A 61,001-nucleotide genomic window follows, 5' to 3' on the forward strand; every position below is an offset into this window, starting at 1 on the left:
AAAGAGAGGATCAAGCCTCTGGTCCCAAAAGAGAGGATCAAGCCTCTGGTCCTCTCTCAGGGGTTCGAGTTCCTGGGCACAGTCCCAGGGGTTTCCAGCGAGTGGGACGAAGCATTTCCACCTGCTGTTCCCATCTTACAGATGTCTGTTCCCAGGCTTGTCCCTTTGACACCCTCTGTTTGATTGCCCACTCTCTCCCCGTGCCTCCTGCGTGGCTGGATTTCCTGCCAGGGACACACAGAGAGTGAAGCTGAGCGATGGGGGTGGGAATGCTGGTTGTGGAGTGGGGTTTGGGTTTGCTGAGGGGCTGCAGGCAGTAGTGAAAATCGTGAGCAGACCATGAACTCCAGCTGTGGGAAAGCTGTGTGCCAGGATCCCCAGCTGTGCATCCTGGGGTGCTGCACTGAAACCCACCAACTGGGGTCCCTCTGGGACATGGGGTGCTCTGGGCTCTTCTCTCAGCACCCTTAGGGTGATGCACCAGCACCCCTTGGGAGAGGAGAGACAGAGAGAGCCTGTCCTTATGCAGGGCCACCAGAGGAATGTGGCGTCGGGTATGGGACGCTGTGCCTTCTCCCCCCGTGCTTCAGGGCAGCAGTGGGTCTGTGCTCAGTTCGTGTCTCTCTTGCAGGTGCTCCCCACTCGACCAGCAGCACATCCTTGCACTCCGAGCGCTCCATCAGCGGCATTAACCTGGTGGGCTTCAGCTCCAAGCCGGACGGGATGCACCAGCGCTCCTACTCCGTGTCCAGCGCAGACCAGTGGAACGAGGCTGTGGCTATCCCCGGCAGCTGCCCCAACCCCTGTGAGTAGCCCTTCTGGCCCCTCTCCCTTACCTGTGGCAGGTGGGGGCTCATTTCATCGGTAGGGCAGTCCTGAGCTCTGCCCCGTGGCTGCGCGTCTGGAGTTTGCTCACGGGTGTCACGCACAGTCTCTGGGCCTCACTGGGGCTGTCCCCCTTGGCGAGGGTCGGCTGGCAGTATCCCAGCCAGGGGAGAAGCTTTCCTACTGGGCATGCAGAAGGTCCAGCCAAGGGGTGCTGCTCTGCAGCAGGACGGTTCCGACCTCTCTGCTCTGACCTCACTCCGGCTCACCATGCCAGGGGTAACTGCTGCTTTCCCCATCTCTGCTCCTTGCCGGCACCCCCATCTCCCAGGTTTTGGGGCAGCTGAACGAATAGGAGTGATTCCTGTCTCTGGAGCACACACTGAGCACAGCCCGCCCCCTCCCCCCACGCTCACTCGCTCTCTGTGATGTTTCAGGACAGTTGAGTGAATTAAAATAATTCATACATTTCCCAACGTAGCCACTTTGCCGAATTGGAAAATAAATGCTTTTGTGCTGCATTCATCACTCCTTCGTTCCTGGCTCTGCCGCCGCACTAAAAAAGCAGTTAAATGCACATCAAGAGTGGAGGAGCCATTTCCATGCCTGCTCGCCCCTTGTAGTTCTCATTAGCACGGCAGCCGCCCCCCCGCCCGCTCCCAGGGGCTTTCGCAGTTTAAAGGAGCCTCTTTATGATCATTACCGGAGTCCGACTGTGCGGGCGCCATTTGCAGCTGAGGAGGCTCCTCATTTGTAACTGTGAAAAACTATCAATTTCAGCGCGCCTGATGCAGCGGCTCCATCATTGGCCCCATCAGCTCCCTGCTGGAAGCGAATTAATCAGACTGTTACTGCTGATGGGGCAGCGCGGGCGAGGGGAACGGAAGGGCGCAGCGCTGAGCGGGGATGTGCTGGCAGCCCCCTCGGCTCGGACACGGGGGGCAGCGGGGCAGCCCCTGCTGGAGGAAGCACACTGCGAGGTGCACGGGCGCATCTCCTTGTCCCCGTGCTGGGAGAGGGTCCACGAGCTGTGCCCAGCCCACGGGAGCTGTGAGTGCAGGCAGCGAGAGCCTCTGTGCCCCGGCGTGCACAGCAGCAGGTCTGACACCCTCGTGCAGCACCACGGCTGGCACACGAGGCACCTTGGCACAGGTGAATTCTGTGGCACAGCCCCTCTGGAGAGCAGCTCCCTACTCCAGTGCCCTCCTGCCTCAGGAGCTGTTGTGGCAGCTCTTATTCCTCCTCCCAGCGGCCACACTGCAGAGCTGAGGGCTGTGCACTGGCCTGCCGTGGACTGGCCTGGGTGTCACAGGAGAGCCATCGAGTCTCTGCTCCCCATCCCTCTGCATCCTATCCCTCTGCCTCCCCAGCCCCCACTGCTCCGTTACTCCCCTCCTATCCATGGAGGAGCTGTCCGTGCTAGCAGCACCCAGACCAATCTGCCTCTTCCATTCACAGTAACTGGAGACTGACAAACGGGAGCTGAGCTGCAGGGTCTGTTGTGGCAGGACAAGGAATAACATTTTTAAACCAAAAGCAGGTGGATTTATCTCTGGAAATGTTCGAGGCCAGGTGGGACGGGAGTTGGAACAACCTTGTCTAGTGGAAGGTGTTGCTGCCCATGTCAGGGGTCGGGGATTGAATGATCTTTGGTCCCTTCCAACCCAAGCCATTCTATGATTCTCTGCTGCTGCTCCTCCCCGTGACATGTGGGGTAAGATGTCAGCTCAGTGCTCACAGTGTGTCCTGGGCGCTGGTGGCTGTCCACTCGTGGGTCCTGTGCCGGACCCCAAGCCCTGTGTTGAGTCCTGCCTGGCCATACCCTGTGTTGGTGCTCCACAGACAGGGAACGGGGCCAGCCATGCCGGAGGGACTGTGGCATATGAGGGACCACTGGCCCAGGGGTCTCCCAGGGCTGTGTCCATGCACTGTGTCACCCACAACCACAGCCAGCAGAAGTGGATTCTCAGGATCACAAGGGGAAGGGGCATTTGGGGGGTGGGCAGTGCTTCCCACGTGGCACAGAGTGCCGAGCTGAGCAGCACGACCACCCCTCCACCGAGGGACTGAGCACCACGAGGGGGTCCCTGCACCACACCTGAACCCCAGCTCTGCCAGGGTTCAAGCTCTCTGCTGTATTTCCATCTCTGCATGGCCAGGCAGGTGAACAATGTTCCTCTGCTCAGAGCAGATTTTGGGCACATGCCGAGGGTGTAGGCTGCCCTCTCAGCACCTGAGGACAGGCTGTCTGGTCCAGTTGTGCCCTGGAGTGCACACAGAAGAGGCATGGGACAGGGACATAAAGTCATGTAAACGTGCTCCAGCACATTCTGTGTCTGCCCCTTATGGAGGAGCTCTGTGACCCACCTGTGGGGTCCCAGAGCCACCCGTAAGACTGGCTGGTTTGGAGATGGAGCCCAGGAGGTCCCTGGTGCGCCTGTGGAGGGTTCCATGGTGAGACGGGGACCTGGAAGTCCTTGGGTGGATCAGAGGGGCTCACTTGCCCTGCTGGGGAAGGAGGGGGAGTGAGCAACACCTGATCTTGCTGAGGGAACATATTCCACATGCCTCCCCCCACCCCATTGCCATCCCAGCCCCATCCCCCCAGGGCCCTGGAAGCCCCCATCTCTGGTGCTGGGCAGTAAGAGCAGGGACAAGGGCAGTGATCCCTTGGGGACCGGGAGGTGCCAGGCTCACGGCAGGTTGCAGGAGCATTTCTGGGAGTGCAGAAGTGCACGACCCTACTCACTGAGCCTGGAGGGGGGCAGAGCGCTGGCAGCGCAGGGTTTGGCCTGGGGGGCATCCTGGTGAGCAGGTGGGCAGCAGAGGGAGGCTAGAGGCACCATGTGTAGCCACTGATGAGAAAGTTCAGGTCCCCCGCGACATGCGGCTGGGAGCTGAAGGTGCCTCACACCTGCTCTAAGCACAGTCCTGTAACAGGATCAGTAATTTATATTTATAAAACTGGAGTCTGATTCTATTAGATTTATCTCTCCTAATTGTCAAGGGTGAGCTATTTCCCTGTGGATAAATAGTATCAGAAACACCCTACTAGTGTGTGTCAGTGCAGGAGAAGCCAGAGTTGGGATAGATCCAATGCTGCAGCCTCTCCCATCCCTGATCCACGCGAGGGGGACACTGGCTGCACTCTGACCCCTGACTGGGGCAGGTCCTGGGCTGTTTCCCTCTGTGCCTCCCTGTATCCCTCTGTGCTCCTCTCCATCCCACTGCTGGTGTTTGTCGAGACAGACCAAACCCCAGAGAGCCGGTCTGACCAAAGCAGGCTGAACAGGGGAAGCAGAGGCTGGGCTGGGGTGGGAGAAGGGCTTGGCAGGTTCCCGCAGTCCTGCTGCTGGAACTTGTGCCCTTTTGCGACGCTGTGATTCCTTTCTTAATTTCAGGTGCCACAGAACTTGGAAATGGAGGGTCAGGACTTGATGGGAAACACTGGGCTGTGGCAGAGGGGACGGCAAGCTGTCTGGAGCAGAGGAGCTGCCGTCCGTGCCCCGGGGGTGGGTGGACACTGGAGAGGCAGGACTGGATTTAGGAGAGGGTTAACAGTGTAGCGAGGGCTCCTGCGCCTCGTTTCCTTCCCTGGAGTCTGCATTTTTATGCTGATTGGAAGCCTGCGCTGTGTGTGCTGCTGAAATTGAATGTCAGGCTTTTGATTTTGTTGCTGGTCTCTAATGAAATTTGACATTTAATGGTGAGTGCAGCGGCAGCGTGTGTGTGTGTGATCGGAGCTTGATTAGCGCACTCTAATTGACAGTAATTAGGCAGCTCCCTGATTGTTTCTAATTCTGCTATTAATTGTAAGGAACAGTATGATTGAGGATAAATTTGGTGCGTTGCTGCTGGGGATGCAGCTTCTTCAGCTCCGTATCGGAAGCCTATTGAGCCCATCATGCTCAGGTTCCTGAGTGTGGCAACCCCAGTCACCTCGTCTGGCAGAACAGTGCGGGGGGAGGCGAGTGCTTCTGCAGAGGCTCTGCAGATTCTGGGGCCTGGATCTGCCCTGGGGGGGCCGAGAGCACCTCCTGGGCCCATCCCTTTCCTTGTGCAGCGCTGTGGGGACGCTGCTGCTGAGTGCTCCCCCAGGGACACGTGCTGCGGGATGGCACATCAGGCTGCCTCAGTAATGCCACTGTGCGTGTCCTGGCTGCGTGGATGCCAGCGCTGCGCCTGTGCGATCATCCCGCATGGATCCTGGTGTGGAGCAGGTCCAGCCTGACTCTGCCCAGTTTTCTGCCAGCCCTGAGCTGGAGTGCCTGCCAGAGCGGCCCCGTGCCATGGGGCTGAGTGGGTATGTCCCGGTCTCACGTGGCCTTATGGCCAACCGAGTATCAGGGATGACTCCAGGACACCTGGGTATCTCTGGAAAGAGCAGACTGTCACCATCCCACTGTACACGACTTGCCTTATCTTTGTCCCCAGCTAATGGTACCGCCGACTCGCTCAGCTCCAGCCCAAACATTTCCAGTACCGCCAGCCCGAAGCTGGAGCCGCCTCCGTCACCACATGCCAACAGGAAGAAGCATCGCAGGAAAAAGAGCACAGGGACGACTCGGCCTGATGGCCCCAGCACAGCAGCAGAAGGTAGGAAGGGTCTGGCGGCAGTGCCATCTCGGAGCATCCAGGGGTCCTGTGAGGTTCAGGGAGGATCTGGGGCTCAGAATGCTCCTCATTCAGGGCTTGATGGGGATCTGGGGTTCAGAGTGCTCCTCATCCAAGTCTTGATAGGGACCTGGGGCTCGGAGCACTCCTTGTCCAAGTAGCTTGTGCTGAGGAAGGAGGGAGAAACCAGCCTCTCTGATCTGCCCTTCCCTCCACTTCTCATGCGCAGTGCAGGCAGGACCAGCATCGTGCCCGTGCCTGCACAGACCCTCAGTGGTAATAATTGCTAACTGTGGTTACAGACCTGAGAGCACACCACGTGGCTAATGTGTGCAGACACTTTCCACCACAAGAACCTAGTTCTGTTTTGGAAACTGGCCAAACTTTAATAATTTAAAAGACCTGCACTGGGCACCTGCCTCAAGCCAAAGGTCTTCTGGAAAAGCTTGTCTAGCTCAGGTGACCAGCTGAAGGCACGTGCACTGCTTAGCCGATACCCAAAGTACTGATGGTTTTTGTGGTGAGAAATTCTGGTGTCTGTGGTTGAGAAATTCTGGTGTCTGTGGTTGCTGAAGAGGGACCCTAAGCTTGACAGGAGGCTGCAAGGCATGGGGAAGCATTCCTCTAGGAAAAACCACCCAGATTGGCCCAGGTAGAGATGAGCCTGGCAGCCACTTTCTCCAAAGCCTGCATCTGTGATTAGCCTCTGGCAAAAGCGATTCTCAGGCTGAGATTTTACTTCATCCTTGGTCGTCCTGTCCCACAGCACTCAATAAGCTTTTGCAGTGAACTAAAGTAAAGATGTAATTCAGAGGGGAGGAGGGTTCATTCAGTACAAGTGGCTGTTGCAAAACAAACCTGTACCTGAAGCTGCTGCAGCTGTCCTGGCACCTTGCTCCATCACAGGTCCACCTACAGCCCAGCAGCCCAGGTGTCCCATGGCAGAACCACTGTCCTCAAATGCCCTCTCTTGGAAACATTGCAGAGATGACGTGCAGAGTTGGGTAGCTGTGGTGTGCTTTCTTTGCCGTTGTAGTTGTCTGCATCTAAAATGCACCAAGTCTAGGACAGGCTTCCCTTCAGCAGTGGTTGACTGGGGCGCCTTGAGCATTGTTTGAGTCTGTCATCCCCACTGGTCTCATGGTTAGCAAAGCATGATGTATCTGCAGTTTGTTCTGGGTGTATGTTGCCTCCTCAGATCCATTGCTGCCCTTCCTGAATTGGTTTGCAGTTCTCAGCCGAGTGCTCGGCAAAAGAAGAGACTCATTCTTTGTATGAAGAGTGAGATAGTGAAGGGTAGAATGGCTCTGCACCCACATGTGAAACTTGAGAAAGCAGGTGCTCAAGTACTGTGTCCCATCTTTTAATAATATTCTAAGAAAGAGTTGTAAAGAAGGTCCCAAAGCTGACCTGGGTGTGATATCTGGGGTTATGATGTGGACAAGAAGGCACTCAACTGGCCACCATGAAGACTGAGAAGTGCAGGACTGCTGTGTCAGTGTTTGCAGAGGAGGAGTCTGGTCCTGTGGCTGCTCGGCGCAGCTGATGATGTGTGAGAGGTGCAGATGCCAGGACCTCAGGTTACACAGAATGGAATGTAGTGTTGTAGTGGAAAAGGTCACTGAACTCAAAAACACTTTTACAAAGCAGTAATATGGACTAACCGCTGCTCAAAATCTTAAAATTTGATTAGTTCTTTTTCCACAAGGCATGTGTGATTGGCAGAATTCCCAGCCCCCTGCTCCCAGGTGCATGGACTGGAGAACTGATACTCTCCTCCTTGGGTCCCCAGGCCTGTGGTCTTTGAGCCATCCCAGTTTTTCTGTCGTTTCATAGGAGTATTTTGTCAGATGTACTCACTGTATATGTCCTTCCTGATTTGGCAGCGTCCCTGGAAGGTGGAGCGGGAGAGGTGGAGCATGAGGGCATCACACTGTTTTCTGTTGTTCCCTGCCCTGGTCCTCGGCTGTGGCAGTGAGCTGGGCAAAGGCCTGTGTTATCTGCAGTGATACCCAAGCCTTGTCTCAGGTTGATATGGTTAATTTGGAGCCCTGTGAGGTGTTGGAGTAATGTAACTTTTTCCTACAATGTGCGTGCCTTCACATTTATCTGCATGGAACTTCATTTGCCAGCAAAGTGTCGGTTCCCAAACTTCATCCGTCACTTCCCAGACCTTGCACGCCGTGGATCCTCCTGCTGCCAGAGCCTGTGGCACTGGCACTGGGAGCAGGAGGAATCCCCTGGCTGTGATCTGCAGTGCTGCCAGTGCTGGCACGTGGGCAAATGGGCATCTGAGCTGCTCTGCTGTGGCGGTGGGAAGGACCAGTGCAAGCACCACTCGAGCGGTGAGGAGAGTGCAGCACAGCAGAGAGGGCATCTGTGACCCACAGACACACAAGCAACCTGTCTTCATGTCTCCAGACTTCCCAAGCCCCCGTGTCCTCCTCCAGTGGGTGAATGGGTGAATGCCAGCAGGACCCTGCTCCAAGTCCAGGGAGTGGCCACTTCTGCTGCACTTGGAGCTTCCCATCTTGGTCCTGCTCTAGCCAGTTCCAGCAGTAAAGGGCTGTATGCTCCGTTTTGGGGAGAGGGGGGCATCTCTGTCAGGAGAGGGTCCTTGTGCATCCCTGTACTCAGGATGAATGATGGAGCTGGATCACAGACTCCTATTCACGCAGACAATCCCCTGCCTGCTGTGCACCTGCTGCCAGATCTCTTGCCCATGGTACCTTTGTGGGCAACTTGGTCAGTCTCTGTCCTGCTCCCAGCACACTGCTCTGAGAGCTGACACAGCTCTGCGCTCTGGGACAGCTCATCACCAGGACCAGCAGCCCAGGGCAGAGGCAGAGGAGCGAGTGACTGGGACTGATGCTTGGGCAGTTGCCCCTGGGTCACTCATGCCCTGCACGAGATGGAGAGTGGTGCAAGCACAAGGCAGTGCTGAGCCTCCATGTGAGGTCCCATCCTGATGTCTGAATGGATGGCAGTCCGTTCCAACCACGACCCTGGGGCTGAGCATTGCCCCACGTCATGGACATGGCCACGGGTTTATCTCATGGACTGGTGTCCATAAGTATGCCTGATCCCCCCTTGAATCTTTTTTAGCTGCTCTTGAACAGTTCCAGCAGTTTTTTTCAGAACAGGGCAATCTGAGCTTTTTGCTTTCACACAGTCAGCACAGTGAAAGTGTGAAATTGCTGTGCTGGGAGTGGAGCTGATGGGTCCTGTGGCAGAGTGGCAGTCCCTTGTGGCTGAGCTGCCATCCCTTGTGGTGCTCATCCCCCTGTCCTGGCAGGACTGTGGGAACAGCCCCGTGATGAGCCATGCTCCCCCATCAGCTCAGGCCACTGTGGCTGTACTGCTGTGGGGAGCACTGGGGCCGGATGCCCCAAAACCAGGAGCTGTCTGGGGCTGGGTGCGGTGTCAGGCTCAGCCTCCGTCACAGCGTTCCTCTGGGCAGCACCAGCTGTGGGTTGTGTGGGGGAGCAGGTTTGGGCAGTGCCCAGACTGCCTTCACCTTCCTGTGCCCGCCTCACACCTGTGAGCGAGGCACGAGCGGCTCAGGTTAGCATCCTGGGAAAGTTGGTGAGGTCTGGGGATAAATTGCCATCAGTTTATCTCATTTAGGAGGTAATCAGAGCCAGGGACGTGCGGAGCAATTGAATCTTAGTTGTTCTGAAGTATCATAAATCAAACGAGCTGTTGCTATTTTACATGGGCTCATGTTAAAGAGAGCGCAGTGTCAGGCTGCCAGGGAGCATCCACAAACTATGGCAGGCGTGGGATTGGGCTGCCGGGGATGTCACCAAACCGGGGAGTGCGGCTCAGGCTGTCAGGGAGCACCCACAGGCTGGCAAACGTGTGTCAGGCTGTCAGGGGATGCAGATGCTTGTCACCACGGTGGGGCTGCAGTGTCAGCCCGCAGGGACCATCAGGGAAGTCTGCTCAGATCAGAGCCCAGCAAAGTGTCACGGCCAGAAGTGCTCCATCCTGCCACGGGGCAGCCCAGAGCCTCCCTGCAGCCACAGCTCCTCTGTGCCCGAGACCCTCGGCCCCTGTCCCGAGAGCCAGGAGGGCGCAGGAGCCGCCAGGCACAGCTGAGGGCAGCAGCACCTTTGCGACACTCCCTGCGCCAGCCTCCCCATGGCTGCCAGAGCTCCGGGGATAATGAACTTCTCATGTGCTTAAAGAGTGATGCAGGGTGCATGGCGAGAAGCTGACAGCCCCTTAATGTGCTTCTCAGTGGCGGCCAAACGACGCGGTTTTGTCTTTGTTTTTTAGTTTTAAAACCCACGGGAAATTGATGGCCAGTAAAGAGTTGTGTTGGGGCGATGTGCGTGATTAATGCCAACTGTCAGGGGCTGTCAGAGGCCGATCGCGGTGAGCTGGGAGCGCGAGGCTGAGCTGCGCTCACCATATTGCTGGGGATTCCAGCTGCCATCGCTCAGCTCCCGCCTGCCCCACACAGCTCGTGTCACCCGCACGCTTCCTTCCGCCAAGCCTCTTAATTCAGTTCTAACAAGTCGCTCCTGCTCATTACAGACCCTGGAGCTCCCTGCTCTGTCCCGGCAGGAGGGAGGCAGCCTGTGCCGGGCATCGCCGCACCACAGCCATCTCCATCTCCATCAGCTCCCACCCCCTCGCTCTGTGGACCTTGTGCAGCTCCATGTTGTCCCCCCCCCAACCCCGAGATACCCTCATGTGCACACCCCTGACTCCACTACAAGCCTCCACTCACACCACAAACTCTGTGCTGTCCGTGCCATCCCTCCTGTGCCCACAGCGTGGCCCCCCCACCCCGGTGCATGCACACACTCCCATGGCCCTTCTGCTACCTCCCAGCCCTGCCACGCTGTGCTCACGCTGCACCCTGTATGGCATCTGCCCCCCATGTACACAGAGATGACACTCTTTGACCCTTACATGACCCCCTGCACACCCCTGTATACCTTGGTGTCCCTCAGGAGCACCCGCTCCTCCTGACACACTGTGTCCTTTCCCCCCGCACACACACACGTTTGAGACCCCACTGTGTGCCCTCTGTTCTACAGCTCACTGTGCCCACCCCTGCTTGGGCCCCCCTGGCTGCCACCCCCATGCTGTCCCCAGTGGGGACGTACCAGCTCAGCCTGGGGCACTCCTGGAGCTGGGGGCACTGGGACAGCGGGTGCTGTTCCTGCTGCGCTCTCCTGGCGGCTGTCCCCGCGGAGGGGCCTGTCCCTGTCGCACTAATACAGGTTGGGAATATTGGGTTTAATGATCTGCAAAATGAGGAGGCAGCGAGCTGACATTTACGAATGGTGCTGCATCCTTCTCTTCCCAGACGCCTGCTAATTTGTTGATATCCCAAACACCTCATAATGATGTGGTACAGTGGCAGCTTGCAAACAAGCATCCTGAGGCCAGGGGATGCTGGCTGCCCTGCTCCAGGACCCTTCTCACGGGCTTGGCAGCCAGAGAGCAGAGCTGTGGGCCAGGGTCTCCCTGCACCTCAAGCACCGCCTGTCCCTGGTTTCTGCCCCACACACTGGAGGCATTCCCTCACCTCCTCTGCTCTCTGTGTGACCTCCCACTCACCAGGGCATCTGGAAACACTTCTGCTATGGCAGCAAAAAGTGGGAGCAGGAGTAGAACTGGGAGAAGGGCAGTGTGGAGGGAGAGGCTGGATGCGAGTGGGAGATGGAGAGGAGCAGAGGTGAGAGAGAAGACTTCTGCTTGGAGAACAGGGCTCAGTGCAAGCTCTGCTTCCCGTTTTGCTGATGTTGAGTGTGATCCTGCTCCTCCCTGCCTGAGTTGCTAGGATGCAGGGAAGGTGTCCCACACTATCGTGTGCACCGCTCTGCATGGGAAGGAGCCACCCAGGGAGCTGTCTGACATGGAAGGCTCTCTGTGCCTCGGGTGCTGGCGTGGAGGTGCTCCTGTCACCCCTTGTGCTGAGCTCCCCTAGCCCAGCCCGCTGGGGTGGCAAGTGCTGCCCTGGGCCTTTGGACTGGCATGAGGGAGCTCTGTCCATTGCACTGTGTGAAGAGGGAATTGCTGCCCTGTGTCTGAGTGTTTTGGAGCATGGTACCACATCAGGGACCAGAGGGACATTGCTCCATCCTCTGCGTCCTCTCACAGCTGCTTTGTGTCTCGTGCTTGTGGGACAGGGGAGCAGCCCCCCTGTATCGCTGCTTGTGCTGTGAGTGTGCTGCCCCACCCTGTGCGGGGGCACCTCTGGTAGGGGTGAGGGATGGGGCCAGCCTGCTACCCTGCAGCTCCCTGTGGGGACACACTGCCCTGGGGTCACCTGCCGCACCCCAGGGAGAAGCAGGGTGTCCATTGGAAAGGAGGTGGGAAGTGCTACTTCCCTGGCTCCATGTCAGGGTCCCCACAGGATGCATGTCTCTGTTTCCTCGTTTCTTGCCAGAGGACATGCCTCCTTCCCCAGCTGGTGTACTGGCAGGAGGGGCTGCTGGCTGCCTGCCCATCACAGCAGCCTGGGGAAGGATGACTCCCCAGGCTGGTCACCTGGCTGTGGTCCCTACCAGAGCGGGCTCAGCTCAGCTGCCAGTGGGGTCTGGGTGCCGCATGGCCCTGCCATTCCAGCTGCTCTGCCGTGCCCTCCCAAATTCTGCTCCCATTTGGAGCCCTGGTTGCTGGGCGGCGTTGGAGGGGGGTCGTGGGGTTAACACCCATTAGCAGAGCCGGCTCCCACCGAACTCTGCTCAGCGACTCTTCATGGAGCTCAGTCTTTAAAACATCATCAAAAAATCATCAAGAGAGTGAGGCAGCACGTTCATTTCCACTGCCCACTAATTCTAATGGAGCTGGTGTAATGGGCTCCCACCAGCACGCCGGGGGGGATGGGCTCTGCTGTGTGGCCCCAGAATAGCCCCTCATCCCAAGGCAGCTAGGAAGGTCTCCTGTAGGAGTGGCTTCCTCTGGGACCTGAGCCCTGTTGAGTCGGAACTCTAGGGCTCCTCTGGGCTCTGGGAAGGAGCCTGTGGCCACACGTCAGGCAGGAAAGGGAGTTCTGCCAGCTCTACTTCAGCAGAGGTAGTCCAGACCCTTCTGCCCACATCATCTGTTTTCTGGTGCTGTGCTTTCATCCAGCCAGAAATGCCCCTGGCACATTGAAACCTGTACCTCTCCCCAGAAAAAGATGAGAATGCCTTGTACTTTCCCTAAAGAAATGACTTGAGTCTGATTCAACTTGTATGAATCCCTTGGGGAGCTCAGGACCTGGTCCCAGACTGTCCCAGAAGCTGGGTCTGCACAGTGTTCAAAGCTGCTCCGAGTCCTTGGTTCCCTTCCCAGCTCTGCCGAACCCCACGTGTGAATCCAGGGGTGTGATCCCACAGTGCCCTGCTCTCCTGCTGCAGCCACCTTGTGCTCGGGCTCCAAAGAGGTGCCATTCCTGTTGCTGCAGGGAGGGGAGGTGGGGAGTTTCCCTTAGTGTGCCTTAGGTGTGGTCCTTTGTTAGCTCCTCCCGGGCTCTGAGAGCAACAGGCTCTTTGTTCAGCATGAAGCTGGAGGCACAAAGGAGGAGAAGAACGGAGGTCCCCCAGCTTGTGGAGCCTGTGCAGGGGCTTTGGTCAAACTGAGACTGCTGCCAGGGCTGGGACCGGGCAGCCCCAGGGCTCCAGGATGTCCCTAAGCTGTGACAATGCAAAAGTCCATCCCAGTGGGGTTGGAGCCCCAGAAATTTCCATCTCCCAGCAGGAGGGACCTGCCTGCCTGCCTGCTGTAAATGTCCTGAGCAGAGGGTTGAGAGCCCCCCACCCCAGCACAGTGCCTGGGGCGGGCAGGGTGGGCATTTGCTTCCACTGGGAAGCTTACAGGCCCAGGAAGGCTGGGCTGGGATTCCTGCCTGCATGTTTGGTAGGGAGGTACTGGGCAAACGAGACAGGAACAAGGAGGATGGAGCCTTGTGAGCCCGTGGCAGGAGTCCTTGCTGTGTCCCAGGGACCATGACTTGCCTCCTGCTGTTCAGTGACAGAAAAGCCACTCAGCAGCAGGGAGGGCTTGAGGTGCATCCAGTGCTTCCTGGGTCCAGGCAGCTGGCTTGGGCTCTGCAGCACAGTGAGGCAGCCACAGGTGGCTCGGACCGAGGAAGGGAGAGATTTGAGGACAGGGCCTGTTCTGATGCATCAGGGTGCCCCAGGAGTGTTCTCTGCAGACGCTCCCTCCAGCATGAGGGCAGTCTCAGGGAACTGCTGCTCTGTCCTGACTGGTAGTGCTTGGCCCAGGCAGTCACTGGCCCTGCAGCTGTGGGGGCTGGTCCTGGCTCCCCTGCAGCCTGGGAGCTTCCTGCCCGGTTCTGGGTCTGGTGCCAGTGAGCCAAGGAGGCAATGCCTGTTAGCCTGGCTGTTGTCTGGTTATTTCTACTCCCAGTATTCACAAGTTACCAGCTGTATATTTTCCAAGAATCTTGTTCTTGAGCTGGGATTTGGTGTCCTTGAAGCCTCCACAGCAAACACCCTTAGGGAGGAGGCACATGGCCTATAGGGAGCACCCCAGAGCGGAGACTGTGGGGTGTCTCCTGTGGCTGAGAGCTGGAGGAAAGGGCAAAGTGCTGGACAAGTGGGATGTCCCCATTAGTCTGGAGCATCACAAGAGAGGGGAGAGTCCTGACTGCCTGCTCCCCTCAGTCTGCCAGCCTCCTGAGGGCCCAGAGTCATTCCAGCAGGAGAGAGGCAGGTGCTGACCTCTTTCCCCAGAGGAAGAGTCCCAGGCTGATTTAGGGTGAAATGAATGAAACAGCCTCCCCTTCCTATCTGGGAAGGGCGAACCAGGAGAGCCCTACATGCTGGAGTCATTCCATCCTCCCCAGGCTCGTCTGGTTTGCAGACCCAGCCTTGCATTCCTACACCAGTGCACAAGCATTGTTGGTCTCCAAGCTGGGGGCTGCTGCTGGAATCCTTGCAGGACACATCGTGGAGCTCTCAGCACTGGTAAAGGGCAGCACCATTCCAGCCTGATGTCACACTTTTAACCACAGAATGCAGGATCCCAAGGCACTCTGCACCTCGGCACAGGTGCAGGAGGGCAGTTTATCCTCAGATTGGTGTGGGATGAACACCTCTGCATGATGGAGAGAGAGAGAGTTGGATGCTGTGCCTGGTACTTGTCAATGCAAGTGGTGCCTATGAGGAAGGGCTGTGCTCTCCCACCACTCCCACTGGAGCTGGCCTTCCTAAGGAGACTTCCCAAGGCCGCACCATCTTCTGAGGGTATTTGTGGGCACAGCCTGGCTTAGCTGGGGCCAGATGGCCCAGCAACAGCTGAGGGTGGCCATGCCCTTGCTGGGACCCGGCCGGAGGCCTGTGCAGCCATTCACAGCCCTGATGGGTGCTGTGGCACCTCCTCAGTCCCTGTCTTCCTGCTGCTTCCCTCCACTGTGAGGGGCTTCTTCACCACAGAGAAGTCGAGCAGAAGAGGGGACCCCCTCCAGACTCCCCTGCTTGCCCCTCCACGTCAGCCCCAATGGGCACAGACCCTGCCAGGCTTGAGGCCAGTGCCGCTCTGCCTCACTGTGGACTGAGGGCCCCTCGGCCTCTGTGCTGTCTCTGGAGCTGAGCAGTTGACTCCCTGCTTTTAATAGAGAGCTGGGAAGGCACATTATGGAGATGAGGGTGTTATTTGCATAACGCTAATTAGGTAATTACAAATCATTTTGCTATGAGCTGAAGCGTGTGCTGTGACATAACGTTTATTAGTCATTCCATTCAGGCCCCGCTTAGTTAAGTCATTTACTGCACTAACTACTGAAGTTGGCAATAAAAGGTAAATGCTGGCTCTGGGTACGAGGCTGAGGCAGGGCACCCCATGAACTGTGCCCGGGGGGGCTGCAGGGCAGAGCCTGGGTTGGCAGGTGTTGGGGGGGTAGAACATTGTAAGGCTTGGTGAAGGGCTCCCTCTGAGCCCATGGTGTGGGACCTCCTTGCATTGCCTCACTCGGTGTGCAGGGCCTGTCCCTCCAAAGCCACTCGTGGGCGGGTGCCGAGTGCTGGTGCTGGGGCAGTTTTTGGGCACCAGCTCTCAGAAGAGCTGACTTCACTACTCCAGAGACTGGCAGCTTTCTCCGAGGGTGGGACACAGGGCAAAGAGAGTGGGAACAAGCAGCTTCCAGGGGGCTGGAAGCCTCCTAGGTTTCCCAGACCAGATGGCGGGGGAAAGAGGCCGCAGAAGGGCGAGCCGAGGCCAGTGGAGCTGTGTGGGCAGCGGGAGGGAGGGCTGGCACAGAGCTCAGGTTCCTCCCTGCCGTCCCGTGCCTGTCCCAGCCCCCTGGGCTCCACTGCTGTCAGTGACCCTGCCATGTGCAGGCACAGTCATGGCCCATGATGACTGTCCAACGGCAGAGCCTCTCCTTCCCAGCCCTGTGTCATGGCACACCTTTCTCTTCCAGAACCAGATGAGCCATTTGAGTTCATTATCGTGTCGCTGACGGGCCAGACATGGCTTTTTGAGGCCTCAACGTCGGAAGAGCGGGAGCTCTGGGTGCAGGCCATCGAGAGCCAGATCCTGGCCAGCCTGCAGGGCTGCGAGAGCAGCAAGAACAAGGTAAGAGGCCTTGGCCAAGGTCTCACCTCTCTGGCTTCTGCCACATCCCTCCATGTCCCATGTTACCCTGTCTGTCCAGGCTGGATCCTGTCTAGATCCCTCTGCTCCCCATCAGTTGAATCCCATCACTGGGATTCCTCCCAGGTTTTCTGTCACCTCTTCCAGCCTGGCTCTGGCCCCAGGGAACATTCTGCATCCCACCAGGCTGGATCCCCGCTGTCCACTCCCTCCCTGGACAGCTCTGCCCTTTCTCCTTGCTGTGGCACGTGTCCCCTGCTCCTCTGGCACACAGCTGGCCACGATCCGTGGTCCCTCCAGACCCAGTTGTCTGAGCCCCTGTGCTGGACAACCTCCTGGGTTCCCCCGGAGCGTGGTGCCGGAGGGCGTGAGGGGTGCGGGACGTGTGGCCTGCAGCGAAGGGGGTCTCGTGGGGTCTGTTCCAGGCTCGGCTGGGCAGCCAGGGCGACGCTCAGGCCATGCAGGCCGTCCGCACCGCGCGCGGGAACAGCTTCTGCGTGGACTGCGACGCTCCGAGTAAGAGACACTGCACTGAGGGAGGGGCTCGGCCAGGACGGGAGGGGGCTCCAGCCACCCCTTCTCTCAGCCCAGAGAGACCTGCTCCGTGGGACTGTCCTGTCCTTTCCTGTTGTGGACCTGCCCCTCAGGGGTGGGGTACAGACCCACTGGCCTGTGACCCCTTACTGGCCTCTCTCTGCCTAACTCTCCCAGGGGCACTGGGCTGGGAAGAGTTCTGGTGGGCAGGTGCCCGCAAATATGCGTCTTCTGAATCACAGGAGACAAGCTGGTGAGTCCGTGCAGGTATTAACTCTCCCCCACTGATCCTGCTGCCCTCAGATCCCGACTGGGCCAGTCTGAACCTGGGTGCCCTCATGTGCATCGAGTGCTCCGGGATCCATCGCAACCTGGGCACCCACCTGTCCCGCGTGCGATCCCTGGACCTGGACGACTGGCCTAGCGAGCTTCTCATGGTCATGACAGCCATCGGCAATGCCCTGGCCAACGCCGTCTGGGAGGGAATGGTGGAGGGGTACACCAAGCCCACTCCTGAGAGCAGTCGGTAAGGGCAGTGGGGAACCCCGCAGGTGCTTCTTGGGCACCACACCAGGAGGGTCGGGAGCACCACAGGGGTTTGGGAGCAGCTGTCAAGACAGGATTCCTCAAGGCGCTCTAGCGTTGGGGGTCCTGCCTGCCCTTGAGGTACCGGCCATCCTCTCCCACCTTTCTGGCTCCGCGGTGGCCACGGCCGTGTGGGGCCTGCAGGAGCTGAGGCTGGCTGCAAAGCCGAAGGGGTTAACAGAGATGGCTTGGCAGCACTGTGTGGGTCTCCAGGGTCTGTCCCTTTCAGGCCCTTGTCTGTCCCTATCGGAGCCGCCGTGCTGTCACTCATCCCAACAAGAGCCCATTCTGTGCCTTATCAGCGCTGGCGCGGGTCAGGGGGCGGCGGCAGTGAGCATGCTCGGCGGGGGGCATTGATGGCCGCCCGCCAGATGCAGATGGATAGAATGGCAGCAGATAGCGGCGGGACGGCACACATCGATCCGCCGGCCCCGCGGCCCCGGCGGGACGGACGCGGACACAGCCTTTGTTTGCGCCAGGCGAGACGGCGGCGGCGATAAGGTGCCTCCCGTGGCACTGGGCTGGCGTGTGCAGTGCTAACCTTTTCCTGCCGCTGGCCACGGCCCTCACGCAGGCACGGGACAGGGATGGTCCCCACGCTGCCACGGCGTGGGCACGCAGGACAGTGTGAGGGGCTCCAGCGTGGAGAGACAGGTGTGGGGTCTGGGTGTGGGACGCTGCTGCTGCACGAGCATGGACATAATCCCAAGGTGTCCATAGGGAGCTGTAAGGAAGTGCAGTGAGCCAAGCAGGTGTCAGGCACGTGTCTGGATTGGGGTTACAGAGCCCCAGTGACAGTTGTGGGCACCAGGACACAGCAAGGGGTATGTAGGACACACCTGGGTGTGACAGACACTCGCTGCTCACAAGGGTGTGTTTGGGTGACAGTGTTGGTACTCGTGTCCCTTCGCATGTGGGGCCCAGGCAGGTTGTCCCACCTGTGACAGTGACAGCATCCCATCTGGCAGGGAGGAGAAGGAGCGCTGGATCCGGGCTAAATATGAGCAGAAGCTCTTCCTGGCCCCACTGCCCCAGTCGGACATCCCTCTGGGGCAGCAGCTGCTGCGGGCCGTGGTGGAGGATGACCTGCGCCTCGTGGTGACGCTCCTGGCCCATGGCACCAAGGAGGAAGTGAATGAGACCTATGGGGATGGAGACGGGCGCACAGCGCTGCATCTCTCCTGTGCTATGGCCAATGTCGTCTTCACACAGCTGCTCATCTGGGTAAGATGGGACCTGCAGCCTCCACCATGACACTTCTGGTGCTATCCCAGTGCTTCCCCACCTCCCTGCTCCCAGGGTATGAGGCAGCTCTCGCCCATCTTGCTGCTGTGGGTTCCCTCACGTGCCCACTGACACTGCCCTGCCCACCCTCCCAGCTCCCTCTCCTTACCCATCCCAGAGCCCCTCTGCTCCGTGCCACTCCCGTGCCCAGGGGGACATGGCACCCAGGTGTCGCTGATCGGCTGCTTCTCTCCCTCACAGTACGGAGTGGACGTGAAGAGCCGGGATGCTCGGGGCCTGACCCCGCTGGCCTATGCCCGGCGAGCCGGCAGCCAGGAGTGCATCGACATCCTGCTGCAGCACGGCTGCCCCGGCGACAGCGCTGCCACGCTGACCCCCAGCCTGCCCCGCCGCAACGCCAACGCCAACAACAACGCTTGTGCCGCGGCACCGGCCGAGCTCGGCACCAGCCCCGGCGCGGTCTAACCCTGCGTGGGCTGTCCGCTCTCCCCACGGCCCCCCTCCAGCCCTGCTGGGGTCCAGGGCCGCAGAAGCGGGTCTGGGAGCACCACAACCGGGCATCCCACGGTGCTTGCCCCCATCGGGACTCCCGTTCTGGCCGAGAGGAGGCCGGGAGCCAGCTGGGAACCAGCATCCCGCTCCTCTGTGCCGGTTCCAGTGGACTTTCCCATGCAGCTATGGGACTGTGCAGACCCGGTGCTGTCAGCTTGCAGAGGGGTTCCTGTTTAGTCACTGGGGCCACTCCAGTGTTCCCTGTTCTCGTGACCGGTACATGGAGGGGGAGCTGGTTTCTCCTGCCCCCCCCAGACACACCTGGGGGCATTCAGGTGTGAGCCCCCCCCCTGCACAGTGGTACCAGGGAGGGCAATGGCTGCACCCACTGTCCCAGACAGGTCAGTATGGGCACCCCTCCTGCCCTCCCTCTGTGTCAACCTCGACACACACCCCCCTGCAGGGGGGAGGTGGGGGGCAGCAGGAGGTGCATGTTTCTTTGCTGCACCCCCATGCTCCTCTGCTTCTGGCTGGTGCAGGAGAGATGCACTCACCGGTACCGTGTGCTGATGCATGGGCGGCATCTCCCCCACGCAGCCCCTGGACAAAGACCTCCCCAGCCTTCCTGGTGACCTGGAGGGGGAAGAGGATGGTCACTCCGGGATCCCCAGCTGTGTCTGTCTGTCTGTAGAGTCACTGTCCTTCCAGGTTCCAGCCCCATAGCCATACACATCACCCATCAGAGCCTCCTGCTGGCTCCCGCTGCTGCCCAGGCGGGGCTGGTCTCCGGCTGAGCAAGAGGAGAGGAGAGGAGCATCTCTCTGAACTGGGGCCAAGCCTGCAGCTGAGTGTTGGAATCCCAAGGCTTTGGACGCTGCTGTGGAACGTCTCTGTCACTTGTGTATAAAATGTACATTGGAAATATTTATATGGACACTCTGTATATACGGTTTCTTTGCCATGAGTTGCCCTGTGTGTGTTATCTGCAGCCAAGGAGATAAAGACCAATAAAGCAACCCACCTCCTGCCAGGCCAGCGTCTCAGTGTACTGCCTTTGGGGCCTCTGGTGCAGCCCTGTAGAGTCCGGTGGCTCTCCAGCCCAGGCTGACCAACATTCAGCCCTTACTCTTGCAGCTTGGGCGCTGGTAACAGCAGCCCTGTGCACACCAGGCCCCTGGGACGTGGCAGAGTGCTGGGGTGGGGAGGGGAGATGTGCCAGCCCTGGGCGCTGAGGGACAATGCCAAGACATGGCCCCAGAGGGATGCACAGCTCTGGTGGGACTGGAGATGGGCACAGCAGAGGGGTGTGCCAGGCAGGACATGCTGGGGCCAGCTGGTCCCTGTGCACAGGACAGTTGAGTGTGAAGCTGGGGTGGGGAGAGGCAGAGATGGGCAGGGAGTGCTGGGCTGTGCCAGCGAGCAAGGAGCCTGGGTGCTTTGCTGTGGCTACACGAAACAAGGCACAAGCAGCCCCAGGCGCTGAAGGGAGCCGTGGGTCTGCACTACCACCAGCCCTGCCCCCACCTGCTTCTCCCAGCTGCGGGCAGAGCAAGGCCTCAGTGCTGCCCATTCCCTGCCGGTTGCACTCGAGGCCAAGCCACAAAAAGCAGTTCAGGGATCCTCTGTCTCCTTGTGCTGTGCCGTGGTCCGGGCTCTGCTGGGCCTTGGTCCCCAAGCCTGTGTAGTGGTGTTGCAAGGAAGGGAGGTGACAGGACATCCCACCTGCCACAGTAACCCCTCAGCTGTACCCCTGCTGTGGCCTGTGCCGCTCCCATGGCAGAGGGTTGCCCCGCTGGGGGTTGCAGAGAGTGGCCCCAGCCCCTTCATCAGCCCCTCTCCTCTTGCTGTGTGCTGGCTCTGTGTACCCATGTCTTCATCCTCATCCCTGTGCTGGTCCTGGTCCCTGTCTGCCCCCTGCACCCATGTCACCCCTCATTCCCATCCCCTCGCCGTGCCCGTGGGTGCCCCCTCACCGGCCCCAGCCCCAGCCCAGTGCTGGGTTTGGTTAATTTCCTGGCGACTGCATTAGCGGGAATGGAAGCCGAGGGACGGCAGCTCCTCTGGGGCCCATTAATCATCCCCCTCAGACAAGCTGCCTTGATTACAAGTGGCAAGAAATTCATTAGGGCTGCGGCTCTGACAACTTTTATCTGCGCGGCTGGATCTGACTCATTAGGCAGCCAAATTAAAGCCATGATGGGCCCTGATGAAATTCACTGCTTGTTTATCTTGTGCGATCTGATACATCTGCCCATACATCATCTCCTGCGCGGGATCCCGCCCGGCCCAGCCCTGGCGCCTCCCTTCCCATCCCAGCCCTGCCCCGAATTCTGGGTGCCCAGCCTGGACCCAGCTCTGCCCCTTGCCTGCCCCTCTGCCCTACCTGTGGCATCGGGGATGGGGTCGGGGTTGGGAGCAGTGGCTGTGCTTCCTGAAGCTGTGTGAGGACAGCCCTGCAATCACAGAATCATCCAACACCCTGAGTTGGAAAGGACCCACAAGGTTCACTGAAGTCCAAGGCTTGGGGCCAGCATCCTTTCATGGCCCACACAGTGCCCATGCAGGGTGCAGCCTCCTCAGGGTATCCCCAGCCCTGGCCCGATCCTGCCAGCAGTGGCACTGCTGGCACACAGTCCCATGGGGACACACTCCATGCCCTGCTGCTGCTCACATCTTGCAAACAGGTGCTGGGGATTCCAGAGGTGCCCCTCCACTGCCACCAGTTTCTCACGGGTTCTGATGTGGTCCTGAGGAGCCAAAAGAGAAGTCTACACCTGGCAGTGAGGTCAGACACCACCAGCAGCAGCATTTGGGCCCTGCCTTGCCCCAGCCCAGGGTTACCCCAGTATTGGAGCACATCTGGGTACCAAGGTGGCCAATGTGGCTTCTTACAGCCCCAGATCAGGACAGGTTGAGAGAGGAGCTGCATGTCCCTGTTCAGGGGCAGAAGTGCATGTCCATGTTTAGAGACAGGAGCTGTGTCCATTTTTAGGGGCAGGAGCTGTTTGTCCCTGTTTAGGGACAGGATCTGTGTGTCAGTGTTCACGGGCAGGAGTCGTGTCCACGTTCAGGGGCAAGAGTTGTGTATCCATGCTCAGGAGCAGGACTCATGTCTGTGTTCAAGCTGATGCCAGGGAGGGCACAGGCCCTGCTCTACACCACAGGACTGTGCCAGGGCAGCAGCACAGCAGGACTGTCCCTGCGTGACGCAACCCCAAGCAGCAGGGTGACCACAGCAGCTGTATGGCAGCACTCTGAGGACCCTGCCACAGGCAGCCAGCAGCACTCACACCGTGGAGCCAAGGCAGTGGCTGCAGCAGGGGCCATGTGAGTGCCACAGGGCAGAGCCAGGGATGCAGACTAGTGCCATGAGCACATCCACAGTGTGTAGCCTCAGGCTGGAAACCAGCTGTGCCCCAGCACTTCTCAGAGAGCCTGCAGAGCCAGGATAAGCTCTGTGGGGCACAATTCACAAACAAAGTCCCACGGGCCCTCTCCCAGCCCCAGCTGAGGTGGCACAACTTCCTGGGGGTCTGTAAGTTGGCAGCAGCAGAGCATGGGACAGCACTGCCCAACCCTGAGGCAGCTGGGACCACACAGAGGTGCTTTCACAAAAGATGGCCAGAGCAGAGATCCTGCCACTGGACTGCACCTTTGTGTGTCCAGTCAGCCCTGCCTCTGGGACAGGGTGTGACACAGGTGTGGCACAGTGTCCCAGCTCCCTTGGCCTGTTCTCACCAAAGTCTGGCACCAGCACACTCCACTGCAACACCTGCACCCCGTGCCCATTCACGGGTATCTGCCTTGCCAGTGGGTGCAGACAGGCACAACACTGGGCCTCACAAATCCCTGTGGGGGGATCTATCCAGCCTGGCAGGCGAGGACACTGCACGAGCTGGCATGCTGTGCCAGGTCCAGCATAGGTGGCAAGTGGGACCCCTCACCGTGGGAAGGGTTTTACAGCCCTGGTGAGCTGGGGGTCATCAGCTCTGCAGCCTCATGAAGAACTTCACAGCATCCAGTGAGCAGCAGCCCAGCAGAGTGTGGTGACAGTCTCTCTCTCTCTCCCCTCCCCATCCCCAGTTCCAATATGCCCTTGGTAAGTTCTTTCAGATCTTGGTCATTTTCCCTTGGTACTGAAGCTGCACCTACCAAGAGTCTGCACTGTGCTGCTGAGGCCATCCTGACCAGACCTGCTACTGAATCTCCTCTGCAACTGCATCCAGAACTCTGTGAGCCGCTCTAGACCAGTCTGCAAAGGAATTGGGGGTGGTCAGGGGGAACTTGTGACCCTTCCCAGGTGCCAGCCAGCAAGAGATTATTTCTCTCCTGCCCACGTGCGGCTACTAGGGAGCTGCTCTGTGAGTCATCATCAGATCAGTCAACACCTGTGCTAGTCCTGGAGCTCCTGTCTGATGTAGAGCACCAGCACCAGGTCGTGGGCCATCACATCTTCATACAAGTCCCTTGTCAGCGAATGTTGCACTTAATGAATAAACACACAAAGCTTTGTTGCACTTAATGAATAAACACCCTGTGGGATGCTGTCTCTGCTCCATTCCCAGTTCAAGAACTACTGTCCATGTAAATGGCTGGGCAGGTCTGGGTAGGGAGAATTCCCTTGTAGGCACTGAAACTGCCTTTCTGAGGGCAAAATAAGTCTTGTTTGTATGAATGTGTGTAGAAACACATATTGAAGTAAATACATGTCCATGGATATACACACCTCTACGTGTCTGCATCTGTATCTACCTTTTGGGTGGGTGGCCGGGTGTGTACACATGCACATACATGTTCACCAGTGTGTGTGTTTGGGTACCCACATGACAGTTCCTATCAGAACCCCATCAGTTCCTATCCCAGGACTTAGGAAACAGGAAGAAGCTGGTAGATGTGAAATTCCAAATAGATACAGGGGTAAAACCATACTAGGATGGTGGTTGGACGCTGGTATAGGGGACCAAAGGGAAGGGATTGCCCATCCCTGAAGATACTGGAAGTCAGATGGACAAGTTCCTCTAATGAGGACCAGCTTTGAGCAGGTGTTGGAGCAGAGAACTCCCCAAGTCCCACCCAGCTGTGCACCTCAGTCACCCAGGGTCTCTCTTTACTGTCCAGTTTTATATCGTGGCCCTCTTCCTCCCACCCACCCCAGTGTGACACGACACGCTGAGCTCCAGCTCACGGGGGCCCTGCAGCTCTCCCATCTGGGGAGGGGCTGCAGCTGCTCAGTGCAGGGAGTGCAGCACAATCAGGGGGTGTGCAGTGCCATGCACGTGCACTGCAGGCAGGGCCATGCCCGTGCTCGCTGTGCAGGGCGAGCAGTGCTGTGCACCACACTCACTGTGCCTCGCTCTCCGCTGTGCAGGAGGCACCAGAGCCGTCACAATGCTCAAGGTTCACAGGCAGCTCTGCTCTGCTCTGCTCTGCTCTGCTCTGCTCTGCTCTGCGTGGTGCCAGGAGCGCTCTGCTGCTCTGCAGCTCTCTCCAGCAGCGCTGCTGACAGCATGAGTCTGTCACCTACAGCAGCACCAGACCGAGCAGCACCTCTGCAGCACTCGTGGGGATTTTAAAAAGCTGTTTGTAGGGCTGCAGTGTTTACGGGCTCTGGGACTGGTCTAATGCAACAACAAAAAAAAGCCAAAACCCAAATGACTTCCGTGCAGCTGAAAGCTCCAGGTCTTGGATCCATCTCAGTGGCAGCTGATGGATGAGTGTGCAGAGGAGCAGGGATGCTCTGTACGGGGCATTCAGGTGGGCAATGGCCTGCACGGTGTGGGGGGTGGGTTAAGGAGACAATATACTGTTGCTGTCAGTGGGGCAGGACTTATCAAACTAGTGTCATCCAGAAATGCCCAGTGAGAGTAAGAGAGTTCTTCAACCCTAAAATAGAACTTAACTCCTTTCTTTGTCACTGCCCTGGCCCTGGAGCTGTGGACACTTTCTAGAGTGTTGTGATAAACATGCACTGCTGTGCCATGCTCGGCTGCAGTGACACAGACCCCTCATGTGGACACATTTGTAGTGGCAGAGCCCTGCTTGTAGCTGCAGAATGGCTTTACCCTCCCTTCCTATCCCACCTGGCCAGAGGTGTGTACACCAATTCAAGTGCAGGAGCTCCTGGAGTCACTGCAAATGGCAAGCTCAGTCTGTGTCTCAGACCAACCCCCACGTGGGGAGGGAGAAGTGAGAAATACCTGAGCTGTGGTTCTCAGGTGCAGGCAGTTCTATCCCAGCACGTAGAAAAGGGAGCTGACAGTTTTTCTGAGGGCAAGGCAGTGGGGGCTGCCAGTGGACATATACCTCCCCTGATGCAGACCAAATGCCAGCAAGTGTTGGAACCTGAGCAGGCCAAGCCCACGCTGGGGATGCCGCAAGCAACACCAGGCCAGGCAGTTCCAGGTTGGTGGTGCAGGGACAGAGATAGAAGGTGTCCTGTGGTGGAAGCCAGCTGTGCTCAAAACTGTCTTGGGACCTGCAACAGACATCTCTGTGGAAAGAGGCACCCCCCAGGGACATCCAGGAGCATGGCTCTGTCTGAACAGTTGCTCTGCTCTGAGCTGCCCCCACACAGGCCAGCTGGAGCCAGTGGCCGACAGACAGGGACAGCCACCCCTAATGCTCTGAGGTGCCAGGCTGCTGCAGGAGGAGTCAGCTGTGCAGGCTGAGCACAGGCTCCATACTCCAGGTGAAGAGAATGTACCTGCCAAAGAGGGAAGGGCCGTGTGGAGGGAGCACTTTCTCCCCCCAGTAGCACAGAGGTGGCCCAACCCCTGCTGTGGCATCCGGGAGGCCACCCAGGAAGATGAAGTCGGCTCTGGCTCTCTGAGATGTTTCCTGTTCTCCCAGGCTGTGTCTCCCAGGGAAGGTGACAATGGCTAGCTGAACCCTGTGTGACCCAAACTCCCCTACAAACCCGGGAGCAATTGACTCCCCAGCAGCACCTTGGAGAGAGCCTTTTCCCTGTCCAGGAACATCTGGTGGGATTGCAATGCGTGTTGCTATCACAGCGCAGGTGCAGGAGCTCCTTTGCCCCTTGGACTCGCTGATGTTCATCAAACCAGGGCAAAGACTCCCACGGCTGGACACCCGGGAAGTGGTGGAACCACACGGCCCTTGTGCTGTTGACTCGATGTGCAGCTGTGCCCCGTGTCACAGGGTTTTGGGGTCGGGTTCGGTGTCTGAGATGGTTGGTAGCAGAAGCAGCATCTCACGTGATAGCTCTCAAGAGCAGAGAATTCCACCCTGGCTGGCCTGGATGTGTAAGCCCCTTTCATCCCGTCCCTGGGCCTGGGCACCAGGGAGGCAGCTGTCCCAGATCAGGGCAGGAGCTGCAGCCCTGTTGGGGCACTGCACATCTCCCCCCACCCAGTCTCGGCCCCAGCCCCGGCCCAGTCTCGGTACAAGCCCCGGCCGCTGCCCCGCCGGCGGGAGGGCGGACCTGGAGAAGCCCACGGGAGCTTTCCGGTCCCTCCCCTCCCCTTCCCCTCCTGTGTCTCGGTACTGGCACTGCACCGGGTGCGATGGAGCCCGCAAGGCCATCGCTGCTCCCCTCAGAGCCACCGGCTCTGTGGGCCCCGGTACCGACACCGGCCGAGGGACGGGTGAGCCCCGAAGCCTCCCGCCCTCCCCGGCCGCTCGCCCTCTCGTGCTCCTGCCCCTGCCACTGCTCCTTTCCCTGCCCATGTCCCCGTTCCCATCCCTCTCCCTTCTCCGCCTCCCTTCTCTGCCCCCATGGGACCGGGGCCGCGGGCCCCCATCCCTGCAGCGAGGAAGAACGTGGCCTCGCTCCATACAAAATAATTTATTGAAATCACAGCTATACATGGGCGAGCGCCCAAGGCAGCGCTGCCCCGGCCCGGCTCGGCCCAGCCCGGCCTGGCTCAGCCCGGCGCGGCGGGTGGAGGGGCCCGGCGGTGGGGCGGCCGCACTCCCCGCGGCACGGACAGAGGGACACGCTGCCGTATGTACAGAGTTTACACGGAATAAATAAGGGACATGTACAGAGGAGTGGGAGCGGGCGCCGGGACACCCCCGCCGCCCGCCCCAGGGTCCGGGAGCCCCGCTGGGCTCAAGGCCGGGCGCCCTGCTCGATCTGCTGGTGCTGGCTGCGCACGGCGAAGCGGTTGACGTGCACCGGGATGGGCACCACGATCTTGGGGTTGCGGACGGGCTCTCCCGAGCGGTTGCTGACGTTGCCGGCCTTGATGCGTTTCCATTTGGCGCGGCGGTTCTGGAACCAGATCTTCACCTGCACCTCGCTCAGCTTCAGGGCGTGCGCGATCTGCGAGCGCTCCGTCAGGCTCAGGTACTTCTTGCAGTGGAATTCTTTCTCCAGCTCCAGCAGCTGCTCGCTGGTGAAGGCCGTGCGGCGCCGGCGGCTCTTCCCGGCCCCGGAGCCCGGCGGGGGCTGCTCGGCGGCGGGGCCGCCCTTGCCCTTGCCCTTGGCGCCCAGCGCGGTGCCGGCGGCCGCCCCGTCCAGGAAGGGCTCCTCCTCGCTCTCGCCCGCCGAGCTCTCCTCCTCCCGCTCGCTGCACGGCGTCGCCGCCGACTTCACCTCCAGCTTCTCCTCGTCCGAGCTGTACGCCTTCCCGTCTGCGGGACACACAGCGTCAGCGCCCGCCGGCGCGGCCCCCGCCCCGCCCCGCCCCGGCCCTCCTCGCCCAGAGCCCCCCGCAGTCCTCCTCCCGCTCCCTCGGCGGGCGGCTGAAGCTCCTCCCGCAGCCCTGGACCCCGCCACCACCGCGTCCCGCAGCCCCGGGGTGGCCGGAGCCGTGGTCCCAGCCCCAGCAGCAGCCCCGCACCGGGCTCTGTCGCGGCCAGCGCCAGCCGCTCCAGTCCAGGACCCCAATGCCCTGCTTCCCGCAGCCCGCCCGGCTCCGAGGGGCAGCATCCACAGACCCGGCGGGCACCCTGAGGTCTGACCTCCCCAGCAGCTGTCCCATCCCCAGCCCACAGCCCAGCCATAGCAGCGCCACGGTCTTGGTCCAGCAGAGCACATCACAACCCTTCAAGGGCTTGTCCGGACCTCTGCATTGGAAAGAACGTCCGTACCTTGCCCCTCAGGTCAGCCCTCCCTGTCCTTTCTCACTGCACCAGACCACTGATGCTGTTCAGCAAGAAGCCAGCCAAGAGGAGCTAAAGGACTGTCCAGAGCATCCAGAGCCAACAAACTTCTTGCTCTACAGGACATGGGGTCTCCCACTGCTGGCTCTCCCTCCCTAATACCAGGACCCACCAGTGGCTCCCTGTACAGCCAGGGAACAAGGGGCTGAGAAAGCTGATGCTCAGGGCTCCGCTGTCCCCAGCAATGTGCAGAGGGGCAGGACAAAGCCTGCCAACATCACACAAGAGACAGCACCTCAGCCCAGGTCACTGGACAGGATGCAGTGCTTAGACCACTGCAGACACCTCTCCTATGCTGCCTGCAAGGATACTGATAAAGTACAAGGGTATGAATCTCCTCCTTGCAAGCTTCTTCTGTCCCGAACTGCTGACTGAACGATTAAACAGCCATGGAGCAAGGGAGGACACAGTGGGAGACAGGGGAGGAAGGAAGCCTGGAAGGTGGTCACTTCCACGGTAGAAGGGCTCAAACAAAGGGAAAAGATGTCCCCGGTCACAGACACGGGTCATGAAGGGAGGACCCACAGCTATGCACAAAGAGGTGAGGAAGCTTTTCTGTCATGCTGAGACTAGAGGAGACCAGAAAATTCTTCAAGTCTGACCCAAGAGCATGAATCACCGCTGGAAGGAGCCAGCCCTGAAGCACTCCCACTCAATATGAGCCAACATGCAGAAGAAGCAGCAGCAGATCTTCAAAATTCTAAGCAGTGTCCAGGTACTGGCACATGCAACCCAGGCCACTGGACCTCTGGCCACTTCACCTCATCTCAGTGGGAAAGGCAGAACAGCCCTCAGAAGCCTGACAGTGTAGGGTTCAAACACACAAACATCTACTGCAAGAGACTACCTGAGCCCTGAAGACATTGCTGGGAGTCTGGTGGCTGTGCAAGAGCCCCCATTTCCCTTTCAGTGCTGCAGCAAGTCTGTGGCTTCCTGAGAGCAGGTGGCTAGTTTTGGAGATCTGGATTCATTTCCCTGTTCCTACTGCTTTGTACAGTGGGAAGAACACCTTGATCTCTGTCCTGCTGCAGAAGGACAGACAGTGACCTCTTTCTTCCTGAAGGCTGGGGACAGGGATGAAGAGACCTCCCATGTGCATAGTGGATAAGGACCCAGAGAATTTGTGCTGGCTGGGCTGAGGATTAGGAGCAGGTGGCAAAGTTGCATTTTGGCTGCAAGCACTTTGCTGAAGAAAAGGAGAGCTTTCATTCTGTGTCCATCTCTGTCCCATGGAGCACAGGGCCTGACAAGGTAAGAGAGCTCTTATGAGGAAATCAGTGTCTTCCCCAAGAGCTCTCATAGGTCCTGCCCTGGCACTGCAATTCCCCAGGGATGGAGGATGGCACCCCAGCAGCCACATCAGCAAACAGTGTTGATGAGGCAGACTGCTCCTGTCAGCCCAGGCTGTGTCCCAGGAGACTGGGAGAAAGCTGAGCTACCACTGCAACATAACAATTTGTAAAACAGGTGTTATGCCTGGATACTCTCTTCTTAACCAAACCCCACAAATTTTGAACGGTCTCTAGCACTCTCGCATTTGTGTCACATAAAAGGGCTGGGTTTGCAGTAAGGAATTTGGAACTATTTGATGACAGAGTTTAAACCAGATGTTTTCACAAAGAAAATTGGTATATTGATTTGTTAGTCACCTACTATGTCCCCAGCGAGGAAGGAATGGAGGCAGAGGATCCCACACAGAGTTTAGGAGGTGTATACTGAAACTTTCAAGGCCTTTGAAAGGGAAATGAAATTGTCATGAAGCAAAGCATCGTGACTGAAAAATCAACGAGAAGCAGTAGATGAAGAATAGAGTTGCCCTCTGGTTTGCTCTTCACAAAGTCCCAGCTGTTCACTGATCCTGGGAAAGACACTGAAGAGGGCCCAAAGGAGCTCTGAGGGCTGGAGCACCTCTGCTGTGAGGACAGGCTGAGAGAGCTGGGGTTGTTCTCTTCGGGGGAGAGAAGGCTTCAGGGAGACCTTATTGCAGCCTTTTGGTACTTAAAGGGGACTTATAAGAAAGACATAGAGAGGCTTTTAACAGGTCCTGTTGCAATAGGACAAGGGTTTTGATGATTTTGCACCCAAAGAGGGTTGATTTAGATGAGATATAAAGAAGAAATATTTCACAGTGAATGTGGTGAAACACTGGCCCAGGTTGCCCAGACAAGTGGCAGATGCCACATCCTCAGCAACATTCGAGGCCAGGTCAGACAAGGCTCTGAGCAACCTGATCTAGTTGAAGATTTCCCTGCCCACGACCTTTAAAGGCCCCTGCCAACCCAAACCATTCTGTGGTGCAGTGATTATGGATGTGGAAAGCATGGTGAGGAGAGCTGGGTGTCGCAGGTGACAAAGCTGTTCAAACAGGATCAGGGAAACCTGGATCAGGAATTGGTGTTGTGACAGCCAGAAGAGCCCTGTGTTGGTAAGCACAAAAGGAAACAACAGAAACTTCTCCTGTCCCCAACTGAATGTGCAGTCCCTACATCAACCCAAGAAAGGGTCTCAGATCACTGCCTGGATCTCAGAGGAGACCTGCACAGCTCAGGAACAAACCTGCTCTCAGGAGAGCTGTGGAGAGCTGGGTGTTAAATACCCTTATCCCAGGGATAATGCTCTTTGTTGCAGCTGTAGTAACAAACCAGACTCCAAGCTTTGCTGCTTCTCATCACCAGTTTCCCTACATATCTCTGCCCACTCAAGAAGGGTGGTAACAACTGGAAGCAAGTTTGAAACCTAGGGGATGCAGAGAGAGGCCCTAAAATAGGGCATTGACCCCTTTGGCTGATCTGGCAAGCAACTAATCTTGTGTTCATAGACACCTGCAGGATGGAGATACGTTAGCAGCCCAGGGACAGAAACAGTCACTTCAGGGTAGAAGTCAGTTGATGACAGTGAAACAGACCAAAGGAGGCATTTATTCTTCACATGGTTCTTCTACAGATAAGAGATCTGTGGAACACCTTGCCCTGGGATGTGGTTAATGCCAGGGTTATCCTGCCTTTCTGGTGGATTCCAGGGAAGATTAAATAAAGTCACAGAAGACAAACTGGTCAAAGTTTACTAAATATACAGAAACAACACCTGTCTCAAGAAGCCCCTGATGTGCAGATGGTTGGATATGAGGGAAGCATCATTTTAGAATTGAGCATTGCACAAATTGTGCTCTCTTGCTCTTCCCTGGACAATTGCTTTTGGCCAGGGCCACAGACAGGATGTGAGCAAAAACTGCATTATAGATGGTTTTTGATGACTCCTTTTGACACAAATCATCTTTTGCTTCCCTAATACTGGAAAAATACAGCAATCCTCCTGGGTTTCATCTGAGATGGTTAGTAAAACAAACTCCACTGTCCGCCTCTGGTACAGTCAGGAGAAATATTAGGTATAGGAGAAGGCAGTCACATTTGGCCAGACAAATCCTCTCAGATCTGAGCAGAGCAGCCCTCAGAGTTGGGTCTACAGTGGGCACACGCCTATGCAGAAAGACAAGCATCCTTCATGGCTCCGGAGCAAGCACAGTGCTCAGAGGCAGCAGGGAATGAACAGTGGTAACAAGACATCTTCCTTTCCATGTGAGCCAGTTGCAACCAAAGAAGTCTTAGAGGTAGGATTTCTCGGATTCAGAAGTGGCCACTCTCTGGGACAGTTTGTCTGAGTCTCTTGGGAGGAGGGAACATCTTGGGCTCGGGTACAGAGGAGCCACGGAGGGAGCTCAAGCACAATGCAGTTCATCTGCCCACAGACTGGGAAGATGAGGTCGCATGGACAGGTGGTTTTGGCCAGGGCAGCGCTGCCCTCGAGGAAACTTTCACAATAAAAATGAGATCGCATTGGGTTTTTGACGCAGCACAGAGGCTGGGGAGCACCAGATGTGCACCAATGCCCTAATAACCCACAAAGGTAATGGGGAGGCAGAATGCCCCCATTGTCCTATGTGAGGGGTGAGGTTCAAGGAGTACCTGCGCGAGGAAAATGCTCTTCTGAGGGAGGAACCAGGCAGGGCAAGGGAGATACCTGGGCTTATCCAGGAGAAGCTAAAAGGAGGATGGAGAACAAACAGCCAAGCAGTGCGAGAAGCAGCAGAGACTTTGCAGCATGCAACCATACCAAGAAACCTGTGAGACAAAGGTGATCTCAGGAGTGGTCAGGGGAGACAGCTCAGGACAAGCCACGCCGGAGAAGCAGGGTCTCGCCGCAGGGACCCCTCACGCCCCACGCTGGAGGAGTTGAGGGGGAAGAGCCGAGCGCTGGACCCGTCTGAGAAATACGGAGCAACAAGTCCCCGAGGCCGGTGGAGGCGCACTCGGGGAGCGGCCGCAGCGCACAAAGGCGAGGACCTCGATGGGAGCTGCCCTCGGCTGCAGCGGGGGGTCCCGGGAGCAGCGCTGCAGCCTGCCCGCGACGTCGGGCTGAGCCTGTGCCAACGCGGCGGGCACAGCAGCGGGCACGGCGGCCGGAACGGAGGGGACCTGCCCCGCCACCGCCCCCGTGGGGCGGGCTCGGGGGGACTCGGAGCGCCAGTGGCCGCAGCACGGCGACGCCGGGAGGCACCGGCCCCGAACGCGGCATCGTGCTGGGGGCAAGGGGCAGCCCCGCGCCAGGCCGAGCGGGACCGAGTCCCGAACGGGGATCGGGACCAGGATCGGGACGGGCGGGGAGGGCTGCGGGCCGCCCTGCGGGCCGGGCCCTGCGGCGCCCCGTCGCCTTCCGCCTCGCTCGCCCCGGGCCGGGTGCCAGGACCTCGGAGAGCTCCGCGCCGCCGTCCGGCTCCGGGCCGCGCCACGCTGATCCTGCCAGGCGGCCCGCCGTGGCGGTCCCCCGACCGGCCGCGCTCCCTCCGCACCTGCCTCATCGCCCGGCCGAGGCGAGCGGAGTCCGCAAAAGCTGCGGGCGCTGCGTAGCCGGCCCGGGACGGCAGGGAACAGTCCCGGTCCTCTGGGCCCGACGGGACGGACAGGGAGCGAGGTCGCGGGCAGGTCCAGCAGCCGCGGCCGTGGCGACCCCGCCGTCCTGCCCGGTGCTCCCCGGCCCCCAGCGCCCGCTGCTCCGCGGCTCCCGTCCTGGCGAGCTCGGGGCCCGCCGGGCCGCCCATCCCCAGGAGCCGCCGGCGCTGCGGGGAGAGCCCGGTCAGGGTCCCCTCGAGGCTGCGAGGGTCTGGGCGAGGCGGGCTGGCTGCTCTCCGCCAGGCGAGGCGGGCCCGCGCCACTCTTACCTGCCAGGCCGGGGAAGGGGTCCGGGAAGTGCAGCGGCTGCTCGGGTGGCCCCTTGTCGCGGCCCGGGGGCAGCTCCTCCGCCTCCAGGCCCTCGGCGCCCCGCCGGCAGCCGGCGTCGGGGGTGGCGCGCGGCGGGGGCAGCTCCTGGGGCGGGTAAAAGCCGTCGGGGGGCTCGGAGAAGCTGGGCAGGGCGGTGGTGAGCGCCACCATGGAGGGCACGGCCTGGCCCAGGCTGGCGCAGAAGGTGTTGGTGAGGCGGCCGGCGAAGGAGGCGAGCGGGGCCAGCGGCGGCAGCCCCGACTGCAGCGGGGCGTGGGACAGCGCCTGCGGCAGCACCAGCGGCCGGTACGGCATGAACATGGGGTACCCGGTGTAGAGCAGGTGCCCGGAGCGCGGCGGCGGCGTCCCGATGAGCGAATCGATGGAGAAGGCGGTCCCCTGGCCGCCGGGTCTCTGCATGGCGAGCGGGCCCCGCCGGCTCAGCCGGCACTAACTTTCTGGCGAGCTCGGGCCGCCGCCAACTCGCCGCGATCCCGCCGCCGCCCCCGGGCCCCGCCGCCGCCGCCGCGGCCCCGGCCCGCGCCCGCCGCCTCCCGTGGGCTCCGGCGCCCGGCGAGAGCTGCCGCCCGCCCGCCCGCTCGCTGTCTCGGCGCGGCGGAGTGAGGCGCGCTCGGAGCCGCCCGCCCGCCCCGCCGCGGGGGGGCCGGGCCGGGCCGGCGAGGGGAGGGGGGAGGAGGGAGGGGAGGCGGGCGGGGGTGTCGCCCTCTGCTCTCATCCATCTTCCGCACATCACGGTCGAGTTCCTCTTTCAGCGCCCGCTCCGCCGGGGCAAAGCGCCCCGCTCCCCCGGCGCGGCCGGCCCCTGGGAAGGCGCCTCCCCCTCCCGCCTCATCAGCTGTTATTAATGGTGATTGATGATTAGCAATTACGGGGCCAGTACAAGGGTGCTTTTGTGGGGACGGGACGGGGCCGTGCCGAGCGGCACGGCCCTCCCCGGAACCACGGACGGGGCGAGCCGGCCCCGCAATCGGCTCGGCTCGGCCCGGGTCGGCGCTCCCGGTGGCATCAGCCCGAGGGCAGCGGTCCGGGGGCGGCGGCGGCGGCGGCGACAGGCGGGTTCCAGTGCCCCGACCGACCGGTCCTGGCCGGGCACCGGCCCCGTCGCGCTGGGGCAGTGCCGTGCCGTGCCGTGCCCGCAGACCGCCCGCCGCTGAACAGGATGCGGCGGGGGCCGCCCCGAGCAGAGCCGGGACTGCCCCTTTCCCTGCCCAGGAGCCTCCGTGGGCTCGGAGCGGGGTCTCCGTGAGACCGGCGGGCTCGGGCGCCGCGGGGCCGGCGGTACCGCAGGACCGCCCGCAGACGCACTCGGGTCACGGTGGGAACGGAGGGGGTTGAAATCCGAGAGAGGTTCTCCCGTCCCCCCTTGCTGCTCTCCCGAGGCCCCGGCGCCGCGCACCGCGGGGTGGTCCCGGTGCTCGGCACGGCGGGCAGGAGCGGGCATGCGGCGCGGAGCCCCGGCGGAGCGGGGCCGGGGGCGGATGTCCCGGCTCTCCCCCGGCACCCGCTGAGCAGCACAGAGCCCGGGGCTCGTACCACCGCACTCCGAGTGCCACACGCTTCCCCCGGGTTGCGGCCGGTGGCCCTGGTGCGCATCGCTCCGTCTGCAGAGCAAACGAGACCCGCGTGAGCCGAAAGCTCCCGAGCTGCGGCGAGAGCTCCGCGGCTCCGCTGCTCTCTCTGCGTTCGGGGAACATCGCCTGCCCCTTGTGGGGAGTCTCCACACTAAAACAGAGGACTTCTCCCCTCAGCTCAAAATTTGGGTTGTGCTCCTGTCCACAGGGAGCTGCTCACCGGGCCTGCAATATGCTGAGCATCAGGCAAACTAAAGCCCTACTTTAAAAGAGCGTCGGGATTGCCACATAAAGCACTTGGAAGCTGAGAAATGCCACAGCTGAAGTCATGTCTGTGCTCGCTCAGACTGTATTTTCAGTGGCACAGTGACACGCCAGACCTCCATCTCTCACCTAGGGGTATTCCTCTTTTCAGGCCCCCTGTGTTTTCCTGCCTGCGCTCCCCCTTTGACTGGGGATGCAGTACCTCTGGCTGCTTAGCTACCCAGGCTCCCTGGTGCATTGATATCTGTGTGAACACATGGATTTCTAAACCACCACCTTCTGCTCTGTCCCTGAAGAGGTCTGGAACACCACTTTGCTGCAGCCTTGAAGCGTGTGTTTTGTGTGGGACATGACAACCCAGCCACTGAGCTGGACACTTGGATCCTTTGTGGAGCATGTAAGTTAGGCAAAGTGGGTCCACCAGGTACTCAGCCTTCCTCCACTGAACGGGCACAATCTGACTCCCCAGGGCCCAGCTATGACATCACAAAGCCTCCTTTTTCTTTCATGTCTTTTGTGCCTTTCTCTGTGGCATATCCTTGCAGTTCCAAGGAAATATCCCTCTGCCGTGAGAACTGCCCTGCCTCCAGCCAGGGAAACAGATGTGGAAAAGTCAATGGTAAAATAATCATCCAAACTCCAATACCAAATCCTAAAACTGAGGCCCACTGAATCCCTGGCACCACTGATGCAGACACCTCCCACGCTTGGATCACTGAGAGAGATAGAGATGCCTATGTTTGCAGGTCATTAACCAGTCAGTCCCTAGTCCAGGATGAGGGCCCAGATTCCAGACTGGGAAGGAGGCTGGCAGAGACAAGCATTTGGATGGATCCCACCACAGGGATCAGTTGTGACACAAGGGACACGGTTCAGGTCTGCAGGTCAGCATCCATATTCTGTCTGTCCTTGGCCCAGCTCTCCTGGCATGTCTGTGGGAAAGGGACCTTTGTGTTGGAGTCATCTTCATGCACACAGTTTTGGTCCATTCCCTGCTATCACTACACCATGGAGAAAGGGAAAGAATAGCCATGTGTTACTGGATCTCATGACTGCACCTAAAGAGGCCCAAATCCAGGCTGTGCAAGCAGCTTCCTGACTCCCGAGCAATGGAAATTTGATCACTTGTTCAATGAATCTTTCCTACGTAACCTTCAACCCACACCTCACACCCTCACATAGGTTAGCAAGATATTTGAGAGGAACAGGAAACTGCTCTACTCTGTGACCTTGCTGGGAAACTGAATGAGGTGGGATGACATGCATCCCCCACGATGGAGTATGGTGGTCTGTGCCCACGGCAGTAGGTCCTGTCTGAAGCCCAGAGCACAAGCTCTTTACTGACCTCTACACATCAATAGCTGGCACCCAGTAAGTCCCTACTTATGTCTCCAAGACTGAGCTTGTGCTTACCTCATCATACACTTGCATTACCTGCAGCCCCTGTCTCCCTTCAAACATTGAATCTCTGTTCCATGCTGGGAGCAGCAAGGAAAGACTCCTTCCAGAGGGGTGGGAAGTCAGGCCACAAGGGCTTGAAGTCCACAGGACTCGAGGAAGGTGACCAGAGCAACTCTGATGACAGACAGATGCATCATTTCAGTAAGCCCTGATCCCAGAGGGCTGAACCCCTGTGAGGGCTGAATGTACTCAGGGTCCGACAACTTACTCCACTCTGGTTTACTTTGTCTCATCAGACTTCGTAGTAAAGAAGGGTAGAAACTCATGCCAAATCATGAAGCCAAGATTCAGATAAGGAAAATTTGAAGGACTGCAGAAAAAAAATTAAAAAGTTGCAAAATAAAGGCAAGGTTTGCTGCTGTATCCCAGTGCATACATGGAACACGACAGGGCTCTCACACCCACTGCCCTCGCAGGGTGAGCCAACACAGAATGAGGGTCCAGGTTGCACATGACATTGTTTTTATTACTTGGGCCTCCAGAGGCTTTCCCAGTTTCTGTAACTTCTGTCTAATCTTCCATAGCTTCTTGCTGTCTATGAAATGCAGTTTCCATGGCTTCCACTTGAGGCTCAGACCTCCACTGCTCAGTTTTCTCCCTGAACATCTCTCCCTCTCCACATACCTTCCTTGCAGGAAGTCCTCCACTTCTGGTTTATCAGGCTCCATTCCTCCCTTGCAAAGAGCCAGTGTGTTCCCTTAATGTGCCTAAATATACACCGTCCAACATACCAGGTACAGCAGAAATATTAATTGTGGGGGCAATTTGTAAAGCCCTGATCTCATTGCACTCTCAGCTGTTGACAGAGACCTCTCAGGACCTCAGTGGGTACATTATCAGACATTAAGCTAAGAAAGAGTCTCACAGGTACACCTACTCTCTCCTGTTTTGGAGTTGCTGGGTCATGGCTTGTGTTTTTCAGCCTCAGCTTAGTTCTGAGTCTCACCAGGCTGGGACCCAAATTCAAGTCCAGTCTCTGTCAGCAGCACCTTCGGCAATCACAGACCAGCCTGGCCCATCTCATCCTCCATCATGCCACTGCCTGAGTTGCCCCTCTGTCCTAAATCTGCCTTTGCTTTCAATTCCTCTTCTCTGGTTTCTGCATTAAAACTGCTGAAGCTTTTTCCTCCTCCTCCTCCTCTTTGCCATTCCTTGCTGCAGACACATGATCATGGATGAGTCCATTTGCCTGTTTTTCTGGAGTCAGTAGGCAAGACTGGAAAGTGTCCTGCTCAACACTTGACCCTTGGGACACAGTGTCTGTGCTGAAGACCATGCATGACCTGTCTGGCCAGCACAGTGGATCTGCCCTAACTGCAATCTTCTCAGCAAAGGCAGCAGCTTCTTAGGAGAAAGCCATCAGCCTCTAAAAATGTCCTTGCTTGGAACACACAAGGGGGATCCTCAGAGGCTGGTAATTTGGGAAAAGTTGATCCTAGGCTACTGGGCAGAAAAAGAACCATCTGGGCCAGCTCTCCCCTCTGAGGTGAGGAGTTTAGAATGTATTCCTGGTGCACCGGCTGTTGGCCAGGTAGAGGCCAATTAATTTTTGCTGTATCTGTAATGGGAAAAGTTCTGAGACAGACACAGAGCATGGCAACTGCAACTGCTACAGTTAAAGTGTAATGACTGACTGGCAAATGAAAGCAGGTCTTTCTAATGGAAACTGCTATGCAGCCTTAACTTTATGCCTCTACCTGCTCCACTTACAATCTCTGCACGGAATCTAGCACAACAGGACTAAATCTAGTCACAGCCTCTAGGCATTCCTGTAGTATAGCTGCTAAACATATTAAAAGCAAGGCTAACGTTGCAAAATTATTTACTCAAGTATGGGAAATCTAGAGGTTAGTCTGGCTATGGCCATGATGCTGTTTGACTGAAGCTGGGCTCCTGCCAGGCACAGACTCTGCTGTTGGATGTGCCCATGACACGGTCCATCAAACTCTGCAACCACACACAGCTTGGGGTGGGCAAGAGCTCACGTGCAAGGAGCACCCAGGAGGTCCCAGCTGGTCTCTGCAAACATGGTCCCACAGGCTTTCCTTGAGTGCAGAGCTGCCCTATGTGCTTCTGCCTTCAGCTCCCGACAGCAAAACCTGTCACAGTCATCTGCAGTGGCTACAAAAATCCACACTCTCTCCTGGGGAATGTATTTCAGAAGCAGACCCGGCAGAGCCATAGCTGGAGCAGTAAGAACCCAGCATCTTCATTAGCAGTAGCAAGAGCAGTCCCAGGTGGATGGGTTTGCAGTTGACTAGATCTCAGAGAAGAAATTTTTGTTTCTATAGTCCTGGACAAGGTAGGATCCTTTGACACATCTCTTAAAGGATTATTCTGCTTAGGAGAGCCAAGCTCTCCCTCAGTCCTGGGTTTGGACCCTGCTCTGGGAAAGCAATGTTAGCCAAACTCTTCAGATAATTTATGGGGCCGCTAAGGCACAGGGCTAGTACCTCTTGCACGTTTAGCCTGGAAGCAGCTCTCTCCTAGTGCACTGCTCTGCCCCAGCAATTCCGTGAGTGGAGTGCTCTGGATCCTTTTGTTCAGAAGACATCCATCATCTGCAGGTCACTATACGGACATGTCTCATAGCTCTGACAGAACTAAAGAGCCTCTAAGTAAACCTGGTATTTTCAGAGTGCAGGATGAAGGACTTGGAGCAAAATGGGTTATGCAGCACCATGCACAACACAGGCTGGCACATGAATAGTGCTGTCTTCAGCTGGGAACATGGTCCAGTCACCGGCACCACTGGAAACAACCTGGCTCTATTGTCTTCGTACCTTCCCTTCAGGCACTTATCCACACTGATGAGATCCCCCGGAGTTTTCTCTTCTCCAGGCAGAAGAGTTCCAGCTCCCTCAGCCTTTCCTCACAGGAGAGGTGCTCAGATAATTTTTCTGTGGTTAGATATTGTTATTTTGTCACCACTCAAGTTTCTCCAGCTCCAGGTCCTCGAGGCACTTTTTGTTGGGCATTTCCTTGTCTTCTGAGCATTTTTGATGTCCTCTGCTCCCACTACAAAGTTATATCACGCCTGCTTTTGCCGATACCTTTGCTGATAATTCCTAAAGTGACCTGAACCACTCGCTCATGACAAGCAGCTGCAGAGGGCAGGGACGGACAACCCAGAGAGCACCTGTGTGCAAAAGGGGTCTGTGCCCCTGGGGTTCACCTGCAGAGCATGTCCCTGTGCTCACCTTAGGAGCATCAGCATCTGCTGCAGCACTTCTGGATGGAAACAGAAGTGGAGGAAGCATTTGGAGTCATGCTCCCAGGGGGGAAGGACCAGAAGCCCTCGGCACTTGGAGAACTGCTGTGGGGCCAAGCAAACCCCCAGTGTGAGCCCAGAAGAGCTCTGCACAGGGCTGATTCAGAGGGCAGTGTTGCTGTCAGGGGGTCACAGCCTGCAAAGAACACCGAGGTTCCTACTGCCCCGAGTCAGGGCACCTGGTGCTTCCTCATGAGGGATCCCAGCCAGAGTCGTGGGGCAGCCCCTGAGGTGTTTGTGTGCTGGGGAGAGGACAGGGTTTGCCTTTGAGTGTCACATCCAGCCCTGGGGTCCTTTGGAACCCCCAACCATCAACCATCCCACAGGGTGAAACACCAACAGCCCTGCCAAACGGCTGAGATCTCAAAGCTAAAGCTCATGAGAGAAATGGAGTAAGAGCAAATATTTAAGTAAGATTATAAACGCAGCATCACCATTTATTCCAGAATGTCTTTCTCGGAAAGCAGGGCAGGCAACAGATTCAGAGCTCAAAGCTGACAGAACCAGGGGGGCCAAAATGAAGGAAGCTAAGGGGAAGTCAGAGTTATCAATGAGGTGTCAATGGAATGAGGAGCATTGGGAAGGGAAACTGGAGCTCATTATTCTGGGGCCAAAAGCAGTCCCAGCAGTGACAGCAGCCTGTGGCAGCACAGTGCAGAGGAGTGACAAGACTGTGGTTCATAGATCTGTAATTAATCAGCCTGATCTCTTTGGGGCTGGGCTGACCACTGTGCAGGATGAACCCTGGTCTGGGCTAGGGCAAAGCATACAGTGATTTAAAAAAAACTAGAGATGAGAAATCCACATCCACCATGACAAGCTGTTTTAAGATGCAATTAACTAGAAGATTAATTGCACTTGCTATTAGAAATGTGTTTCATTTCTAATTCTAATTTCTGTGTTTGCCCAGCTTCAATTTCCAGCCACTGGATCTAATTTCACCTCCGAGTGCCACTCAGAAAGCCTGGCAGCACTGAATGGACGCTGCAGGGAGGTTTGGCAAGGCACAGCAGGGTCCAGCAGTGGGTGGCAGGAAGTGATGGAGGGTCCCTCGGTTCTCCATGGGAGTGGGATCCGAGCCTCTCCCACTCTGGGAAGCTGGTACTGGAGAACAGGGGCCCACCCTTGCATGCAGGGCTCCAAGGAGCAACCACGGTGTGCCCAACCCCGATCCCTCTGCAGCTCCTGCTGCCAGGAGTCCCTGCAGCCCGTCACCCATCCACGGTGTTCCCCTGAACCTCTCCGACTTCTCAAGCTTTCTGACACCTCAGCCCTGAAGCAGGATGCCCCAGCAGCAGAGAAGGCAGAGACCTGCAGGTGCTGGGCCCCAGCCCCAGGTGTCTGTGTGCTACACACATTCTGCATAACGAAAACCAAGAATTCAGTGAATATTTCTGCTCTGCATTTGAAACAACAATGTGTAATATTCATATTTTACAGTGGTAATGAAATACTTTCTATTCCATCAGTAATTAAGGAAGATGCTAAACTGTGTAAGTAACAATTTTTGTAATGTGCAGGAGAAGAGCTTACATCCAAGAATATTTAACTGGCTAATGAATTCACTGAACCATTTATTTTTTTTTCTTTATAACAAATCATGGCACACTGGGGAACTTGGGATTATTAGGGGGAAAAAATCCAATGTCTTGTCAGTATTTAAATGTGTTCATATGGATATCCAGGAAACTACAGAGCAGTTAGTTCAACATATATCTCTAGCCAATCACAGACAAGCAACCAAAGGACATCCTGGGTAAATTAGACAAAACTAGAACCCAATTTAATCTAACTCAAAAAGGATATTTTCAAATGATTTTATGTAACTTTTTTGTAAGCTTCCAAGTTTGATACAGCTAATGAGAGATGGGGTATGCTTAGATTCCTGTAAGTCAGTTCTGCAGAACATTCTACTATGAAAAATTAGCTGTATGCTGCAGTCAGTGGGCTCAGCATTAAGAGATCCAAAAGAACTGGGTGACTGAGAAGACTTATCCTACACAGCCATTTGAAAGGTGTATTTCTAGCTCTATTGTCTTCACAAATCAGTGTTATATGTTGTTAGCAATCAGTGAGAAATAAAGAACAGTTGCTGACAAAATTACAGGAGTGGATGAAAATGAATTGTTGGGATAGTAAAAGTCATAGGTGGCACTTGCTCAAGACAATCTGATCTTGGTTGCTGGAAACACCAGGTACATGAACTGGCTGATTTGTGCCTCCAAGTATAAGGTGCAACATACAGGAAAGAAGAATGGGGCTTCACTTTAAATCAAGGACAGCATCCTGGATAGTAATGAGTCTGAAAAACATTAGAGGTTGTGACATGTGCCACCTGAGCACAGAAAACACTGAATTCAGGGCATTTCTGCCCAGGTCTCCCTCCAGGGCTGTGCAAATGGTCCAGTGATGTCAAATACGAATCCAAGGTTCCTGAGCATTTGTGTGGATCTCACATCCACAACAGAACCCTTAGACAATCAGCACAACCCCCTTTTGAGTGCTGTGCACAGCTGTCCTCCCTTCATCTCCAAAGGATGCACTGGGACCAGTAAGGGCCCAGGGAGAGCCTGTGTGCATAGTAAGGGCTGGGTGACAGCTTCCACACAGCAACAGCACAGCTGAATGGAATTCCAGCCTAAGTAAGGAGAGAAAGAGCAGGCATCTCTATAGTTCTGAATAATATGATGAAGAGGAACAGACAATAGCTGCCCATATATTCTTAGAAAGCAAGAGTTAAAGGGCGTCAAATGAAACACAATGGTAACAGTAGAAAGATAAATAAAAGGAGGTGATCAACACACTGTGCTATTCTGCTCTCCTTCCCACAAGGACATCAGAATGCTCAAATGTACACAGGTCCAAAAAGTGACTGTTGACATTTATGGCAGAAAAAAAATAAATCTCTCCCCAACCAATAAATACAAAGCTGCCTTTTTGACTCAAAAGTACCTACAATGCAGATTACAAGTGTAGGGTGGGGATGGACATGCTGGGGAAGAGCTTTTCTCTACTTGCTTTCTCTGTTGTCCTTCTGTAAGTACCATTGTGATTTACTAGTCTGCTCCCTGTTATGGCCTGTCACGCTCTTTCCCGAGGAACAGGAAAGATCAAGTAAGAGTCAAACAGGTGCTGATGCTGTTGATCTCCCAGAAGAGGGTACCAGGGATGGGCAGTGCTTTGGCTTCACAGGGAGGGTCAGAGCAGGATCCAGGTGCTGCAGCTGGGCTGGGATGGAAGCTTCTGTCTAGAACTGGGATGACTTTTCCCCCGGAGCACATCACTCAGATGGTTACACTGAGAATGCAGCGATGGACACGCACCTCTCCAGCAGTCTCAAGGGTGCCTCTTGCCATGACAAACCCAGCTGGATGCTGAAGCAGGAGCAGTAGCCTTTGCCTAAGACACATTCCCAGCAAAACCAGCAGCTGCCTGTGCCTGTAGCAGCTGGTAAAAACACATCAGAACCACATGCACCTGTGCTAACAATGCCTCACGCTCACTGTCCTCGCTGGGGGCCACAGCCTTCCCACTCAGGATGGTTACATTTTTCCCTGGCAAAACTGTCCAAGCAAGTACATCTGATGCTGCACTAGGAATTTCCCATTCCCACATCAGAGAAAATAGCAGAGCCTGTTAAATTGCCAGAATGTGCTCTGGAACACTGAACATTTTTAAATCTCTTCTTGCAAATGTGTTTGAAAATCAATTGCTAATGAATTAGCGTAACTGAGTTAAACGTAGAGCATTTGTTCTTAGCTCGAAGCTTTCTGCTTGTTTCAGCTTGGAAAAAGTGCTAGAGCTTTTCTCGTGGGTTGGTTGGAATTGGTTTGGGTTTTTTTCCCCCACCGTTGCCTTGGTCCCTCTGTAAAAGGTTCTCCCCTTTTCCTACCACCCTCACATTCCTTGAAGTTATCCAGTGGTACCTTTACACACAATGAACTCATGCCCTTTCAGTTTTAGTGAGAACACAGACAAAATTCAGTCTGTGAAGATCTGTGCCCAGGAGTGGCCCGTCCCTCTCTCAGCCCTCTGACCTGAGCCCTCCCATGCACACTGGGGTGCCCCACCTGCAGACCTGGTGGCTCTGAGAAGAGCCCTGGAAATGCACCTGCAGCTTCACACAGGTCCTTCATTGCAGCAGGTGCCCGTCTGGGCCCTAACACCTTCATCCAAGGAGGACTGGGACGTGCCAGAAGCTGACCAGCCTTCTTGTGCAGGGGCTCCCTGTGCCCCTGTGTTTGCAGAAGCCAAACCCTGTGGGTTCTCCTCTTCCCACTGGAGCTGTCCTCATCACCCAGTGCAGAGCATCCTCAGAACTGGCAAAAGCAGCCAGCAAGACCCAAGGAATGCCTGTGAGCCTAACAGCTGTAAGTTAACAACTGCAAAATAAAGCAAACCATTGAATGCAACCCTTCCCTCTCCTTCAGGTGATATTATTTTAGTGCCTGAGCATGCTTTACTGCTTACAGGCATAGGGACAGTGCTGGAGAGAAGGACAGAGAGACTGATATCCTACAACCAAGCCTGTGATCCATGCAGAGTACTTGCTCCTTGTCCCACAAAATGCCCTAATCCCCACATCTTCCTTTTCTTATTGTGGAGCCTGTCCTGAGTAGTATGGACAAACAGAATGCTCCAAAACAGGTGCATGAGGCAGAGCACAAGACTGAAGGGGACACAGTGACAGGCTTGGCACAGATGGCTGATGTGGCCTGGCAGGAGGGGGTGAGGGGAAGGGGATAGCTGGGAAGGCACTGACTGCATCAGAGGGGATGGAACATCTCCACAGAAAAGCACAGCAAGACTGGAACTACAGCCCTTAATAGAGAACATCCTCGAAGCCGAGCAGCAGGAACTGGTGCAGGGCACTTGGCAGGTGCAGCTGGGGAAGGACCAGAAGCAGACGGCCCTCCAGGAGGGTCCTGAGGGTGCAGCGAGCCAGGTGCTGCAAGGAGCGAGGTCTGTGCTCCAGGGAGAAGAGAGACTGGTAGAAACGTGAGTATTTCTACAGAGAGAAGAGAGGAACACAGGTAAAATTCAAGATATCACCCTGGTAGCAGGGGTAGAACCAGACACCCATTTGCCTTACTCACTACTGTGGATCCTCCCTGTCCCCAACAGTGCCATCCCTGTGTCCTGCAGTTTCCTGCCCAGCCTCAGCCTTGCCCACCTGCAGCAGCCCCAGCTGACCCTGCCCCCCCACCTCCAGAGCCTGGACATGTGTTCTCCAGCCAACAGTAGGCTTTTGTTCCCTCACCTGTACCACCTCCTCTGGAACTGCTTGCACCCAGTCCTCGGAGACACGCACGTGGGTGTAGCTGTTCACCAGGGCTTCGATGATGCGTGGGCAGGTGTGGCAGTACCGCAGCACCTGCCGGGGAGAGAGCAGGTGAATACCATCAGGCAAGGTCCTGCAGGCCCCCCCGTCACCTCCTAGAATGCTGCTCAAACCCAGATGGGGCAGATCTGGGGAACTCACGTCCTGTCCTCATGCTGACCCAGGAGAGGAAAGCAGGTGCGAAGCTCCAGTGTTCCTCCTGCGAAGAGGGTGATTGAGCCAACACCCAACATGCACAGCACAGCTGCCTTCAGCACAACTGGGTCCCCACTGCCTCTCCTCAGACACAGAGACCAGCGCATGCGGCTGGGATGATGATCTCAATCGGCCTCGCTGCTGCAATTAGCTCATAAGCACCAATGCTCTGCTGTGCACCAGGCTCTTTACTCATGTTTAGGTAGTTGAAGCACGAGCCGTTCTGGATCAGGAACTGACACCGGTTTTACGAGCAGCCAGACCATGGTGCTGTGTGCCTCTGTTGAGGAATGCACTTGGGTCTCAAGAATACAGGATTGTGCCTGTCTGGCACTGTGCTGCAGAGACATCCTGTCCTCATGTCCTAAGCAGTGTTGTGCCCATGCCAGAGGCTGTGCAGAGCCGCAGAAGACATCACACTTGCTTGTACAATGTGTCTCTGGTGTGGCCCATGTCGGTACAGGTGACACACTGATTCTGTGTATCTCACAGCAGCGCAGCCTTCAGAGCACAGCCCACCCAGGCACAGTCGCACAGAGGCAGATCCCCCTGGCTCCAGGCTCCCTCTCCCCATGGCCCTGGCCAGCAGTAGCTGTCAGAGTCTATTCTGGCTGTACCAGTGATCCTCATTATCTGGCGTTAATAGGAGATTAATTAGTGTTAATTGTTGATTTTCCTGTATTTTCCCAAAGGGGAGAGCAATCTGCTGATCTCCGGGCTGGGTAATTATTGCACTGCTCAGGAATTAAGACAGGAAATTAACCCTTTGTCTGCTGATGTCTTGCAGAGACAGCGGGAGCTGGAGGGTGTGCCCCTGAGAGGAGACACCTCCAAAGGAAGAAGACCAACACTTTCCAGAGCAAGTGATTATGAAAACTGGGTGAGTACTCTTCACACAGCTTAGCAGACAGAAGCAGGAGAGTCCTACAAGAGAACCCATCAGGGATTCCCATACCAGAAATGCCAGTTCTCTCTCCCCAGTCTCTGGGCAGAGTGAGCAAGACAGCAAGGAGGCTGCCACGGAATGAACCCTGCTGTGACCCTTGCTCACACTGGGGCCCTGCTGTTCACAGCCTTCCCCTCCCACCACACTCCGCACCTTGAGGAGGGAGCCCGGCCAGATGCGGACAGCTCCGTGGTTGAGCAGGGCTCGCACCACGAGCTCTGGGCGATGCTCCAGTTTGTAAGCAGCTACTTGCAGGATATTGTGCAGGGCTGTGTTGCCGCCGTAGTTCATGACATTGACATTTGCACCCCGGGCCAGCAGTAGCTCTGCAATTTGAGCGTTGGCATTCTTGCAGGCCAGGTGAAGCGGGTGCTGCCTGTCCCGATCGGCAGCGTTGATGCTGGCACCGCTCTCCACCAGTAGCTGGCACACCCGGTAGTAGCGGTCCGTGTCCTGGGGTTGATGGCGCTGAGCACAGGCAGCGTTCAGTGGTGTTTGTCCCTCCTCATTCTTTGCCTCCAGCTCTGCCTTGTGGCACAGAAGCAGCTGGACGTGCTCTGCCAGGCCATGCCGTGCTGCCACGTGCAGGGCTGTGTCATTCTCCTCCTCCGTCCGACTGTTGGCACTGGCACCATGCTGCAGCAGCTGCCGGACACACCTGTGTGGGCCAAGGTGACCTGGTGACCTACCTATCTCCATCTCCCAGCCTACCTCCCAGCCCCCACATCTGTACCATCCCACAGCTTTCACTTGTCCCAAGAGTGAAAAATCCCTGCTCCTCATGCCCTGGAGCAGTAGTTTTAAGCCACGATGACCGGTGAGCAGAGATACTGTTGCCTAATCCAAGCTAACTCCTGCACAGACCTCTCAAAGAGTTGTGCCACCTGGCATCTGCTCATCTGCCCACTGGATCTGTGTGGGAATGCCCTGAGTGACACAGTGTGACCGTCGGCTCTGCAGTGCTGGTGGACAGACAGAGAAACAGCACCTGACTCAGCTGTGTCACCTGAGGACTTGAGCTTGCAGTCACCTGTTTGACCTCAGAGGTGATTGTGGCTCAGGAACAGGCACCAAGGCCATCTCCTTCAGCTGCACCCACCAGCGGGGACGAGGAGGGGCCCCTCCTACAGGGGATGAGGCTCGATGGGGAGGGGGGCCAGCTGTGCCCCCGGGGCAGAACTCACTCAATGGAGTCTGGGCTCTTGCAGAGGTGCAGGGGTCTGTAGCCATCCTCAGAGACAGCCTCGGGGTCAGCTCCGGAGCTGAGCAGCAGGCGCACGCAGTCGGTGCTGGCAGCTGCACAAGCCTCGTGCAGGGCAGTCTTGCCCCCCGGGGCAAAGTCGACGGCAGCGCCCCGGAGCAGCAGGAGCCGCAGGCAGTCGGTGTAGCCCCGGCTGGCTGTGATGTGCAGGGGTGTGGTGAGCTCCTGCTCGTAGGTCAGAGACCACAGTCCTGCAAGGAAAGAGAGGTCAGGGAGCCACATCCAGCCACAGTGCACAAAGACCTGCCCTTTCCCACAAGGTACCTGATGTATGTCCCCTCTGAGAGACTTGGGTTTCTCCTCAAGGGACTGCAAGTCCATTCCCTGCGAGGCCCCTGTAGTTGGAGTGGCCAGCCAGAGACCAGGCAGTGTGCTCCTCACCTGCTGCCCAGGTGGGCACGTGGGGTTTCTGTTGTCAAAAGCACAGTGGAAGAAGGGCCTAGGGCACCGTTGGGGCTGAAGGCAGTGAGGTGGCTGGGATGAACACCGTGCATGAAGTACCACAAGCACAAGGAACCAGGCAGTAAAAGAGCCAGCTGCCGTGCACACAAGATTCAGCTGAGCCCTGATCAGCGTGCAAACAGTAAGATCCAGCAGAGATGGACATCTGGGGCCCAGGAGAGCAAGGGGCTGAAATGCATCAGCTCTCAAAGATGCTGACCCAGCTGGAACCATCACTGAAATGGAAAACAGCCAGCAGATGAGGGCTCCTTAACTCAGACTTCTGGCTGCCCACCCAGGCTGGGCTGGAGGACACTGCCCAGACCGCACAGCATGTTCAACACTACATCCTCTCAGCTCCTTCTTACAGAATCAGCATGTGGTCAACTGTGTTTCCCAGGTCCAGGTTTAAGCTGAACCATCTGGAGGACCCAACACAGGGCTGTGACCATCCCTTGTCCGGCACAACAACAGGACCCAGCAGCCCAGTGCACACACAGAGCACAGGCACACAGAGCTTGGCTGCAGGACTGGTCACAGAGATTGACTCCCCATAGCCCCGTGGGGAACCCGAGCAGTTCCCAAGCCCTTGCACAACTTCTGTGAGAGGGGCCAGGTTTCCTGGATGCACCTCATCCTTCCAGACGCACACGCACTCTCTCACAAGATGCACAGGAGAACCTGACCACATCCCCGTGCTCTCACTTCCCTTTGCACTCCTCCGTAACCCAAGCGGCTCCTGTAACACAACAGCTCCAGCAACAGCAACGTCCCACAGCTCACGCCACAGGCTGTGCCCCACTGCCCCCACATACTCAGCCCACGGGGGTTGAACCGGTAGTTCTTCCACTCTTCCATGTCACTGGTGTCAAACACGGCACTGGGGCTCAGGTTGTTCTGAGGGTTGCTGAGGATCTCGGCCACAATCTCCCGATCCCCAGTCAACAGGGCCTCCCAGTACAGCTGGGCAGGGCCAGCCACCTGCCGCGTGCGGATGGGCTCCCAGCTCTCATCTCCTCTGCCTGTGATGCTGCCCATGACAGGCACCCCAACCCTTCTTAGAGACCAGGGCAGGACCTGCTGGTGCACCCCAGCCACACTCTGAGCCTATGGGCACAGCCCCACCAGTACCCTGTGCTCCGGCCGAGGGGCTGCCTGCCTGCCCAGGGTGCTCCACAGGGAGGGGGCACATGTCACACGCCTCTTTGGCACAGGTTGGGCACAGCTCAGGTGTCAGCTGCTCTATTCTGGGAAACCTTGTGACCAAACACAGGCCAAGAGGCTGATAAAGGCTTTCCATTCACACTGCAGTACCTCTGCAGTGCCCCACTGTGAAGGGAAAGCCCCCAGGCAGGGCAGGGGGACCTGAAGGGTGGAAATGGGGACAGCAGAGAGGGAAGTTGTCTCATACTCAACCAGCCTATTGTCATCCAGTGCTGCCCAGATCACAACAGCACGACCCCATCAGTCCTCTGCTCTGTGCACATCTCCATGCCTTCCCCCACCCTTCTGTTCCACACATGACTCCTTGCCTTCGCCCACCCCTCTGCTCCATGCCCATCTCCAGCGCTGCACACCCATCTGCCAGTTCCACCTGAGCTCTTGGCACTAGTCAGGTTTTTAAACAAGCCACAGGGACAGCTCTTTATAATCAAAGCCAAAGGAGAGGTAGAAATAGTCACAAGGATTAGAAATATTGAAGGTAATTTCCTTTTTTTTCTTGATATCCAGCCTTGCAGAGAGCCCCTGCATGACTTCAGTGTTCCCTTTCCATCCTCAGACACTCCCCCCACTCGGGGTTGCTCACTGCTGGCATGCCACCTGAGATGGAGTTTTCCTCTGGCCCCACTTGGCTGCACACATCCACCCTGCCCACTGAACAGCGTGCATTGCTAACTTATTGCGTGTTTTGTTCACAATGTGTGTTCTAGAGAACACATCAAACTGCATGGAAGGCTACTAAGTGTTCAGTTTAATTTTGTGTTATGGAACTAAGATCATGCAGCTAAACACAAGTTAAGTGACCCCAATAGGCTACCAAGCAAAAGTTACCAGGGGACCAGAGCAGAGTGTAAGACAGGGAACTTTACCCTTCTCAGTAATGAAAATAAATGAGAGAGTTGTATACTGACAGTCTCCAGCTCATTCTGTCTCTGCAGACTTCACCTTCTCTAACTAACAGATGAAATCAGTGAGGATGGAAGCAAAAGGGACCAGAGAACGTGGAAGCCTGTGTGGTAGCCACAAGATGTGCCTGGGCAAGGTTCAGTGAGGTGTATAGATGGGACAAAACACCAAGCACGATCAGGTCCTACCTTCTGTCCCTCAAGACAAGCTTGCTTCCACCATCTTTCTGCCAGACTGGATTTCTGCTCCCCTTGTGAAATCCATCTCACGGAACAGAATAGCTCTGTGATCCCTTCTCACACATGCACTCTCTCCACCTCACACATTTCCCATCTATCCCAGCAGTCTCTAACCAGACAATCCTGATGATGTGCTCCTCCAGAAGCCCTTCCAAGGGCCCTGTTCTCACCATTTCCTTGTAAGTCTGCCATTGGTCACCTTCAACAAACCTGCTACCATTTGTTCTATAGTCTTGGAATCCTCCTTCCTCATCCAAAAGCCATTCTTCCCAAATACCTCTTCCACATGCCCTTTCTCTGGGCCCCATCCCCGGCACTTTCTGTTCCCCATGTCCCAGCCCCACACACCCACCACGTTTCCTGCTAGTCCAGCGCAGCACATCACCCCTGGTCTCAATGATGAGGTTGATGGCTGCGCTCTTGGTGAAGAACTTCTGCACCATGTCCAGGTCTCCAGTGAAGAGCGCGTTCTGGACCAGCAGATCCCGGCACTCCAGTGGCTCCAGGCGGCTGTACTGGCAGCCCTGGCCATCCAGGCTCAGGCTGTGCTCACTGCGGTGGCACTGGGACCTTACATGGGGAGGAAGCTTCCAGTGATCTGGCTGCAGCAAGTGTTGTGTGGCAGAGCTGAGGGGGAAGGTGCAGTCCGTCATGGGGGACAAACTGGACGAGTCTGAGCCGCACAGTAAACAAGCTGCTGCAGCAAAGAGCCTTTGTCAAAGGGTTTGACCTTTGCAGGTTGTTCCTGGGTTCCAGCTCTCCGGCATCTGGCTGGACTCAGGCACAGGCCTGACTCACCCAGTATAAATAGTCCAGCTTGGCAGCTCCTCATCACCACCTCCCCTTCTTCCAAAAGCTTATTTTCAGCTGCTGGGTGCAATTACCAGCACAGAGTAGGCACAGATTAGGTAGCAGGCAGCCTGGAATCACTGCCTACGTGCTCGTTTGCTCTGCAAAGTCCCTGCTCCGCTCTGTGCTACCCCAAGAAAGGAACAGATGAGGGGGGGCAGCCACAGAGAGCGAGCATGGAAAAGATCTGGAGCAGACACACTGTCGGAAGCCATAAGGGACTGAGGACAGAGTCCTTCCCTGACACAACTCCAAAGGGACAAAAAGGCCCTCACAAGTCCCACAGACTGCTTTGAACACCAGCCTCTTCCCCAGGGCAGTGAGGCACTGCCTCACTCCCTCCTTTGCTGCAGGACCTGCCCACGAGTCAGGCAGAGTCCCTCAGCGGATCCTTCCTGTCCCGTTTCTAGAGCAAAACCAAGAAGTCAACAGGTCCAAGAGCTCCCAGACCAATGTAGGCACTAGGAATGGCAGTAGATGCCACTATAAAGATTTTCACACAAGTTTTGTCTCTCCCTCCAGACACAACCACAGCCCAGACACAGCTAGAGAGACCTCCCCAGCCTCAGTCACACTCACTTCAGCTTGCTCAGCACCTCACAGAACCCATGACAAGTATATTTGCACACACATGTCCAGGGCCCTTTTTTCTTCTGTCTACACACCCATCCTAAACCCTCTCCCCACACAGTGGTCTGGTCCCCCTCTGCACACACAATGCCAAAAGCAGAAACAGCTGTCCTGTCCCAAGACAGCAAGTACAAAGCTAAGAGCTATTTATTACCTTGATTTTTTTTTCCCCTTTCTTGTGTTTGTCTTGTGTCTGCTTCACTTCTGCTGTCTCTTGCACTGCCTGGAGCTGCTCTTTATCCAGGGCTGTCTTCAGTTACCAGTCCTGCAGAGAAAGCAAACGTGCAGGGGATAAAGCAGGCTGCAAAGGAGGGTCACAGCACAGAAGACAGAAGCAAGTCTCTAGACCTGCCTGTTCAAAGACTGCCAGGTCTCGAACAAAGCAGAGAACCTGGGAGAGAACACCGTGGCAGAAAGGGAAAAGAGAGCATAACAAATAGCCAGTCTCCTCCAACCAGGTGAGGGGCTCAGTGCAACTGCCCTGACTTGGGGAACCTGGAGTACAGGAAGCCTGGATTCTCTTAGAGATGGGGAAAAGGAGAAACTAAGGAGAACTCTTAGTTCCTCTCCAAATTACCTTTCCACCTCCTGCTGCTACCACCACTGGAATAAAGCTGTCATGCTTCCCCCATACAGGAGTGTCCATTTACACACACTGAGAGGCAGGACAAAGCACGTCTGCCCACAGAGGACAGATTTAGGGAGAGTATCTGGTTACTGGTAAAGTCCCCTGTGTAAGCTACAAGCCTAAAGATGTAACACATGGCCCTGGCAGATCAGAGACTATCCAGGGAACCATGATTTTATGCAGATACTGGCTGGTCATATACACTAACATGATGTACTAAATGCTGCCACCTTTAGAAGGTCCTGATGACACAGGCTGGAGACCCTCTTGTGGGTAGGGAAAGGTCTTCAAACATTTCTCAGGTGTGCTCTTGCAGTTTGGAGTGGCAGCCACCCTCAGTTACATCCTCTCTGCTGCTCAGGAGCAAGTTGCTGTGACAAAAGAAGCCCTTCTGAAGAGCTTTCCAGGCTCATTCACTTCTGACTCGAGCAAGGCAGCAGCTCCTGGAAGGGGCCCTGGCCAGGACAGCACATGTCAGGGATTGTGAATTGCATTATCAGAAACTGACAAGTCCACCTCTCTCTCACCTCCTTCCCACATTCTTACAAAATTAACTTTCTCCCTTCCCAACACAGATTACTGCAGCAACTTTGCTAGCTGCAGTGTCAGAGGCAGCCAGAGTACACGGGCCTGAATGGGGAGCACCAGCAGAGGCTTTCCCAAACAGTGAGTTCCAGGTGAGCCAGACCCAACTCTACCCACAGCCTTTCTCAGTTACTGTTTCCCAAGCCTAACGTTCCCACCTGTGGCACCTGAAACGCTGGGCTCTTTTCCTGACCTTCCTTGTGTGGCTTCTTATCTTCCATTGCCACACTGAGTATCTGTGGCTCCTCTCTCAGCAGCTTACCATCAACCAGAGAAAAGGTGACTTCAGCATAGCAAGCTCCTGGCTCACCTCTCACACTCCCCTGTTCTTCGGCTCCAGCCAGGAGCACTGTACCTGTCAGCCACTCCCAACCTAACTCCCACCTGCACAGGGACACAAGCTGCACTGAGAGCAGTGGTAAGTTGAGCTTTATCCAGGAAGAAACATCAATGAGCAGCTCTGCCCTCAAATCCTGGAAATGACTAAAGCCTTCCTATTCCCCTTCAGCATCTCCAAGCCAAACACCCACACAGCTGCCAAGTAGGAAAGTCCACAGGGACAATGAGGACACTGATGGCCCACAGCCCTCAGGCAGAGACAAGGATGCCAGAGCCTTCCATTGCCTACCCAGAAAGCAGCCAGCCAGGTCACTGTGCAAGGGGAATAGGTGTCAGACCACAGCATGTCCTTAAGTACATGGGGGCTTGATCCTCACCCTACTAGTGCTTGGCCACAAGGTAGTACCAAGAAAAACCACAGCTGGGACCCCGGCTAGAAGCAGCTGAACATGATCAGGATGGAGAAGACTGAATACTGCTCATGCCACCGAGGCCAACAGAACAAGGATAAAGCAGCACCAGGGGCCTTGTCCTGCCACATAGGATTTCTATTTTGCATGGCTTGGGACGACAGCAGAGGGTGCCCACACAGTGGCAAGAGAGGAATGGAGGCAGAGGGGCCACTCTCTCCCATCCAGCCACAAACCAGCACTCATGTGGCCATTGCTGAAGCTGCTTCTCCCTCACACCTAGTCCCTCATGCGGCTTCCATAGACATTCAAGAGCCCAGGCTGGTCCTCAGCCTCAGAGTCAGCCTGGGACAAGTCCTGCAGCTCTTCAGTGGTACCCAGAGCACAGCAGCTGACAGCCTTGGGGCTGCAGTCTGCAGTGACAAGTCTGAGGGCTCATCAGAAAGTGATACAGTTCTGCACAGAGCACAGGTGAAGGACAGGACACCTGAGTGACAGTCCCATCACCAGGTGTGCCCTTTTGGGACATCCCTGTCCCAAAAGGCAGCACCCAACTGCTGCACCTCAGCTGCACTCCTCCTCCTGCTGCAGAGGACACCGGGTCTACCTTGCCAAACAAATGTCTCCACAGAGCCAAGCCCAGCAGTCATGGTGGGGGAGAAGCACTCGGAGCCTCGGTGGTGTGGGGAGGGAGCAGCATGAGTGTAAACGAGCCTGTAACGAGTTTGTAATATGCATGTGTGGCGCGGCCCGCGCAGCGTCATCACAATGGCACAGGCACTTTCCCGCCTCATTGCCTCCCAAATGGATTTTAAATATCATTCCGAGGACACAATTATTTAAAACGCTGAACTAAACACTCACTAATGGGAAAACGGCGTGTGGCCTGCACCAGCCATTCCTCACGGGGCCACTCTGCCCATGTCACCCTCTTCTCCAGCCCCACAGCCCACATGGGGCCCCAAAGGGAAGTATTCTCCTTGTTGGAGGCCAAACAGCACACCACTGGTACCAATCACGGGCCCAGCTCAACACATATTGCTTACGTGAGAACGCACCCTCTGACCCCGTCCCACTGTCTTTGACCCCAGAGGAGCACTCAGCCTGTCCCAAGGGGCACCTCAAGTCGGCCCCCGGGGCTCTCCTGGCTGCAGCTCCACATCAGGGAGCACCTCACCCCACTGTAGGCCCTTCAGCTTCCTCCCAGTTCAGCAGCAGGTAATACAGGGCTGCACAGAGTGGCCATGAGAATAGGGATGCATCCTGACCCAAGTTATATGGTCCTGGAAACCACAGTTATAACATAAGATTTACTTTCTCAATTAACTTCTGAATACCTCCCTCATCCCCAGCACATTCCCAAGCAGGGGAGATGAAGGAAGCAGCATTATCGTTGGCTGCATCCTAGACTCCAGAGCAAACAGAGCACAAAGAGAGAAAAAACAAAGAAACAAACTATTTGCAGCAATCCTTGCTGGGCAGAACATAGATGGGCACACAACTCCAAGGATGCCACGGACCCTCAATCCCGTTACAGCACAGGCAGCATCAGGGACAGCAGCCTCAGGCAGCAGTGTGTGTACTCACAGGGGAGTGCCTGCCTGACCTTTGATCATCACTCATCTCCCTTCCTCCAGGCACAATCCCAGGCCACCACGAGCTACCATTAGTCAGGGACAACACCCTACCTACCACACAGAGAAGGGAAGGGCCACAGACCAGCACTGTCCCCACACACCAGCAGCTGAGCACAGAGAGAATGAGAGTCCCTTGCTGGAACTGGATGGGGCTGTACATCAGAGGTTCATATTTTAACAGCTTTGGCATCACTAGAGCTATCCATCACCGGCTCATTTTCCTCTCAGTGCTGAACCGTTCTGGCCTCTGCTATTTGGAACAGTGTCTAATGATGCACTGGAGCAGCCACCTGGCAGTATGGCTGCCAAGGGACACAACATGGGGAGAGGAATACACGCAGGTCTGCACGCCGCTGCCATCCTCCACTGCCCAAGAAGCTCCCTCCCCTCAAACCTGCTCCGCTCATAACAGACCAGAGGGATGCTCTGCTTCATGGTCCTCCACCACACGAGAGGAAGAGCACGTGTTCTTAAGACATTGCTCTCATACAGAAAAGAAAACAGAATGTAGGCATTGATGGTATTTTTATGAACAGTCATTCAGTTTGTCACACTCTAGTACTCTTTTTGAGAGGCTGAAGAGTGGACCAAGGGAAAAAAAAAAAAAAAAAGAAAAAGGCTTTTTCTAACCCATAGACATGCATAGCTCATTAAAAACAGAGACAGGGGGCCAGGGACATGAAACATGACAGCACTGCAGTGTTACAGCACTAAAAAAGCCTCCCTGGGAGACTTGTGAGGACCCAGGCAGATCTGGACAGAGACTCACACGGAATAAGGCAGCCACAGGAGACTTTGGAAAAGCCTGCACAGGCTCCAAGTTAAGCTTTGCTTTTATTGCAACTTGAGTGCTTCTGGGTCATTCTCACAGCAAGCAGTGTCCTGCAGATCCCTGCTGGGTGGCAGAGTCTACCCCTTCCTCCCATAACAACTTCATCCAAATCTCACTGGGTCCACTAGGACAAGGGCACAGAGCCACAACTCCAGTCTGGAAACAGCTGAGCTGAGGAGCAGTTCTCACCAAAGCTAATCTATGCCAGCACAGAGTGATCCCTCAGGATGACCATGTATGACATCCTGTGCGGGTATCCCAAAGCAACTCCATGGGAATACACTGTGGGGAAACAAGCAGCAGGATCCCTGCATACCTAGAGATGAACCCACCTCCATATGGAAAATGTAAAAGGGACAATCTAGGCAGGTTCAGTGCAGAACTCACCCATTCCAAGAGCAACCTCCTCCTTCTGCCTCTCAGTCTCAGTTCATCTCCACCACCTGTCCACATCTGCAAGGAAATGCAGGGATCTAGTAAGAGGAATGTGAGGCCATTCACCAACTCCATTCTTCAAGCCTTCAGTGAGGGCATAGAGGGCAGGTATGACATGAAGCAGGATGCACAAACCGGAGTATTGGAGAAGCAAGCACTTGCACCATTAGAGCTTTACTCCTCTGGGTCTCACTCAGTGCCAGTGCTCCACCAGACACCTCCAGGAAACAGCTGCTCCTCTCGCCATGAATCGGCCCCTTACCTGGCTGGTTGTGCGGGTATCTGTCAAGAGAGCCAGGGTACCAGGGAGGGAAGCTGCGCAGTCCACAGGCAGCCTGCTCCAAGCAGAGCAGCACGGGGATCCTTCCTATGCTGCAGGAATGGATATGAGATCAGGTAGTCAGACAGACCCATCTCCAGGTCAGGAGCAGAACTGCAGCTCAAGGCTGACCCTCAGCATTCCTCATCCACAGTGAGCACAGCTGCACATCCCACTGCTGGGGAAACGGGAGAGCAAGCGCAGATACACGGCCTAGGGAGCAATACAGTAGGCCAGGCAAGGAGATGGGCTGCTCACCTGTTTGGTGCAAGTGGAGCTTGCTCAGCGTCCCACTCTCAGGCTGAGCTCTGCCAGACCTGTCTCCAATCCCTGCATCTGGCTGAGCAACCCCACAAACCCGGCCCAGGGGCAGCCCCAACACAGCAGCTCCTCCACCAGCACCAGCCGCCACAAGGGTCACAGGAAGGAAAAGAAGTGCAGCCTCGCTGGGCAAAGTGCTGCTCCACCCTGTGCTCAGGTCCAGCTTACAGGCGTGGCAGGGTGAAGCACTCTTCAACGCAGCCCCCTTCCCTCCCTGCCCTAGCCAACCACACTCCACAGCAGCAGGGCTAGGTCTGACAGGGAGATGCTCAGCCCCAGCCCTGCTGCCTCCTGCACTCTGCTGAGGAACATCATGGACATCTTGTCTGGCCCAGACTGCCAAGCCAGGCCCATCAGTACCTGTCACAGCTCCGTAGCTCATGAGACTCAGCATCATCTCACAAGTTTGTGAAATCCAGGATTGCCCCACATACTGTCACCTTGGACTAAACACAGCTCTGGTTCCTCCTACCCTGTTGTTGGCTCTGAATGGAAGATGTTAGAGCCAGGCATCCAGTCCCAATGTGAAACTGGGAAAAGGCACTGGAACAGGCTGCACAAAGAAGTTACAGATACCCCAAGTGTTCAAGACCAGGTTGGATAGGCATAATGGAAGGTGACCCTGTCTAAGGCATGGGGAAGGTGGAACCAGATGAACTTGAGGGTCTCTTCCAACCCAAACCACTCTATGATCTCCACCACAACTCCACCCAGAGTTTGCCCCTCACCTTTCCTTTCCGCTACAGACACTGAGGCAGCACCTCTGTGCAGCAATCCAGGACAGCCCTGCACACCCCAAGAAGGTGCTGTGCTCATGCCCCACCACAGCTCTGGAGGTCATGGCCTGCACCATCACTCTGGACACAACACTTCACCCTGAGGGCTTCCTGAGCTCCACGTGGACAGAGAACCTGCTAGTGCTGCCTGCAAGGCCCTGGACCCTTCCCATAAGAAGCACTTGGGAAAAGGAGAAAAGGCAGCCAGGGCCAGTCATTAATATGATGATCCAAGGCAGAACACAGGACATTCAGCCCTAGCCCAGTTTAGAGCCCTGCAAGACAAAGTTCTCTTCAAAGCAACTGGAGGCAATGGCCACAAGTCCTGGAAAGGAAATACTGTTTGTTTCTTCTGTCAGTCCAGCTCATTTGGCTTTGTTTGTCTCCCCTACCCAAAAGGGAGGAAGCCTTCACCAGGAGGAAAAAACCCAAAAAACAGAAAACCAAACAACAACAAACAAAACCCAAAAACCCAAGGAAAAAACCACCAGAAAAAAACCCCAAAACATTACCTTTGAAAACAGTTTATTAACATGCTTACCCTTACCACTGCTAACTACATTCCACTTACCCAGAGGGATTCAGCCTCTGCTCTGACCAGTACAAACTGGCAACCTGGGCAAAGAGACCCACCAAGTAAGGAAGCACTTGAAGAACCACAGGAAGGTCAAAGACAATAGAAACTTTTAGCAGTCAGGAAACCAGGATAAAGAGTTTGGAGAACTGTGGAGAGTTCACTCTGCTTCCCAGAACAACCCTAGCTCTCCTCAGGCATGCCCTGTGGTCCCTGCTCCTACTTGTGTGTGGTTGTTTTCAAACAGCAGCTGTTCTTCCAGCCCTTCCAAACAACCCCCCCCATCACAGTTCAAACTGCCTCACACTTTGCAACACCAAAATTACAGACACAAGGTGTTTCTATGCTTTATTTATTTGCAGGCAGCCAACAGGAGGCTTTGCTTTCTCGGTTGAGTAAGACTGAATAGCAGCTCCTGCAAGACTCCCCAGGAAGCAGGGCCCGGTGGTCACTTGCTGCTGGTGTATTTGGTGACGGCCTTGGTGCCCTCGGAGACGGCATGCTTGGCCAGCTCGCCGGGCAGCAGGAGCCGGGCGGCCGTCTGCACCTCGCGGCTGGTGATGGTGGAGCGGTGGCTGTACTGGGCCAGGCGCGAGGCCTCCGAGGCCAAGCGCTCGAACATGTCGTTGATAAAGGAGTTCATGATGCTCATAGCCTTGGAGGAGATGGTGAGGTCTGGGTGCACCTGCCGGGTGGTAACCGAACACTGTCTCACACATCCATCACCCTGGAGGGAGACAGGACCCAGCCACCCCAGAGAAGCAGGACCCAACTCCCCCTCCCAGACAGGGCACTCTAACCCCAAAAGGGACCCACATTTGCCACCCTGAGGGTTTCAAGTCATGCGCCACTTGCATTAGACTGAAGAGAGGCTCTCATAATGCCACAGCAGCTTTGGGACTGCACCGATGGGAGCCCCTACACAATCCCTGTGGAAAACAAGACTCTGAGGGATGAAAACCAGTTTCCAGAACCTGCCTACAGGCTCATGCTGATGACTGTGGCCTAGACACCCCATGGCCACTTCCAAAAATTCTTTTTCTCATTTCACCAGAGATTTTAACACTTACAAGCCCAGCAGGAGCTGTTCCCACCCTCTTTACTTCTATTCAATTGCTTCTTCAAGCAGAACCATACAGCAGAGCTTGCTCTCTCTAGGAAACCCTTTCTGCTCTAGATCCATCCCCAAGAACCTGTTTCCTCTCCCCCACTGCCCCCAGATTCTGAGCCTCAACTGGGGCTCTCCTATACCCACCTTTTTTTTTTTTTCCATCTCACTAAACAGCAGATTTCCTTCCTTCCTTCCTTCCTTCCCCTTTATGGTGTTAACACACAATGGTAGAAGTAACTTTATGGATTAAGCAGTTTCTAGCAGAAAAGAAACATTTACTCACCTGCTTCAGTACTTTGTAAATATAGACTGAAAAGGTTTCCTTTCTCTTTGGTGTCTTTTTAAATATTTTGTCCCCAGAGGTGGAAACATGACCACGCTTCTTCCTAGGTTCTGAGTTCATCTCAGCCTCCAACAAAGCAGCCAGCAAGTGCCATGGGGCTGGCTATATAGCACAGGCTGCAAACCCTAACTTGCCTCAGGTGCAGCCCCCAAGGAGCAGGAGGAGCACACACCTGTGGTTTATGATTTCTCTTGGCACTAAATGAAGGGTAGCTGGCCTGAGAGGAGCTTGGAAGTGACAGATTCAATTAAACTTTCAGACCTGAGAAAAAATTTGAGGGTAACCTGGGCAAAGAGGGAGGCAAGAGCAGTAGCATCAGATTCACAGGGGAAAAATTGCCATAGAAGAGCCATTCCCAGTCCACCAGGGGTTTGATGAAAGAAGGGATCCTCCTTTGGTGCAAGGGTGTGAATTGGAGTACTCAATGGCAGCTCTTTGTGAAGAAGAATGGGCTTGAAGATATGGGGTAGCAGAATATTCTGGGAATGGGAGGGACTCCCATTGCAGAGGGACCTGGACAGACTGGAGAATTGGGCTGACTCCAATGGGATGAAGTTCAACAAGGCCAAGTGCCGGGTCCTGCCCTTTGGCCACAACAACCCCCTGCAGCGCTACAGGCTGGGCACAGAGTGGCTGGAGAGCAGCCAGGCAGAAAGGGACCTGGGGGTGCTGATCGACAGGAGGCTGAACATGAGCCAGAGTGTGCCCAGGGGGCCAAAAGGGCCGATGGATCCTGGCCTGGCTCAGGAATGGTGTGGCAGCAGGAGCAGGGAAGGGATTCTTGCCCTGCACTCAGCACTGGTGAGGCCACCCCTGGAGTGCTGTGTCCAGCTCT

The 61,001-nt window shown here is 56.4% G+C and overlaps 4 protein-coding genes and 1 long non-coding RNA gene across 9 annotated transcripts in view; 2 read left to right on the forward strand and 3 right to left on the reverse strand.

Moving 5' to 3' along the window:
• The window catches only part of AGAP3 (ArfGAP with GTPase domain, ankyrin repeat and PH domain 3), a 101,962-nt gene extending 82,786 nt beyond the window's left edge, over positions 1-19,176 (forward strand). Inside the window, exons 14-20 of the mRNA XM_027903813.1 lie at positions 632-805; positions 5,260-5,421; positions 15,830-15,984; positions 16,428-16,518; positions 16,840-17,062; positions 18,090-18,345; positions 18,607-19,176. Of these exons, the coding sequence (XP_027759614.1) occupies positions 632-805; positions 5,260-5,421; positions 15,830-15,984; positions 16,428-16,518; positions 16,840-17,062; positions 18,090-18,345; positions 18,607-18,831 (1,286 nt within the window). The 3' untranslated portion in view covers positions 18,832-19,176. The remainder of the gene's footprint in view (positions 1-631; positions 806-5,259; positions 5,422-15,829; positions 15,985-16,427; positions 16,519-16,839; positions 17,063-18,089; positions 18,346-18,606) is intronic.
• A 7,546-nt stretch (positions 19,177-26,722) lies between these two features.
• GBX1 (gastrulation brain homeobox 1) lies at positions 26,723-33,979 on the reverse strand. The gene is given in 3 exon segments (XM_027903811.1): positions 26,723-27,453; positions 33,200-33,862; positions 33,865-33,979. Coding segments are annotated over 3 exon segments (1,302 nt in total). The 3' UTR covers positions 26,723-26,929.
• On the reverse strand, positions 27,388-51,152 carry ASB10 (ankyrin repeat and SOCS box containing 10). 4 transcript variants are annotated; one of them, XM_027903808.1, is made up of 5 exons: positions 50,730-51,152; positions 47,494-47,761; positions 46,463-46,967; positions 45,088-45,201; positions 27,388-27,453 (listed from the first exon to the last, which is right to left on the reverse strand). In XM_027903808.1, exons 1-5 carry the CDS (start codon positions 51,028-51,030, stop codon positions 27,412-27,414), a joined length of 1,230 nt encoding a protein of 409 aa, XP_027759609.1. In that variant the 5' UTR covers positions 51,031-51,152; the 3' UTR covers positions 27,388-27,411. The 4 variants fall into 4 exon arrangements, with proteins under 4 accessions (XP_027759609.1, XP_027759610.1, XP_027759607.1 ...); XM_027903809.1 differs by lacking the exon at positions 27,388-27,453 and adding an exon at positions 41,320-42,129; XM_027903806.1 differs by lacking the exon at positions 27,388-27,453 and adding an exon at positions 44,330-44,835.
• LOC114068004 lies at positions 35,516-36,872 on the forward strand. Its single transcript, XR_003573502.1, has 3 exons — positions 35,516-35,714; positions 35,842-35,979; positions 36,793-36,872. It is a non-coding gene; the product is annotated as an uncharacterized LOC114068004 (long non-coding RNA).
• An 8,003-nt stretch (positions 51,153-59,155) lies between the features above and the next one.
• On the reverse strand, positions 59,156-60,585 carry LOC114068005 (late histone H2B.L4-like). Of its 2 annotated transcripts, XM_027903816.1 has the most exons (3): positions 60,339-60,585; positions 60,107-60,232; positions 59,156-59,397 (listed from the first exon to the last, which is right to left on the reverse strand). In XM_027903816.1, exons 2-3 carry the CDS (start codon positions 60,224-60,226, stop codon positions 59,161-59,163), a joined length of 357 nt encoding a protein of 118 aa, XP_027759617.1. In that variant the 5' UTR covers positions 60,227-60,232; positions 60,339-60,585; the 3' UTR covers positions 59,156-59,160. The 2 variants fall into 2 exon arrangements, with proteins under 2 accessions (XP_027759617.1, XP_027759616.1); XM_027903815.1 differs by having other exon boundaries at positions 60,107-60,585.
• Between the last annotated feature and the right edge of the window lie 416 nt (positions 60,586-61,001).

The sequence above is a fragment of the Empidonax traillii genome, unplaced genomic scaffold (assembly GCF_003031625.1).
Source record: "Empidonax traillii isolate 1590-97213 ecotype Southwest subspecies unplaced genomic scaffold, ASM303162v1 scaffold993:size324958, whole genome shotgun sequence".
Classification (NCBI taxonomy): domain Eukaryota; kingdom Metazoa; phylum Chordata; class Aves; order Passeriformes; family Tyrannidae; genus Empidonax; species Empidonax traillii.

Coding starts and splice junctions, on each gene's coding strand:
- LOC114068005 (XM_027903816.1), bottom strand. CDS start 60,226: ATGAACTCAGAACCTAGGAAGAAGCGTGGTCATGTTTCCACCTCTGGG. Junction 59,398..60,106: donor TTTACAAAGTACTGAAGCAG/GTGAGTAAATGT, acceptor ACCACCCGGCAG/GTGCACCCAGACCTCACCAT.
- ASB10 (XM_027903806.1), bottom strand. CDS start 51,030: ATGACGGACTGCACCTTCCCCCTCAGCTCTGCCACACAACACTTGCTG. Junction 47,762..50,729: donor CTGGACTAGCAGGAAACGTG/GTGGGTGTGTGG, acceptor CTTTCCTTGCAG/GACTGTGGTCTCTGACCTAC. Junction 44,836..45,087: donor TTCCAGAGGAGGTGGTACAG/GTGAGGGAACAA, acceptor TTCTCTCTGTAG/AAATACTCACGTTTCTACCA.